We start from the raw sequence: 71,336 nt of genomic DNA on the forward strand, positions 1-71,336 counted from the left end.
AACACAGTGTAATGATCGGTATAACCCAGGTACTAGCGCCACCTGCCGGACACAGATGTAACACAGTGTAATGATCGGTATAACCCAGGTACTAGCGCCACCTGCAGGACACAGAGGTAACACAGTGTAATGATCGGTATAACCCAGGTACTAGCACCACCTGCCGGACACAGATGTAACAGTGTAATGATCGGTATAACCCAGGTACTAGCGCCACCTGCCGGACACAGAGGTAACACAGTGTAATGATCGGTATAACCCAGGTACTAGCGCCACCTGCCGGACACAGATGTAACACAGTGTAATGATCGGTATAACCCAGGTACTAGCGCCACCTGCCGGACACAGATGTAACACAGTGTAATGATCGGTATAACCCAGGTACTAGCGCCACCTGCCGGACACAGATGTAACACAGTGTAATGATCCATATAACCCAGGTACTAGCGCCACCTGCCGGACACAGAGGTAACACAGTGTAATGATCGGTATAACCCAGGTACTAGCGCCACCTGCCGGACACAGATGTAACACAGTATAATGATCGGTATAACCCAGGTACTAGCGCCACCTGCCGGACACAGATATAACACAGTGTAATGATCGGTATAACCCAGGTACTAGCGCCACCTGCCGGACACAGATGTAACACAGTGTAATGATCGGTATAACCCAGGTACTAGCGCCACCTGCCGGACACAGAGGTAACACAGTGTAATGATCGGTATAACCCAGGTACTAGCGCCACCTGCCGGACACAGAGGTAACACAGTGTAATGATCGGTATAACCCAGGTACTAGCGCCATCTGCAGGACACAGATGTAACACAGTGTAATGATCGGTATAACCCAGGTACTAGCGCCACCTGCCGGACACAGATGTAACAGTGTAATGATCGGTATAACCCAGGTACTAGCGCCACCTGCCGGACACAGATGTAACAGTGTAATGATCGGTATAACCCAGGTACTAGCGCCACCTGCCGGACACGGATGTAACACAGTGTAATGATCGGTATAACCCAGGTACTAGCGCCACCTGCCGGACACGGATGTAACACAGTGTAATGATCGGTATAACCCAGGTACTAGCGCCACCTGCCGGACACAGATGTAACACAGTGTAATGATCGGTATAACCCAGGTACTAGCGCCACCTGCCGGACACAGATGTAACACAGTGTAATGATCGGTATAACCCAGGTACTAGCGCCACCTGCCGGACACAGATGTAACACAGTGTAATGATCCATATAACCCAGGTACTAGCGCCTCCTGCCGGACACAGATGTAACACAGTGTAATGATCGGTATAACCCAGGTACTAGCGCCACCTGCCGGACACGGATGTAACACAGTGTAATGATCGGTATAACCCAGGTACTAGCGCCACCTGCCGGACACAGATGTAACACAGTGTAATGATCGGTATAACCCAGGTACTAGCGCCACCTGCCGGACACAGATGTAACACAGTGTAATGATCCATATAACCCAGGTACTAGCGCCACCTGCCGGACACAGATGTAACAGTGTAATGATCGGTATAACCCAGGTACTAGCGCCACCTGCCGGACACAGATGTAACACAGTGTAATCATCGGTATAACCCAGGTACTAGCGCCACCTGCCGGACACGGATGTAACACAGTGTAATGATCGGTATAACCCAGGTACTAGCGCCACCTGCCGGACACAGATGTAACACAGTGTAATGATCGGTATAATCTAGGTACTAGCGCCACCTGCCGGACACGGATGTAACACAGTGTAATGATCGGTATAATCTAGGTACTAGCGCCACCTGCCGGACACAGATGTAACACAGTGTAATGATCGGTATAATCTAGGTACTAGCGCCACCTGCTGGACACGGATGTAACACAGTGTAATGATCGGTATAACCCAGGTACTAGCGCCACCTGCCGGACACAGAGGTAACACAGTGTAATGATCGGTATAACCCAGGTACTAGCGCCACCTGCCGGACACAGATGTAACACAGTGTAATGATCGGTATAACCCAGGTACTAGCGCCACCTGCCGGACACAGATGTAACACAGTGTAATGATCGGTATAACCCAGGTACTAGCGCCACCTGCCGGACACAGATGTAACACAGTGTAATGATCGGTATAACCCAGGTACTAGCGCCACCTGGCGGACACAGACGTAACACAGTGTAATGATCGGTAGGCTACGTTCACATTAGCGTTTTGCACGGTTGCGTCGGGCGCACCCGCGGCGACGCATGCGTCATGTGCCCCTATATTTAACATGGGGGGCGCATGGACATGCGTTGTGCTGCGTTTTGCGATGCATGCGTTTTTTTGGCCGCAAGCGTAGGGCGCAGAGGACGCAGCAAGTTGCATTTTTTTTGCGTCCATTTTTCGGCAAAAAAGGACGCATGCGTCGCAAAACGCAGCGTTTTAGCGTGCGTTTTGTTGCGTTTTTGTTTGCGTTGTGCGGTGCTTCGCCGTCGCAGCCCAGCACAACGCAAATGTGAACGTAGCCTAACCCAGGTACTAGCGCCAATGTCTGGACAGAGGTAAAAGAAAAACAGGTACCAGCGCCACCTGCTGGACACAGGGGGTTAGGCTACTTTCACACATCATGGTTTTTTGTTTCAGGCAAAATCAGGCAAATTTTTTTTAAAAAACGGATCCGGCGCAAATAGTGAAAAACTGATGCACTGGATCCGTTTTTTTTTAGCTGGATCCGACTTTTGTTTTTTAACCCAGAGATAACTTCCTGTTCCGGGGTGGGAGGAGAGAGAGCGTGGAGAGAGATATTCGCCCCCATACCGTCTCCCTGATGCGCTGCTCCGGTCTGTGCTGTGTCCAGGACAGTCGCGATATAGTGACATCATCACACTGTTGCGCTTTCAGATGCATCGGCTAAATATTGGAAGAGCTGACAGCTGCCATTTTCATTATTGAGAGGAGGAGGGAGGAGGGAATCTGGCCCAACCATCCATCATTAACCCTTTCACCACCTTCGCCCCCCTCCCTTCCTCCCAGAGCCAGAACTATTTTATTTTTCCGTCAATATGGCCGTGTGAAGACTTGTTTTTTTGCAAGACAAGTTGTACTTTTGAATGACTCCATTTGTTTTACAGTATAGTGTACTGAAAAATGGCAAACAAATTCAAAGTGCGGTGATATTGCACAAAAACTGCAATACGAGTTCATTGACACCAAACATGTCTAGGTTCTTATTAATTTAAGTTGTGAAAAAAATTCAAAGTTTGTTAAAAAAAAAATTAAAAATAAATGGCATCATTTTCCAAGACCCGCAGTGTCTCCATTTTTCGTGATCTGGGTGAGGGCTTATATTTTGCGTGTCGAGCTGATGTTATTATTGATACAATTTTGGTGCAGATACAATCTTTTGATTGCCCTTGCTCTTATTGTAATGTTGCGGCAACAAAAAAAACCGTAATTCTGTTTTTAATTTTTTTCTTGCTATGCCGTTTACCAATCGGATCAATTCATTTTATATTTTGATAGTTCGTGCAATTCTAAACCCGGTGTCAGGAAATAGGAAGACGTTTTGATTATTGCAGTTACACATACAGAGCTCTCAGCTGCAGTTTCCTCTCCCCTGCCACCAGAAGGCTGGAATTCTAAGGCCGGCGTCACACACAGCGTAAAACAATACGGTCCATATATTACGGCCGTAATACGCTGAAAAGTCCCGAAAATAGTGGTCCATAGCTCCTCCGTAGGCAGGGTGTGTCACCGTTTTTTGCGCATGGCATCCTCCGTATGTAATCCGTATGGCATCCGTACTGCGTGGTTTTCTCGCAGGCTTGCAAAACCAACATACCGCTATAGAAGTGATCCATGTGTCCCAAAAAAAAAAAAATATATATATATATATATACTGTCTATGTATATATATATATATATATATATATATATATATATATATATGTCAGTAGACACATATATGTATATATATTAATATTTATTCCAGCGCTATACAGCTTGAAAGCCGGTAATTCAATTACCGGCTTTTTCTTTCTCCTTCCTAAACCCGACATGATTTGAGACATGATTACATACAGTAAACCATGTCTTCTCTCCATTTTTTTTTGCATATTCCACACTACTAATGTCAGTAGTGTGTATCTGCAAAATTTGGCCGTTCTATCTACTAAATTAAAGGGTTAAATGGCGGAAAAAATTGGCGTGGGCTCCTGCGCAATTTTCTCCGCCAGAGTAGTAAAGCCAGCGACTGAGGGCAGATATTAATAGCCTGGAGAGGGTCCACGGTTATTGGCCCCCCCCTGGCTAAAAACATCTGCCCCCCAGCCACCCCAGAAAAGGCACATCTGGAAGATGCGCCTATTCTGGCACTTGGCCACTCTCTTCCCATTCCCGTGTAGCGGTGGGATATGGGGTAATGAAGGGTTAATGCCACCTTGCTATTGTAAGGTGACATTAAGCCAAATTAATAATGGAGAGGCGTCAATTATGACACCTATCCATTATTAATCCAATTGTAGTAAAGGGTTAAATAAAACACAAACACATTATTTAAAATTATTTTAATGAAATAAAAACAATGGTTGTTGGAGTATTTTATTCTACTCTCAATCCACTCACTGAAGACCCTCGCTCTGTAACAAAAAAAAAATAATAAACCAACAATATCCTTACCCTCCGCAGATCTGTAACGTCCAACGATGTAAATCCATCTGAAGGGGTTAAAATAATTTGCATCCACGAGCTTTGCTAATGCAATGATGCTCATGGCTGCAAAAACCCCGGAAAATGAAGGTAAAGTAGGTCAATGACCTATATTTACCTTCATTTGCGGTGAGGCGCCCTCTGCTGGATGTTCCTAGATCGTGGGAACTTTCCTAGAAAGCTCCCAGGCTCGAGATCATAAGAGGGCGCCCTCTGCTGGTTGTCCTCATATGAACAGTGGCCTTGAAAAAGGCATCCGCCGAAACGCGCGTCGGGGTGGGCGCGATAGGGAGTGCTGAGTGACCTTTATTTCTGTTACGGGTATGTACCATCCATATATTTATGTTTTATTGTGATTTATGTCACTTGACCGCTATATATGTTTTTAAAGGGTGGTATATTGTCCCTTGTACCAGGCACTTCTTTGCACACCTATCTGTGCCCTATCAATACGTGTTGAGGCTACTATGGGGAATCCATTCCCTGCTGTTTGTTCACCTGTATTTTTCTAAATAAAGATGTTTTGTTAAATTGCATATAATTGGACTTCTGATTGCTTTTTTCTTTCTGGCTTTGATACTACTGACATTAGTAGTGTGGAATATGCAAAAAAAAATGGAGAGAAGACATGGTTTACTGTATGTAAACCAGGTCTCAAATCATGTCGGGTTTAGGAAGGAGAAAGAAAAAGCCGGTAATTGAATTACCGGCTTTCAAGCTGTATAGCGCTGGAAAAAATATTAATATATATACATATATGTGTCTACTGACATATATATATATATATATATATATATATATATATATATATATATATACCTATTCTATGTGTACACATTTATTCTACCTATTCTACTGTAAGCTGTCAGTGTGATTTTACTGTACACCGCACTGAATTGCCGGCTTTTCTCTCTAACACCGCTGCGTATTTCTCGCAAGTCACACTGCTGGTCCGTGTGTAATCCGTATTTTTCACGCTTCCATAGACTTTCATTGGCGTATTTCTTGCGCAATACGGTGACAAACGCAGCATGCTGCGATTTTGTACGGCCGTAGAAAGCCGTATAATACTGATCAGTAAAATACGGCAGATAGGAGCAGGGGCATAGAGAATAATTGTGCTGTATGTTTTGCGAGTTTTACGGACGTAGTTTCTGCGCTCTTACGTCCGTAAAACTCGCAAGTGTGACGGCGGCCTAAGCCTCCCCTCTGCTATATAGTTGTAATGTGAGACCAGCATGCCAGCTTCATTGAGGAATTTTTATTGCTTTGTGCTGCGAAAGCCAGTCTTCTCCCTAAACCCCTCATCCCTCCTCCTCATGATACCAGCTATAACTGGTACAGCAAATTTCAAACCGCATGGGACTCTTTTGTTCTTGAAAAGTTATGTACAAGGGCACCTATCAGGTATAGTGATATAAAAGTTGCATATCCCGGATGTCCACCGAGAAATCTATAACGCACTGAAATCGCTAGGATCTAAGCCAACGAAATACAAGGAACAGATTTTTCCATAAGTGGGTCATATATATCTACACCGTGTTTATTTTTAAAAGAACCCCCAAAGAACCTGAAGACCCACCTCTTCCGACAAGCCTACAACCTGCAGTAACCACCGATCGACCAAACCACTGCACGACCAGCTCTATCCTCACCTACTGTATCCTCACCCATCCCTTGTAGATTGTGAGCCCTCACGGGCAGGGTCCTCTCTCCTCCTGTACCAGTTATGACTTGTATTGTTCAAGATTATTGTACCTGTTTTTATTATGTATACCCCTCCTCACATGTAAAGCGTCATGGAATAAATGGCGCTATAATAATAAATAATAATGACGTGGAGTGCATCATGATCATTGTGTCGTTCGTCCCCAAGGTTCATATATCGAGTTATGTATAGAAATGGCTTGTCTTAACTCTAAGAAAGGGGAGTATTCAGCCTCTGAGTGAGGTCACCACAGGGGGAGTGCCTTGGTTTTGGGCACGGCTGGAGATAACTGAGACATCAGTCTTCACTAGTCTTTTGTCCTGGGTCTAGCTGAGAGACAGATCTGTGATGCATCTAGATGTGCGCCCATCCCCCACAGCACATAGTCAGCCATGAGATGAAATGACATAACGAACTGTGTTTTTCAACTTTAATCCCATTTTATTTGTAATTGTACTGTACATACGATACTTGTCTACTTTTATAATATCTTTTCATACTTCTGTAAACACTGTCTACCTTTTTGGAGTAAAATATATAAAATTACTAGTTTTGTTTCTCCTTGCTCTATAACAAACTGTCATGTCCTCTGAAGTGAATTACGCTACTAATCTGGGTTGGCTCCGCACCCGTTATAAATTAAGAAATCGGAGCTGGTGCCAGTGGACTTGTCCTGTTCGTTTGGGAGGCTTTGTAGCGACGGACGGCGTTGATGTGTCATGTGTAGTGTGGGGTCTGTCACTCTCTACCTGTCCTCCATGTGTAGTGCGGGGTCCGTCACCCTCTCCCTGTCCTCCATGTGTAGTGTGGGGTCCGTCACTCTCTACCTGTCCTCCATGTGTAGTGCGGGGTCTGTCACTCTCTACCTGTCCTCCATATTTAGTGCAGGGTCTGTCACTTGCTCCCTGTCCTCCATGTGTAGTGCAGGGTCTGTCACTTGCTCCCTGTTCTCCATGTGTAGTGCAGGGTCTGTCACTTGCACCCTGTCCTCCATGTGTAGTGCAGGGTCTGTCACTCTCTACCTGTCCTCCATGTGTTGTGCAGGGTCTGTCACTTGCTCCCTGTTCTCCATGTGTAGTGCAGGGTCTGTCACTTGCTCCCTGTCCTACATGTGTAGTGCAGGGTCTATCACTTGCACCCCGTCCTCCATGTGTAGTGCAGGGTCTGTCACTTGCTCCCTGTCCTCCATTGTAGTGCAGGGTCTGTCACTTGCTCCCTGTCCTCCATGTGTAGTGCAGGGTCTGTCACTTGCACCCTGTCCTCCATGTGTAGTGCAGGGTCTGTCACTTGCTCCCTGTCCTCCATGTGTAGTGCAGGGTCTGTCACTTGCACCCTGTCCTCCATGTGTAGTGCAGGGTCTGTCACTTGCTCCCTGTCCTCCATGTGTAGTGCAGGGTCTATCACTTGCTCCCTGTCCTCCATTGTAGTGCAGGGTCTGTCACTTGCTCCCTGTCCTCCATTGTAGTGCAGGGTCTGTCACTTGCTCCCTGTCCTCCATGTGTAGTGCAGGGTCTGTCACTTGCACCCTGTCCTCCATGTGTAGTGCAGGGTCTGTCACTTGCTCCCTGTCCTCCATGTGTAGTGCAGGGTCTGTCACTTGCACCCTGTTCTCCATGTGTAGTGCAGGGTCTGTCACTTGCTCCCTGTCCTCCATGTGTAGTGCAGGGTCTATCACTTGCTCCCTGTCCTCCATTGTAGTGCAGGGTCTGTCACTTGCACCGTCCTCCATGTGTAGTGCAGGGTCTGTCACTTGCTCCCTGTCCTCCATGTGTAGTGCAGGGTCTGTCACTTGCACCCTGTCCTCCATGTGTAGTGCAGGGTCTGTCACTTGCTCCCTGTTCTCCATGTGTAGTGCAGGGTCTGTCACTTGCTCCCTATCCTCCATGTGTAGTGAAGGGTCTGTCACTTGCACCCTGTGCTCCATGTGTAGTGCAGGGTCTGTCACTTGCTCCCTGTCCTTCATTGTATTGCAGGGTCTGTCACTTGCTCCCTGTCCTCCATGAGTAGTGAAGGGTCTGCCACTTGCTCCATGTCCTCCATTGTAGTGCAGGGTCTGTCACTTGTTCCCTGTCCTCCATGTGTAGTGCAGGGTCTGTCACTTGCTCCCTGTCCTCCATGAGTAGTGAAGGGTCTGTCACTTGCTCCCTGTCCTCCATTTTAGTGCAGGGTCTGTCACTTGCTCCCTGTCCTCCATGTGTAGTGAAGGGTGTCACTTGCACCCTGTCCTCCATGTGTGGTGCAGGGTCTGTCACTTGCTCCCTGTTCTCCATGTGTAGTGCAGGGTCTGTCACTTGCTCCCTATCCTCCATGTGTAGTGAAGGGTCTGTCACTTGCACCCTGTCCTCCATGTGTAGCGCAGGGTCTGTCACTTGCTCCCTGTCCTCCATTGTAGTGCAGGGTCTGTCACTTGCTCCCTGTCCTCCATTGTATTGCAGGGTCTGTCACTTGCTCCCTGTCCTCCATGTGTAGTGAAGGGTCTGTCACTTGCACCCTGTCCTCCATGTGTAGTGCAGGGTCTGTCACTTGCTCCCTGTCCTCCATTGTAGTGAAGGGTCTGTCACTTGCACCCTGTCCTCCATGTGTAGTGCAGGGTCTGTCACTTGCTCCCTGTCCTCCATTGTAGTGCAGGGTCTGTCACTTGCTCCCTGTCCTCCATTGTAGTGCAGGGTCTGTCACTTGCTCCCTGTCCTCCATTGTAGTGCAGGGTCTGTCACTTGCTCCCTGTCCTCCATGAGTAGTGCAGGGTCAGTCACTTGCTCCCTGTCCTCCATTGTAGTGCAGGGTCTGTCACTTGCTCCCTGTCCTCCATTGTAGTGCAGGGTCTGTCACTTGCTCCCTGTCCTCCATGAGTAGTGAAGGGTCTGTCACTTGCTCCCTGTCCTCCATTGTAGTGCAGGGTCTGTCACTCTCTACCTGTCCTCCATGTTTAGTGCAGGGTCTGTCACTTGCTCCCTGTCCTCCATGTGTAGTGCAGGGTCTGTCACTTGCACCCTGTCCTCCATTGTAGTGCAGGGTCAGTCACTTGCTCCCTGTCCTCCATGTGTAGTGCAGGGTCTGTCACTTGCTCCCTGTCCTCCATGTGTAGCGCAGGGTCTGTCACTTGCACCCTGTCCTCCATTGTAGTGCAGGGTCTGTCACTTGCACCCTGTCCTCCATGTGTAGTGCAGGGTCTGTCACTTGCTCCCTGTCCTCCATTGTAGTGCATGGTCTGTCACTTGCACCCTGTCCTCCATGTGTAGCGCAGGGTCTGTCACTTGCACCCTGTCCTCCATTGTAGTGAAGGGTCTGTCACTTGCACCCTGTCCTCCATTGTAGTGCAGGGTCTGTCACTTGCACCCTGTCCTCCATGTGTAGTGCAGGGTCTGTCACTTGCTCCCTGTCCTCCATGTGTAGTGCAGGGTCTGTCACTTGCACCCTGTCCTCCATGTGTAGCGCAGGGTCTGTCACTTGCACCCTGTCCTCCATTGTAGTGAAGGGTCTGTCACTTGCACCGTCCTCCATATGTAGTGCAGGGTCTGTCACTTGCACCCTGTCCTCCATTGTAGTGCAGGGTCTGTCACTTGCTCCCTGTCCTCCATGTGTAGTGCAGGGTCTGTCACTTGCTCCCTGTCCTCCATGAGTAGTGAAGGGTCTGTCACTTGCTCCCTGTCCTCCATGAGTAGTGCAGGGTCTGTCACTTGCTCCCTGTCCTCCATGAGTAGTGAAGGGTCTGCCACTTGCTCCATGTCCTCCATTGTAGTGCAGGGTCTGTCACTTGTTCCCTGTCCTCCATGTGTAGTGCAGGGTCTGTCACTTGCTCCCTGTCCTCCATGAGTAGTGAAGGGTCTGTCACTTGCTCCCTGTCCTCCATTTTAGTGCAGGGTCTGTCACTTGCTCCCTGTCCTCCATGTGTAGTGAAGGGTGTCACTTGCACCCTGTCCTCCATGTGTGGTGCAGGGTCTGTCACTTGCTCCCTGTTCTCCATGTGTAGTGCAGGGTCTGTCACTTGCTCCCTATCCTCCATGTGTAGTGAAGGGTCTGTCACTTGCACCCTGTCCTCCATGTGTAGCGCAGGGTCTGTCACTTGCTCCCTGTCCTCCATTGTAGTGCAGGGTCTGTCACTTGCTCCCTGTCCTCCATTGTATTGCAGGGTCTGTCACTTGCTCCCTGTCCTCCATGTGTAGTGAAGGGTCTGTCACTTGCACCCTGTCCTCCATGTGTAGTGCAGGGTCTGTCACTTGCTCCCTGTCCTCCATTGTAGTGAAGGGTCTGTCACTTGCACCCTGTCCTCCATGTGTAGTGCAGGGTCTGTCACTTGCTCCCTGTCCTCCATTGTAGTGCAGGGTCTGTCACTTGCTCCCTGTCCTCCATTGTAGTGCAGGGTCTGTCACTTGCTCCCTGTCCTCCATTGTAGTGCAGGGTCTGTCACTTGCTCCCTGTCCTCCATGAGTAGTGCAGGGTCAGTCACTTGCTCCCTGTCCTGCATTGTAGTGCAGGGTCTGTCACTTGCTCCCTGTCCTCCATTGTAGTGCAGGGTCTGTCACTTGCTCCCTGTCCTCCATGAGTAGTGAAGGGTCTGTCACTTGCTCCCTGTCCTCCATTGTAGTGCAGGGTCTGTCACTCTCTACCTGTCCTCCATGTTTAGTGCAGGGTCTGTCACTTGCTCCCTGTCCTCCATGTGTAGTGCAGGGTCTGTCACTTGCACCCTGTCCTCCATTGTAGTGCAGGGTCAGTCACTTGCTCCCTGTCCTCCATGTGTAGTGCAGGGTCTGTCACTTGCTCCCTGTCCTCCATGTGTAGCGCAGGGTCTGTCACTTGCACCCTGTCCTCCATTGTAGTGCAGGGTCTGTCACTTGCACCCTGTCCTCCATGTGTAGTGCAGGGTCTGTCACTTGCTCCCTGTCCTCCATTGTAGTGCATGGTCTGTCACTTGCACCCTGTCCTCCATGTGTAGCGCAGGGTCTGTCACTTGCACCCTGTCCTCCATTGTAGTGAAGGGTCTGTCACTTGCACCCTGTCCTCCATTGTAGTGCAGGGTCTGTCACTTGCACCCTGTCCTCCATGTGTAGTGCAGGGTCTGTCACTTGCTCCCTGTCCTCCATGTGTAGTGCAGGGTCTGTCACTTGCACCCTGTCCTCCATGTGTAGCGCAGGGTCTGTCACTTGCACCCTGTCCTCCATTGTAGTGAAGGGTCTGTCACTTGCACCGTCCTCCATATGTAGTGCAGGGTCTGTCACTTGCACCCTGTCCTCCATTGTAGTGCAGGGTCTGTCACTTGCTCCCTGTCCTCCATGTGTAGTGCAGGGTCTGTCACTTGCTCCCTGTCCTCCATGAGTAGTGAAGGGTCTGTCACTTGCTCCCTGTCCTCCATGAGTAGTGCAGGGTCTGTCACTAGCTCCCTGTCCTCCATGTGTAGTGCAGGGTCTGTCACTTGCTCCCTGTCCTCCATTGTAGTGCAGGGTCTGTCACTTGCACCCTGTCCTCCATGTGCAGTGCAGGGTCTGTCACTTGCTCCCTGTCTTCCATTGTAGTGCAGGGTCTGTCACTTGCTTCCTGTCCTCCATTGTAGTGCAGGATCTGTCACTTGCACCCTGTCCTCCACATGCAGTGCAGGGTCTGTCACTTGCTCCCTGTCCTCCATGAGTAGTGCAGGGTCTGTCACTAGCTCCCTGTCCTCCATGTGTAGTGCAGGGTCTGTCACTTGCTCCCTGTCCTCCATGTGTAGTGCAGGGTCTGTCACTTGCTCCCTGTCCTCCATGTGCAGTGCAGGGTCTGTCACTTGCTCCCTGTCCTCCATTGTAGTGCAGGGTCTGTCACTTGCTCCCTGTCCTCCATGTGTAGTGCAGTGTCTGTCACTTGCTCCCTGTCCTCCATGTGTAGTGCAGGGTCTGTCACTTGCTCCCTGTCCTCCATTGTAGTGCAGGGTCTGTCACTTGCTCCCTGTCCTACATTGTAGTGCAGGGTCTGTCACTTGCTCACTGTCCTCCATTGTAGTGCAGGGTCTGTCACTTGCTCCCTGTCCTCCATTGTAGTGCATGGTCTGTCACTTGCTCCCTGTCCTCCACATGCAGTGCAGGGTCTGAAGTGATACATGTGATCACAGGTTTCATGATTAAAAGTCAGTAAAGTCCATACAAAACTGTATAGTAAAATAATAAAAAGAATCTGACATCGTTATTGCTGCATCAGAAATTACCCTGCGATGTTCTTTATGCCATATAATAAATAGTCCTATAATATATTGCCCTCGTCCTAGAGTGTTTCCCATAAAAGCTACGAGTTGTAAATAATTTTGCGCCTCTACTGGAAAGTGGTTCTTAGTATGAAATCTCAATTAATTTCACCAAGTGGCGAAATCAGAGCCTTCATTTGGGATTTGTCGTGTTTGGACATTTCCGGTGACTACTTGGCATCACCACGTGACGCCGCCAAATCAGCCCGATCCCTGTGGAATGCTGGGAGGTGCGGCGTTCTGCAAGCGTGGGGCGCATTGGGATTTGTAGTCCGCTAGTTGCTCGCCAGTTCAGTATTGAGGCGATGGAGCAGGATCAGGACTACAAGTCCCGGCATTCCCTGCGCCGGCCCCACCTGTGGCTGCGGAGATACCTGCGTGTCCTGGAATGTGGGGGCGGGGCCTGCGCCGAGACTTCGCCAACTAACGAGAGAGGAGAAAAGTCTCCCCGAAAGTGTAAAAGAGGGGGCGGCGGCCGGAGAGCAGGTGAGAGAGACCCCCAGAGAGCGGCAATACTCTGCAGGGGGTGTCTTGGAGGGGGAGAGACAGCTCTGCAGGGGGATGTCTTGTGGGAGGGGGCGTCTTGTGGGAGGGGGGAACGCTCTGTGGGAGGGGGGTGTCTTTGGGGGGAGACAGCTCTGCATGGGGGTGTCTTGGGGGTTGACAGCTCCGCAGGGGGTGTCTTGGGGAGACAGCTCTGCAGGGGGGTGTCTTGGAGGGGGGAGACAACTCTGCAGGGGGGTGTCTTGGGGGGGAGACAACTCTGCAGGGGGTGTCTTGTGGGAGGGGGAACGCTCTGGGAGGGGGGAGTCTTGGGGGGGGAGACAGCTCTGCAGGGGGGTGTCTTGGGGGGAGACAGCTCTGCAGGGGGTGTCTTGGGGGGAGACAGCTCTGCAGGGGGATGTCTTGGGGGGGAGACAGCTCTGCACGGGGGTGTCTTGGGGGGGAGACAGCTCTGCACGGGGGTGTCTTGGGGGGGAGACAGCTCTGCACGGGGGTGTCTTGGGGGGGAGACAGCTCTGCACGGGGGTGTCTTGGGGGGGAGACAGCTCTGCACGGGGGTGTCTTGGGGGGGAGACAGCTCTGCACGGGGGTGTCTTGGGGGGGAGACAGCTCTGCACGGGGGTGTCTTGGGGGGGAGACAGCTCTGCACGGGGGTGTCTTGGGGGGGAGACAGCTCTGCACGGGGGTGTCTTGGGGGGGAGACAGCTCTGCACGGGGGTGTCTTGGGGGGGAGACAGCTCTGCACGGGGGTGTTTTGGGGGGAGACAGCTCTGCACGGGGGTGTCTTGGGGGGGAGACAGCTCTGCACGGGGGTGTCTTGGGGGGGAGACAGCTCTGCACGGGGGTGTCTTGGGGGGGAGACAGCTCTGCACGGGGGTGTCTTTGGGGGGAGACAGCTCTGCACGGGGGTGTCTTGGGGGGGAGACAGCTCTGCACGGGGGTGTCTTGGGGGGGAGACAGCTCTGCACGGGGGTGTCTTGGGGGGGAGACAGCTCTGCACGGGGGTGTCTTGTGGGAGGGGGAAGGCTCTGGGAGGGGGGACGATCTGTTGGAGGGGGAACGCTCTGGGAAGGGGGTGTCTTGTGGGAGGGGGGAGCGCTCTGGGAGGGGGGAATGCTCTGGGAGGGGGTGTCTTGTGGGAGTGGGGAACTCTCTGTGGGAGGGGGGTGTCTTGTTGGGGTAGGAACGCTCTACGGAGGTTCTCTGGAAACCTCTGTGGAGGGTTGTTGTGTGTGGGGTGGGTGGGAGGAATGCTCTGCAGGGGCCGGTTTTCGTGTGTGGGGTGAGGGGGCAGCGTTGTTTGGGGGGGTTAATGCTCTACAGTAATAGGGGTGAAGACTGACTATTTTGCCCTTCATCTCCTATTCATAGGATGGTGAATAAGTTCCCAATGTGTGGGGGTCTGACCCACAGATCCCAAATGTTTCCCGGCTCTGCAGCTCCTGTCCTGATTGCTGCGGAGGTGGCCGTTCTGCCTTCATTGTGCGCGGAGCTGTGTTCTCTTGCACTTGTAAGCGCTGCTCTGGCTGGATTGTGGATCGTGCTGTTGGTTCCTGCTCTGCTGCGCTGCAGCTGCTCCTACAATTCTTCTGCTTCCAGTTCTGGCCACAGGGGCGACGCTGATCCAGACTGTTAATCTGCAGGTTTGCACCCTGCGGGGAAGGTGCTGCGCTGCTGTTCAGATGAGACAACCCCTTTAATTGAACCATTTAGGAAAACATTAGAGAAAGTGGTGGAGGTTACTTTACAGACGGTGACGCCCCCACATCTTGGTCTTTCTGAGGCCCCTGTAGAAGCCCTGGGAGTGAGTAATGGGATCACTGTGGGGAGCGTCCTGTACATTATATATTGTGTGTTTTCAGGGGCTTCCTGTATCTTCCCTCTGAGAGATCGCTCTGTCTATTTTCTTTAGTAGGGGAGAGATTTATACAGTGGCTTGTGAAAGTATTCAACCCCTCGTCTTTGGCATTCTCCTTGTTTTGCTACCTCACAACCTGGAATTTCACTGTTTTATTTACTGTTTGCATCAGTTCATGTACAGAACGTGTCGACAACTGTGAACATTTTTCTTTTGTTTGTGAAGCAAACAGATAGGACAAAATAACTGAAAACTTCAGTGTGCATAACTATTCACCCCCCTAAAGTCAGTACTTTGTAGAGCCTCCTTTTGCAGCAATTACAGCTGCAAGTCACTTTGGATAAGTCACTATGAGCTTTCCACATCTTGCCTCTGGGATTTTTGCCCATTCCTCAAGGTAAAACTGCTCCAGTTCCTTCAGGTAAGATGGTTTCCTCTGGTGAGCAGCGATCTTCACTTCTGACCACAGATTCTCCAGTGGATTAAGGTCTGGGCTGTGACTCGGCCGCTCCAGATCATTTACAGGTTTCCCCTTACACCACTCTAGTATTGTTTTAGCAGTATGCTTTGTGTCATTGCCTTGTTGGAAGGTGAACCTCTGTCCCAGTCTGAAATCACTGACAGACTGGAATGGATTTTACTCAAGAACATCCCTGTATATCGCAACATCCATCTTCCCCTCAAATCGGACCATTTTCCCTGTTCCTGCTGCAAAAAAACATCCCCGCAGCATAATGCTGCCACCACCATGTTTCACTGTGGGGATGATGTCCTTGGGCTGATAAGCTCTGTTGATTTGGTGCCAGACATAGTGTTTACCCTAGTGGCCAAAAAGTTCAATTTTGGTCTCATCTGCCCACGGTACCTTCCTCCATACATTTGGGGAGTCTCTCACATGTCTTTTGGCAAACTCAAAACAAGCCTTACAATTTTTTGTGTGTAAGTAAAGGCTTCTTTCTGCCCACTTTTCCATAAAGGCCGCCTCTATAGAGTATACGGCTTATTGTGGTCGTATGGACAGATACTCCAGTCTCTGTTTGGGAACTCTGCAGCTCCTTCAGGGTTACCTTTTGGTCTCTGTGCTGCCTCTCTGATTAATGCCCTCCTTGCCCGGCTGAGGGTTTTGGTGGCTGCCCTCTCTTGGCAGGTTTGTTGTAGTACCATGTTCTTTCTAGTTGATGATAATGGGTTTGATGGTGCTTCGGGGATCATCAGAGATTGGGGGATTTGTTTATAACCCAACCCTGACTTGTTCTTCTCAACAACTTTGTCCCTGACTTGTTTGGAGACCTCCTTGGTCTTCGTGGTGTTGCCTGGAGACCTCCTTGGTCTTCGTGGTGTTGCCTGGAGACCTCCTTGGTCTTCGTGGTGTTGCCTGGAGACCTCCTTGGTCTTCGTGGTGTTGCCTGGAGACCTCCTTGGTCTTCGTGGTGTTGCCTGGAGACCTCCTTGGTCTTCGTGGTGTTGCCTGGAGACCTCCTTGGTCTTCGTGGTGTTGCCTGGAGACCTCCTTGGTCTTCGTGGTGTTGCCTGGAGACCTCCTTGGTCTTCGTGGTGTTGCCTGGAGACCTCCTTGGTCTTCGTGGTGTTGCCTGGAGACCTCCTTGGTCTTCGTGGTGTTGCCTGGAGACCTCCTTGGTCTTCGTGGTGTTGCCTGGAGACCTCCTTGGTCTTCGTGGTGTTGCCTGGAGACCTCCTTGGTCTTCGTGGTGTTGCCTGGAGACCTCCTTGGTCTTCGTGGTGTTGCCTGGAGACCTCCTTGGTCTTCGTGGTGTTGCCTGGAGACCTCCTTGGTCTTCGTGGTGTTGCCTGGAGACCTCCTTGGTCTTCGTGGTGTTGCCTGGAGACCTCCTTGGTCTTCGTGGTGTTGCCTGGAGACCTCCTTGGTCTTCGTGGTGTTGCCCGGAGACCTCCTTGGTCTTCGTGGTGTTGCCCGGAGACCTCCTTGGTCTTCGTGGTGTTGCCCGGAGACCTCCTTGGTCTTCGTGGTGTTGCCCGGAGACCTCCTTGGTCTTCGTGGTGTTGCCCGGAGACCTCCTTGGTCTTCGTGGTGTTGCCCGGAGACCTCCTTGGTCTTCGTGGTGTTGCCCGGAGACCTCCTTGGTCTTCGTGGTGTTGCCCGGAGACCTCCTTGGTCTTTGTGGTGTTGCCCGGAGACCTCCTTGGTCTTCGTGGTGTTGCCTGGAGACCTCCTTGGTCTTCGTGGTGTTGCCTGGAGACCTCCTTGGTCTTCGTGGTGACTCTTGTTAATGGTGTTGCAGCCTCTGTGCCTTTCAGAAAAAGTTAAGTGTATATACTGACAGACATGTGACACTTAGATTGCACACAGGGGGACGTCCTGTCACTAAGCAAGGGACATATGAAGGGAATTGCTTGCACCAGAAATGTTTAGCAGCTTCGTTTCAAAAGGGGTGAATACATATGCACATGCTAATTTTTAGTTATTAGATCCCATATATTTGTATGCCTATATTTTTCTCACTCCATTTACCAAGTGATGCATCACACACAAATCGGATTACAAAAATATTTACACACAGGTTGAAATGTAACAAAATGGGTAAAAGGCCAAGGGAGTGAATACTTTCGCAAGCCAGACATGGTTCAGGACATCGATGAGATTTTGAGGAGGGTGGATTCCTATAATCTGAGTCTCTGCTCTCGATGTTATTATATAATTCTGGGATCTGGCCTGCGTCTGGCTGTTATGCAACAGTTTCTGTGTATAAAACCAGATTGTGGCCTCGCCCCAGTGATGTCAGGAGCCTGCGTGAAGGTGTATGCTCTCCACACGCTGCAGTCCCATGTAACACCACACATAACACAGTGATAACTCTCAGTACAGATAATGTAGTAGATGTCCCCTGCAGTCCTATGTAACACCACACATTACACAGTGATAACTCTCAGTACAGATAATGTAGTAGATGTCCCCTGCAGTCCTATGTAACACCACACATTACACAGTGATAACTCAGTACAGATAATGTAGTAGATGTCACCTGCAGTCCCATGTAACACCACACATTACACAGTGATAACTCTCTCAGTACAGATAATGTAGTAGATGTCACCTGCAGTCCCATGTAACACCACAGATAACAGGCAGACTATGACCCATTGTGACAATTACGCTCTTGCCTCTGCTACATCCATCGGTCTCTGTTGCTACATGTGTGGATGTCGCAACCTGTTTGGCTCCTCCCTCCCCCAGTTTATATTTCACACCAGTTTGGCACCTTCACATCCAGACCAGTACATCATGGTGCAGACACAGCAGCGACCGAAACTTACACGGTTTGGGAGTTTGGCGTCATTATCCAGAGGGAAGAACCTGCGCAGCCGCATATGGTGGGTGTACGGAGAGCCCTGCGCCGTGTGTACGGGGGGCACCAGGGAAGGGTTGGGGGATGTGGAGGACAGGTGGTTCTATCATCAGTAGGTGAACAGCTTTGGTGGTGTGTGGAGGACAGGTGGTTCTATCATCAGTACCTGGTGAGCAGCTTTGGTGGTGTGTGGAGGACAGATGGTTCTTTCATCAGTAGGTGAGCAGCTTTGATGGTATGTGGAGGACTTTTCACAGTTATTAGGCCTTGACCTAAGTTCTGTTAGAAGCTTTTCCCAGTTTTTTAGATCTTTTAGGCCTTTTGTCAGAAGATGAAGGTGCGCAGTTCTCTGGGCCTCCGTCCGCGCGCCATCTGTATAACGGTACAGTCAGGGCTGCGTCGTCCTATACAGAGAGCCGCTGCAAAACCGTTCTATTGCGGTGGGTACCTATGGTGGACGGAGGCTGTGGCCACTGTGCAGCGTGCATCTCCTGAGGGTACACCTGCCCCAGCGGCCATACATGCAGTGCGGCGGGCCGGTCGTGTGTGGACAGGGACTTATGTGGTTTTCTCTATTTTGTGTGGTAGGTGGCAGTGTGTGGTGCGACTGTCTAGTATTGGTCGTGCAGATACGTCCTCGGACTCTACTGGTCATAGACCTGACCGCTGCCTCTGGGGTATCGTGTCCATAGGGTAATACAGGTAATTAGATCCCAGTTACCCCACGTCCCTTATGGTGTCCGGGGGCTTTAGTGAGATTTTAGGGTTGAAAAATGCCGGACTGGAGCTGGAGATCAGCAGTGACGTGTGACCGCACAAAGGCCGATTTACTGTAGGGTATTTGGGAAGTGTTCGTGCCCTTCTGACTTATGGCTGATCGGGCTGTATGCAACATTTACAGGATACAAATGACCAGTCACCAAATAACATCACTGTACAGATATAACCGCCATACGGCTACTGATAAAATCCAATAATACTGCTATACAGAGGCAAATACCACCACACCGTGAGCTCCGCAGAGTGACTGAACACCACAGTATAACCCCCGTACAGTGAGCACCGTGGTAGATATCGTGGTGACTCAGAGTTCATGGTCTCCCTGATCGTAGTCATTCATTTACCATTTTCTTCTCCATGTGGCCCAGACGACCATCAGAACTCATCATTCAAGACTTTTCTCAGAACACACAATGTTCAGACACAATGATCAGGCCTCCATAGAGTAATAGTGCCCCCCCTCCCCCCCATTTCTCCATGTGGCAATGCTGCCTGACCCTGGGTGCCCCCATACTGCGATGCTGCCCCCATATTGCGATGCTGCCTCCATACGGCAATGTTCTCCCCCCCTCCCTCCCTCCTCCTTCCCAACCTGGCTGCCTACCTATGGTGATATTGCCCCACTTCTGCCTCCATACGGAGATATTGCCCCCCTTCTGCCTCCATACGGCGATATTGCCCCCCTTCTGCCTCCATACGGCGATATTGCCCCCTTCTGCCTCCATGCGGCGATATTGACCCCCTTCTGCCTCCATACGGTGATATTGCCTCTCCATCTGCCTCCATACGGAGATATTGCCCCCCATCTGCCTCCATATGGAGATATTGCCCCCCATCTGCCTCCATACGGAGATATTGCCCCCCATCTGCCTCCATACGGAGATATTGCCCCCCATCTGCCTCCATACGGAGATATTGCCCCCCATCTGCCTCCATACGGAGATATTGCCCCCCATCTGCCTCCATACGGAGATATTGCCTCTCCATCTGCCTTTATCTGGCAATAGTGCCTCCCCCTTAAATTGTCCCCTTACGCTGACGCCGCTAAAGTGAGGGAAGCTGATATTTTTAATGGTCCTGAGGACGTGGAAACCATTAGAAGTACCGCGGACCCTAGCGGCCTTATTGCCAGACCAGTCCATATTGCTTTAGCCAGAATCTGCAGTTTGTCCCTGTGGGGTTGCCATCACTGAAGATCTTGTGTTGGGACCTTGTACAATGTCCCCTGTGCTGAGGCTGAAGACCCCATATTGGTTTGCCATCAGGAAGCGCACAGACAAGGAAGATACCAGCTGATTACCGGGGACCAGACGTCATCTGTGTAACCCTGACCCAAATATCTTCCTGATTACATATCGTGTATTATTACAGGAGGCGGCCGTTGTAGCGTCACCTCCACTGGTGGTTTTCCATCTTTGGCAATGTTGCCTCTTCTCACTGGTCCTCAGACATTGTTGGGTGCGGTCATCCTGTCGCTGGTGGTCATGTATTAGGCGTTTGTATGGCAAGTGGCCACGGTGCCAAGGAGGAAGTGGCCTCCACCTTCATGTGCTGCCAACGAGGAAATGCACCGACGAGGAAGATGATACCAGTTTCTTACATCAGATGAGACGCCCACTGTAACCCTGACCCAAATATCTGCCTTATTAAAAAATGTGCTGCTATAGGTGCACCACAGGGTGTGGTCACTGGTCCGCCATGGACGAGGACCCTCAACTCGGTCTCAAGTTCCCCAAACCCACTAGATAAAAGCCGGCTGAGCTCACTGATATCAGTGAAGTCGGCCACTCATCTAATCTGGGTTCATTGTAAAATGTGAAGATTAGATTGTGGGGTCTTGGGGGATGATGGGAGTTATTCATTACATGGGCTGTGAGCTCCTGGGTTATGGGATGATATTAGTTACATGGTCTGTGACTTCCGGGATGATGGGAGTTATTCGTTACATGGACTGTGAGCTCCTGGGTTATGGGATGATATTAGTTACATGGTCTGTGACTTCCGGGATGATGGGAGTTATTCGTTACATGGGCTGTGAGCTCCTGGGTTATGGGATGATATTAGTTACATGGTCTGTGACTTCCGGGATGATGGGAGTTATTCGTTACATGGGCTGTGAGCTCCTGGGTTATGGGATGATATTAGTTACATGGTCTGTGACTTCCGGGATGATGGGAGTTATTCGTTACATGGGCTGTGAGCTCCTGGGTTATGGGATGATATTAGTTACATGGTCTGTGACTTCCGGGATGATGGGAGTTATTCGTTACATGGGCTGTGAGCTCCTGGGTTATGGGATGATATTAGTTACATGGTCTGTGACTTCCGGGATGATGGGAGTTATTCGTTACATGGGCTGTGAACTCCTGGGTTCCAGGATGATGGGAGTTATTCATTGCGTGGGCAGTGAGCTCCTGGGTTCCGGGATGATGGGAGTTATTTGTTACATGGGCTGTGAGATCCTGGGTTATGGGATGATATTAGTTACATGGTCTGTGACTTCCGAGATGATGGGAGTTATTCGTTACATGGGCTGTGAACTCCTGGGTTCCAGGATGATGGGAGTTATTCATTGCGTGGGCAGTGAGCTCCTGGGTTCCGGGATGATGGGAGTTATTTGTTACGTGGGCTGTGAGCTCCTGGGTTATGGGATGATGGGAGTTATTTGTTACGTGGGCTGTGAGCTCCTGGGTTCCAGGATAATAATCTTTATTTTTATATAACGCTAACATATTCCGCAACGCTTTACAGGTTGCACACATTATCATCGCTGTCCCCGTTGGGGCTCACAATCTAAATTCCCTGTCAGTATGTCTTTGGAATGTGGGAGGAAACCGGAGAAAACCCACGCAAACACGGGGAGAACATACAAACTCTTTGCAGATGTTGTGGGGTTTGAACCCAGGACTCCAGCGCTGCAAGACTGCTGTGCTAACCACTGCGCCACCGTGCTGACCGCAGGATGATGGGAGTTATTCATTACATGGGCTCCTGGGTTATGGGATGATGGGAGTTATTGCGTGGGCTGTGAGCTCTTGGGGTCAGTAATGAAAGGAGTGATACATTGTCCGGGTTGAGATGTGGAGATTTGATTGTGAGCTCCTGGGGTCAGTGTATCATGTCTCCAATCTCTTCTTTGATCTGCAGTCTTTCGGAATTATGTTTTTGTGTGCTGTTTGTGTGTTTACCACCACTCCCTTTTGCCCCTGGGGTAAGAATCCACCTCCATACTGTCCCGGCCAGATTCACATGAATCTGTCACATTCCTGGCGTCGGTCTCCCCGCCCCGAGCCTGAGTCACTGGCACCTGATATGTTTCCTTACGCCTCCCTCCTCCTGCTCAGACACTATCTCCTCGGCTTTGGCCCATGCACCCGCCTCTGCTTGTATCTCCACTTTCCCCTCTTCTCTAATGGAAGTTCTTCTTCCTAGGACGAAGCTGCTCGGCTGGAGGGACAGGGTCTCTAAGATGGCGGGCGACCACGTCAAATCTGCGCACTCCCTCCTGGACCTGGACTTCAAGTGTAAGTAATGACCTCCAAGTAAATACAGAGCCGAGATGTGCAGAGTATATAGAGGGCTGCTCTGTAGAGGGCTGCTCTGTAGGACCCCGAGTGGGCTGTCTATAGAGGGCTGCTCTGTAGGACTCGGCACGGGCTGTCTATAGAGGGCTGCTCTGTAGGACCCGGCGCGGGCTGTCTATAGAGGGCTGCTCTGTAGGACTCGGCACGGGCTGTCTATAGAGGGCTGCTCTGTAGGACCTGGCGCGGGCTGTCTATAGAGGGCTGCTCTGTAGGACCCGGCACGGGCTGTCTATAGAGCGCTGCTCTGTAGGACCCGGCACGGGCTGTCTATAGAGCGCTGCTCTGTAGGATCCGGCACGGGCTGTCTATAGAGCGCTGCTCTGTAGGATCCGGCACGGGCTGTCTATAGAGCGCTGCTCTGTAGGATCCGGCGCGGGCTGTCTGTAGAGGGCTGCTCTGTAGGACCCGGCGCGGGCTGTGTATAGAGGGCTGTTCTGTAGGACCCCGAGCGGGCTGTCTATAGAGGGCTGCTCTGTAGGACCCGGCGCGGGCTGTCTATAGAGGGCTGCTCTGTAGGATCCGGCGCGGGCTGTCTATAGAGGGCTGCTCTGTAGGACCCGGCGCGGGCTGTCTATAGAGGGCTGCTCTGTAGGACCCGGCACGGGTTGTCTATAGAGGGCTGCTCTGTAGGACCCGGCACGGGCTGTCTATAGAGGGCTGCTCTGTAGGACCCCGAGCGGGCTGTCTATAGAGGGCTGCTCTGTAGGACCCCGAGCGGGCTGTCTATAGAGGGCTGCTCTGTAGGACCCCGAGCGGGCTGTCTATAGAGGGCTGCTCTGTAGGACCCCGAGCGGGCTGTCTATAGAGGGCTGCTCTGTAGGACCCGGCACGGGCTGTCTGTAGAGGGCTGCTCTGTAGGACCCCGAGCGGGCTGTCTGTAGAGGGCTGCTCTGTAGGACCCCGAGCGGGCTGTCTATAGAGGGCTGCTCTGTAGGACCCCGAGCGGGCTGTCTATAGAGGGCTGCTCTGTAGGACCCCGAGCGGGCTGTCTATAGAGGGCTGCTCTGTAGGACCCCGAGCGGGCTGTCTATAGAGGGCTGCTCTGTAGGACCCCGAGCGGGCTGTCTATAGAGGGCTGCTCTGTAGGACCCCGAGCGGGCTGTCTATAGAGGGCTGCTCTGTAGGACTCGGCACGGGCTGTCTATAGAGGGCTGCTCTGTAGGACCCCAAGCGGGCTGTCTATAGAGGGCTGCTCTGTAGGACCCGGAACGGGCTGTCTATAGAGGGCTGCTCTGTAGGACTCGGCACGGGCTGTCTATAGAGGGCTGCTCTGTAGGACCCCGAGCGGGCTGTCTATAGAGAGCTGCTCTGTAGGACTCGGCACGGGCTGTCTATAGAGGGCTGCTCTGTAGGACCCCGAGCGGGCTGTCTATAGAGAGCTGCTCTGTAGGACTCGGCGCGGGCTGTCTATAGAGGGCTGCTCTGTAGGACCCGGAACGGGCTGTCTATAGAGGGCTGCTCTGTAGGACCCCGAGCGGGCTGTCTATAGAGAGCTGCTCTGTAGGACTCGGCACGGGCTGTCTATAGAGGGCTGCTCTGTAGGACCCGGCACGGGCTGTCTATAGAGGGCTGTTCTGTAGGACCCCGAGCGGGCTGTCTATAGAGGGCTGCTCTGTAGGACCCCAAGCAGGCTGTCTATAGAGGGCTGTTCTGTAGGACCCCGAGCGGGCTGTCTATAGAGGGCTGCTCTATAGGACCCCGAGCGGGCTGTCTATAGAGGACTGCTCTGTAGGACCCGGCACGGGCTGTCTATAGAGGGCTGCCCTGTAGGACCCGGCATGGGCTGTCTATAGAGGGCTGCCCTGTAGGACCCGGCGCAGGCTTACAGAGCAATGTATACAGTTGTGTACATGATTTGTGCTTTAGTATAGTATATAAGGCCTTATGGATAGGATGCTATAAATAATATATATGCATGGTATATATATATATATATATATATATATGGTCTTACACATGTTGTGTATGAGGTGCCGTTTATGGACCAGGTGGTTGCTACGGTATATAGAGACGCACATAGTGTATATGGAGCTGTATAAGGCCTGGTATATGTTGTGTGGTGATCTATAAGCCCCTGACCCGGGGGTCCGGGCTCCTTTTATGCTGTATATAGTGTTTGTCATCGGCAGCGATATAATAAATACAGATGATTGCAGGGTGGAGTATTTGTACAGGGATGGGACTGGAACATTGGGCAACACAGATACTGAGCAGATCCCTCCCGTCCTCCCCACGTACATCTGGGCAGAGATGGCAGAGGAGTCTCCCCAAATTTAAATTCTTAATTATCTCCTTTGATTTGATAGTCGATGAGATGCTGGTAGCAGGTTGTGCTGTGGGGGAGGGGAGAGGCTTACCTCCTCTACCATCTGATGAGGACAGGAAGTGTTGTCATGTGGGCACATACAGATGCGCAGGACCCTCAGCACTGGGAGACGATGCGCAGTACAGGACCTTGAGAGGGAGCCAGTGAAGTGCATTGTGGGTAGGAGGTTCAGCGCCTTCCCCGGGCGGCAGAGGCTCCTCTTTCCACAATTACTACCAGATGAGGCTTTGGCCGCTTAGTGCCGGGACTCTGCCCATAGCCCGTAGGATGAAATGTCTTGGCTGGCTCAGGTTTCTGGCTTGTTTGGGTTGATGGAGCTGTGCTTATTGAGGAGGGACCTTAGTAGATGATTTCCCCTTCGCCATTGATGATGATTTTGTTCTTTTTTTTTTCTCTGCAGCTTTGGCGGCTCATGAGCTGAATATGAAACAGATGGAACTGGATTCAGCCACAGCTAAACTGGATGAACTGAGATGGGAACTGGAGAAGGGGAAGTCGTCCATTATCCCCAGCAAGGTGGAGGTACGACTAATAGGGTCAGTCTGTGACTTTAAGGCTGCAGTCACATTGTCCCTCGGATCTGGTCTGTCTGATGAATCGACTGGAAATGTGACAGCACTCAAGTCTAACCCTTGTCTTGTCTCCCTGTAGGTCACAGAAGTTTCCAGTTATCAGAATGCAAATCCAACCTTGTCTCCGTCCCTCACCCGCCGGTCCGTGTCATCACAGAGCCCAACATCAGTCAGTCTGACATCTCCTCTGCATTCGAACAGACTCAGACAAGAGTCTTCCCTGACATCCCCGATGCCTCCATCTTTGACCATGAACTCCACATCCACTGTGCCCTCCATGTCCTTCAGCTCCTCCCCAAACCTTACACGCAGGTCTTTGCCTTCTGATAGTGGAGACCCCTTTATGACTGTCCCATCCCGACCATCCTGGGGTCGACCTTCATCTCCTCGTCTCCAGTACTATGATCGCCCAACATCGTCCACCACCTCTCGTCTGTCTTCTGGCTCCTATGATTATGGCTACGTGCCTAAGTCAGTGTCGCCTATTCCTGATGGACCACCCATGGGCATGTACACTGAATGGGCTCCACCACAGAGACCCCCTCCAGCCTACGAGATCCCTTTAGGATTCTCCCAGCCTCGCTTCTCAGGTGACTGTAATATTTATGGTGACAACATGATTCGCCTTTTCCTCCATAACTACAGTCAGATGGGAATAGTAGTCATTTACAGGATGTCCTGCTCTGACAGAGCTCCTGCCAGCGTTTTAGCTATCGTGGTGATCAGTAGGTTTAGGACGTCTTTGTGTTGGGTGTCTAAGTTTGCACGGTTTCCTCTGCAGATGACGTCAGCTCTCTGCGCCGGCGCCCTCCTCACCAACGTAGCTGGAATGAGTCTGACCTCGACACAGTGTACGACAAGAAGACCATGCAAGATAGTGAGTGAGACTTCATGAACGTGGCTCCGACTCCAGTAGGACGTATTTTCCCTTTCACATTTTTAATTATTTGATCTCTACAGGGCCTGATCGAGTGTCTTTAGGTGGAGTTCCTGTAGTGAAGGCCTGGAGGGAAACCAGCCTAGACCCGACCCCGGTAAAGAGCAAGGTGGGTGAAGAAACGGGACAGGACAACAATGACCCGGTAGGGTGGGTGCAGGACGTTTTGCATACATTGTGCATTGGGTGTGCGATTATTCACGTTGAGTAACAGGTAATTCACACGTGAATCTCTGGTGTAAGATGATCCCTCGGCCCAAGCCGTCCTCACATGTGATGGGATCTGGTAAGCAGATCAGCCTCAGGCCGGGCTGTCACTATTCTGGTAACCAGTCAGTAGACAGTTGTGAGTCATTGTGTTCTGCGCCCCCAGGCCTGCGTGACACAGAATGTTCTACAGACAGAGGCCACTATGTTCAGGTTATACAAAAATAGCTTTGTGCAAAGTCAGGGAGTGGGGGAATCCTCTTTCAATATCTTCATGTTTCATTCACAGTGATGCAGGATAAGGGTCATACAAGAGTGATGATGCACGGGTGGGACGTGCCTAACTGAGGTGCTCAAATCAGGGTCCCATGTAGGTGATGAGTCATTTGGTGTAACAACTGATTACATTTTCTCTCCCCTCAGGGCGATGTATCTGTCTCCTCTACACTCCCTCGGGGCTACAAGTTCTCCTCTACAGACCGCATTTCTCAGGGGCCTGATCCTGGTTGGAAGTCTGGAGCAGGAACCTTGCCCAGATCTCTTCCCTCTCAGCAGCCTATTTCCCGCATTCCTGTCCCTCCACCTGGAGGTCGGGGTCAGCCGCACAGACCTCTGCCCCTCTCAATGATCTTCCGTCTACAGAATGCATTCTGGGAGCACCAGGCTCCTCCTCAGATGTATTCATCTACTCCAATGAATATGCCACCTGTAGCACCAGTGTCCATTCCTGTGGTACCAGACCTTCCCATTCCTGTGGCAACAGTTGTGACACCACCTGCAAATGAAGAGGTCCCCCGGCCTTTAAGCCCCACTCGCCTTCAGCCGCAACTGCCCCCATCACTAGCAGAGGTACAGAGGGTCCTGGAAGATATTCCGAGACCACTAAGAAGACGAGGGTCTCAGGAGCACACTGCACAGGCCCCCCCTCTTCCTTCGGACCGACGGCAGTACCGGCAAATCATGGGACGACTCTTTGGAAAGGCATCTCCTAAATCCTCTTCTGTTCCAGAACAGACAAAAACTGATGAAAAACTTCAAGGATCTGGAAACCGAGCTGCTCCCTCCTTTGAAGAACAAGTTACAGAGGCAGAGATTATTTCCAGAATGAAGACTATTCCTGAGGAGCCTAGGAATGAAGAAAAGCCTGAAGGCACCACCTACAAGCCTACAGTTATTCCTGAGGACCCTGTCTGCATCATTCTGGAATCCTCAGAGTCCCGTGTAGGCGCCACAGCTCCAGAGGTGGAATTCAGTGTTCCAGTTGTGGTCAGCGGAGGACAAACCCTGGTAAGAGAATGTCTAATTAGAACAAAGACCATGTTGGTTGCAAAGCGTGATAATAAAGATTTGACTTTTGCTTTGTTTTAGGAAATACGTTCAGCTTTGAAAGGTCGTAATCCTCCACGAATGGCTCGGCCCAGACGTGCCCGGCTAGATCCGCTAATTCTGCTACTTGATGGGGCACTAACTGGGGAGCTGGATGTGGTCACGCAGGCTTTGAGGGAGGTAGGTTGTATGAACCAGACGTGAGGGCAGCAGAAACACAAGAGGTTGGGTTATTTATAATAGGCGACATCTGTATCTTGATCATAATTCTGGGGATAGGACATAGATATGACTGCAGATAAAACTGGATGGTGTCTCCAGGGTCTCTGACACACACAAACCAGACTAAAAGTTTGGACACACCTCATTTAAAGATTTTTCTGTATTTTGATGAGCTTCAAGAGGTAGTCACCGGGAATGGTCTTCCAACAATCTTGAAGGAGTTCCCAGAGATGCTTAGCACTTGTTGGCCCTTTTGCCTTCACTCTGCGGTCCAGCTCACCCCAAACCATCTCGATTGGGTTCAGGTCTGGTGACTGTGGAGGCCAGGTCATCTGGCGTAGCACCCCATCACTCTCCTTCTTGGTCAAATAGCCCTTACACAGCCTGGAGGTGTGTTTGGGGTCATTGTCCTGTTGTAAAATAAATGATGGTCCAACTAAACGCCAATAGGATGGAATAGCATGTCGCTGCAAGATGTTGTGGTAGCCATGCTGGTTCAGTATGCCTTCAATTTTGAATAAATCCCCAACAGTGTCACCAGCAAAGCACCCCCACACATCACACCTCCTCCTCCATGCTTCATGGTGGGAACCAGGCATGTAGAGTCCATCCGTTCACCTTTTCTGTGTCGCACAAAGACACGGTGGTTGGAACCAAAGATCTCAAATTAGGACTCATCAGACCAAAGCACAGATTTTCACTGGTCTAATGTCCATTCCTTGTGTTCTTTAGCCCAAACAAGTCTCTTCTGCTTGTTGCCCGTCCTTAGCAGTGGTTTCCTAGCAGCTATTTTACCATGAAGGCCTGCTGCACAAAGTCTCCTCTTAACAGTTGTTGTAGAGATGTGTCTGCTGCTAGAACTCTGTGCGGCATTGACCTGGTCTCTAATCTGAGCTGCTGTTAACCTGCGATTTCTGAGGCTGGTGACTCGGATAAACTTATCCTCAGAAGCAGAGGTGACTCTTGATCTTCCTTTCCTGGGGCGGTCCTCATGTGAGCCAGTTTCTTTGTAGCGCTTGATGGTTTTTGCCACTGAACTTGGGGACACTTTCAAAGTTTTCCCAATTTTTCAGACTGACTGATCTTCATTTCTTAAAGTAATGATGGCCACTCGTTATTCTTTACTTAGCTGCTTTTTTCTTGCCATAATACAAATTCTAACAGTCTATTCAGTAGGACTGTCAGCTGTGTATCCACCAGACTTCTGCACAACACAACTGATGGTCCCAACCCCATTTATAAGGCAAGAAATCCCACTTATTAAACCTGACAGGGCACACCTGTGAAGTGAAGACCATTCACGGTGACTACCTCTTGAAGCTCATCAAGAGAATGCCAAGAGTGTGCAAAGCCGTAATCAAAGCAAAAGGTGGCTACTTTAAAGCACCTAGAATATAAGACATAATTTCAGTTGTTTCACACTTTTTTGTTAAGTATATAATTCCACATGTGTTAATTCATAGTTTTGATGCCTTCAGTGTGAATGTACAATTTTCATAGTCATGAAAATACAGAAAAATCTTTAAATGAGAAGGTGTGTCCAAACTTTTGGTCTGTACTGTATATAGAAGCATTTGTGATCGAGATCTCTGTAGACATTGATGAGTGTTAACTTGATTATCCTCAACATCTCTATATTTAGTCGTACACTTCCAGCAACATATCAGCTAGGTAAATTAATAGGAGACTTCAATTTCCTGAGCAGAGACGTCCATGTACATTGGAAACATCGCTGTCCTACCCATAATCTGATACCACCATATACATTGATTAATTGGAGAGTCCACCATTATCTTCTAAAGCCGTTCTGCCCATAGACATTGCGGACTTTATCATTATCTTCAGGACCAGAACCTTCCTTGTAGATTGGAGGCCTTGTTACAATGTCCTAGAGAAAATTCTAAGCATACACATTGGAGACTTCACCATCATCTTTTAGAGCCAATTAATCTATATACATTGCAGATTTGAGCATAGTCTACAGAACCAGATTAATCCATATACTATGGCAACTTTATTTTCGGAAGCTGTTCATATACATTAGAGACTTTGCCATACATATCCATTAGAGCACTGGCGGACAGACAAAATTGCCCCTTTGCAGGTCCATAGCTCATCATAATGCACAATTTCACCAGCTTTGGTGGTTGAAATGGGCCCCCAAATTTCTTGAGCCCCTGTGTGGTTACACCAATGGCATGTCAGTACCTAGAGACCTTACTATAGTCTTAGAAGTAGACCCTACCATATGCATTGACGACGTCCATCATCATCAGCTCCTGGCTTTAGATCCGTTTATATGTATTTTCCACCTTTGTTGGGTTGCAACATCCCATTTTGATTATATTTGGTGTCCGTGGCCCTTCTAGTTGGAATTCTTGTACAGATTCCGTTTTTCTTTTTACCGTTTTTTTTCCATTTACTCCTCTTTTAGGTCAAAGATCCGAGTCAGCCGAATGAGGAGGGCATCACTGCTCTTCACAACGCCATCTGTGGGGCCAATTTCCATATTGTTAACCTGCTCCTTAACCACGGTGCCAATGTCAATGCCGCTGACAGCCATGGATGGTAAGATGGGGGAATAACAAACCTGAGGTGATAGGTCATTTACAATGCACAGGTGAAATGATGCAGATGAATTTGTTCTCCTCAGGACTCCTCTTCACTGCGCCGCTTCCTGCAACGACCTTCAGATCTGTTATATTCTGGTGCGACATGGAGCCGCCATCTTTGCTACAACTCAGAGTGATGGTAGTTTAGCTGTGGATAAATGTGATCCCTACAGGGAAGGCTACAAAGAATGTCTCACCTACCTGACAGGTAAGGCTCCTGCACAGATCCTCTGCTCCTCACCCGTCCCTATGGATCTTCATCCACATGGATTTTCCTCTTCTTCCTCGCAGAGGTGGAGCAGTGTATGGGAGAGACACAGAGTGGAGTCGTCTATGCCTTGTGGGATTACACTGCAGAGTTCGCCGATGAGTTGTCCGTACGTGAGGGCGACACGGTCACCGTTCTCAGAAAAGACGGAGAAGGCGGTACCTGGTGGTGGGCAGCGCTGTGTGGCCGAGAGGGTTATGTGCCCCGCAACTATTTTGGGGTAAGCACCGAAGTAATGATGCATTGCAACTAGCGCAGAGTCATCGTGTATATAAAGCTGTGACATTCTGGAAGATCTACTACTTCCAAATAGAATATTTCATATTAAATATCCTGTTAATGAACGGAAACATTCTGGTTTGCACCCCCCCTCCTTCAAACTATAGATTGAGGATCCCTTCCTCCATGTGGTATCTTATGATCACTCATTTTATGATGTAATATAACTCTATTCCACCGGGTGGCGCTTTCGACTGTCACATTCACTGTTCTCTTCACTTTTGTGTTGCAGATGTACCCGAGGCTTCGCCCGCAGCGCAGTCCTCTGTGAGACGTCAGCAGATGTGTGTGTTTGTGTGTACAGGCGGCTGTGTGTTGTGTCTGATTTGTCACTTTTTTTTTCCCCCGTTCCTCCTTTAGAGTTTTTACAAAATGTCCTTTTTCTAATAAAATGACAAGCAGTGATTGTTTCTATGGTTCCAGTCAAGTTTTGGTTATCACTTGTAAATGTGTGATTTTTTTTTTTTTTCCACATGACTGAAATAAAGACCCAAATCACTGCATTTGAGAAGTCCGGCCTCTTGATTCACCTCGGCATCACCTCAGGATGGGCGCAGTATATATAATTAAACCTCTCCACCCATGTACATTTTTATAAATGATCTAGATAAGTGAACTGGAGATAAACTAATCAAATTTGCAGATGATGCAAAGCTAGGAGGGATCGCTAACACTAGAAAATAAAGAATTCAGATTGATCTAGAGAAGCTCGAACAATGGGCAGCAACTAATAGAATGGTATTTAATGGATAAATGCAGGATTCTACATCTGGGCAAGAAAAATGAAAATTACATCTACACAATGGGAGGAATAGAACTAAGCAACAGTACATGTGAAAAAGACTTGGGTATACTAATAGATCACAGACTGCCCATGAGCCAACAGTGTGATGCAGCAGCAAAATGGGCAAACACAGTTCTAGGATGTATTAAGAGAAGCATAGTCTAGATCATGTGAAGTTATTTTTCCCTCTACTCCTTGTTCTGGCCTCATCTGGAATAATGTGTCCAGTTCTGGGCTCCACATTTTAAAAAGTGACCCTGAAAAACTGGAGCAAATTCAGAGAAAAGAGCTACCAGAATGGTGAGCGGACTGCAAAGTATGTCCTACGAGGAACAGTTACTGGATCTGGGAATATTTAGGTTGCAAAAAAGACCGAGAGCGAGACTTAATAGCTGTCTACAAATATCTGAAGGGCTGTCACAGTGTAGAGGGATCATCATTATTCTCATTTGCACATGGAAACATGAGAAGCAATGGAATGAAACTGAAAGAAGATACAGATTAGATATTACCAAAAACGTTTTGACATTGAGTATGATCAATGAGTGGAACAGGCGGACATGAGAGGTGGTGAGTTCTCCTTCAATGGAAGTTTTCAGAGGCTGGACAGACATCTGTCTGAGATAGTTTAGTGGATCCTGCATTGAGTAGGGGTTTGGAATCGAGGACCCTGTAGTGTCACAACATTCTATGAAATGAGCAGTTGCCGTAATCTATTAAACTGTAGCCACATCATGGACTTACAGCGCAGACGTCATCAATGTGCTGATATGGGAATGTCTCGGCTGGAATGCGATCAGTTACTATAATGGGGGCATCACACTGGCTGCTGCATAGTACAAGGGACTTTGTGTGCTCAATCTGACCTGGGAGTAATGTTGTCTATGCTGAGTTGTTCTTCATACACCGGGAGCAATGATCGCATACACTTGTCATGACTGTTTTCTACAGTCAGCAGAATACTTGTCTATACCAAGCTCTCCTCATACATACACATTTAATTACATCTTCCCACCTACTTGTTTTTGTATCTACCTCCACCCTCTTCTGGATTTATCAAGCCAAAGCTGTCAGTTGACAAGGGGAGGGTGTACATCGATGGAAAGTAAGCAGGGGAAAAGGTGTAGTTGTACTGATCTTCCCTCATACAGCCATCAGAAAGGTCATCTACACCATGCTCCCGTCATACAACCGTGAGAAAGGTCATCTATATTGAGGTCTACAATACTTCGATCTCCTCATACACCGATCAGAAAAGTTGTGTCTACGGAGCTTCCTTCATACGCCTGACGGAAAGGTCCCCCTTGCCAAGCTCCCCTCATATACTTGTTCGGTTGCCAGTACAGAGAAAGGTTTTCAGTATCATACATGCATCAGAAAGGTGTTCTATACCGTGCTCCCCTCATATTTGTCAGGTCATCTATACCATGTTCCCCCTCATACATCCATCAGAAAGATTGTGTACACAGTTCTCAAAGACCAGTCATTTCTTCTATATAAAACTCCATTCAATCACCCATCAAAAAGGAAATCTACAGCAAGATCTTCTTCCACAACCATCGGAAAGATCTTCTATACCAAGCTCCAATCATATGCCATCCGAAAGGTCACCTCCGCTGAGCTCCCATAATTAGAGATTTGTGAACCCGAACTTAAAAGTTCTGGGTTCGTACTGGACATTTAGTGTCCGGCGCTAAACTACAAACACATAACTTCTCCCAGAAGTCCGTTTTAATGTTCGGAGTTTTGGGGGAAGTCTGGGGATGAGAGATTTTATCCAGATCCAAAGTTCGGGTCTTCATTGTTTTCAATGGGGGTCAGGTGCAGTTTTGGTACCCGAACCGAACTTTGGAATTAAGTTTAGGTCATGTACCAGAACCCGAACTCCACCGGTCCGCTCATAGCTACCCATAATACATACATCAGACAAGTCTATACTTGCTCCTTTCCTTCACCCAGCAGAAAAGTCATCTATATTGACTCGTACAACAGTCAGCAAGGTCACCTAAACTAAGCCCTGTAATAATCCCGTCAGAAAGGTCACCCATACCGCACTCTCTTCATACGAGAATCAGGAAGGTGGTATGAGGGGGGAGGGTCGGCGACTGGCCGGTTGTTTTTCAGAGGTATACACCATGGGTCTGGTTGTGTAGGTTCCATACTTCATATTACAAAGAATTCACTGAAAAGGACATCAAATCCCTCTCAGAAAAACGCCACTGAAAAAAGTGTCCTCCATAAGAGACAGCACAGGTGGAAAATACTGATGAACAAGCACAGCCCGACCATCTCTGGAGGCGGCTGCCGAGTATTAGGCCATGTGCACACGTAGGAAATGTGGAGCAGAATTTTCTGCACTAAATCTGCATCTGCAGATTTGATGCAGTTTTTGCGCAGTTTCTGTGCAGTACAATGTAAATCAATGTGAAAAAAAGCTGTGCACATGGTGCAGAAAAATCTGCGCAGAAACGCTGCAGAACTGCACAAAAGAAGCGACGTGCACTTCTTTGAAATCTGCAGCGTTTCTGCGCAGATTTTTCTGCACCATGTGCACAGCTTTTTTTTCACATTGATTTACATTGTACTGTAAATCACAGTGCAGTTCTGCAGCAGAAAAATCTGCTGCAGTTCTGCACTAAATCTGCATCGTGTGCACATAGCCTTAGAACTGAGGTGAGCTGAATTTTGTCGTTGCTGATGAACTTATTTTTTTCTTGCCGGCCTATGGTATGGATATCATTAATAATCTATAAGTTGACATGGTGCACTTGACGTATCTGTGTGACCTGGGCCGTGTACTAGCCTCATCTGTGCACTTGTAATACTCGGCAGTAAGTTTCTGGTGTGGAGAAGCCCATAGTCTCGTGTCTGCCAGGCGTGGGTATTGCTTGTGAAGGAAGTGAGTCCAGTTCTGTGGTGGACAGCTGTACAGGGCGGGTAAGGTTGGGTGGTGGACAGCTGTACGGGGCAGGTCCGGTTGTGTGGGATGGAGCTGTACGTGGCGGGTCCGGTTGTGTGGGATGGAGCTGTACGGGGTGGGTCTGGTTGTGTGGGATGGAGCTGTACAGGACGGGTCTGGTTGTGTGGGATGGAGCTGTGCGGGGCGGGTCCGGTTGGTGGGATGGAGCTGTACGGGGCAGGTCCGGTTGTGTGGCGGAGCTGTACGGGGCGGGTCCGGTTGTGTGGGATGGAGCTGTACGGGGCAGGTCCGGTTGTGTGGCGGAGCTGTACGGGGCGGGTCCGGTTGTGTGGGATGGAGCTGTACGGGGCGGGTCCAGTTGGTGGAATGGAGCTGTACGGGGTGGGTCTGGTTGGTGGGATGGAGTTGTATGGGGCGGGTCCGGTTGTGTGGGATGGAGCTGTACGGGGCGAGTCCAGATGTGTTGGATGGAGCTGTACGGGGCGGGTCCGGTTGTGTGGGATGGAGCTGTACGGGGCGGTTCCGGTTGGTGGAATGGAGCTGTACGGGGTGGGTCTGGTTGGTAGGATGGAGTTGTATGGGGCGGGTCCGGTTGTGTGGGATGGAGCTGTACGGGGCGAGTCCAGTTGGTGGAATGGAGCTGTACGGGGTGGGTCTGGTTGGTGGGATGGAGCTGTACGGGGCGGGTCCGGTTGTGTGGGATGGAGCTGTACGGGGCGAGTCCAGTTGTGTTGGATGGAGCTGTACGGGGCGGGTCCGGTTGTGTGGGATGGAGCTGTACGGGGCGGGTCCGGTTGTGTGGGATGGAGCTGTACGGAGCGGGTCCGGTTGAGTGGCAGAGCTGTACGGGGCGGGTCCCGTTGGTGGGATGGAGCTGTACGGGGTGGGTCCGGTTGTGTGGGATGGAGCTGTACGGAGCGGGTCCGGTTGAGTGGCAGAGCTGTACGGGGCGGGTCCGGTTTTGTGGCAGAGCTGTACGGGGCGGGTCCGGTTTTGTGGTGGGTCCGGTTGTGTGGCAGAGCTGTACGTGGCGGATCCGGTTGTGTGGCAGAGCTGTACGGGGCGGGTCCGGTTTTGTGGCGGGTCCGGTTGTGTGGCAGAGCTGTACGTGGCGGGTCCGGTTGAGTGGCAGAGCTGTACGGGGCGGGTCCGGTTTTGTGGTGGGTCCGGTTGTGTGGCAGAGCTGTACGTGGCGGGTCCGGTTGTGTGGCAGAGCTGTACGGGGCGGGTCCGGTTTTGTGGCGGGTCTGGTTGTGTGGCAGAGCTGTACGGGGCGGGTCCGGTTTTGTGGCGGGTCTGGTTGTGTGGCAGAGCTGTACGGGGCGGGTCTGGTTTTGTGGCGGGTCTGGTTGTGTGGCAGAGCTGTACGGGGCGGGTCCGGTTTTGTGGCGGGTCTAGTTGTGTGGCAGAGCTGTACGGGGCGGGTCCGGTTTTGTGGCGGGTCTGGTTGTGTGGCAGAGCTGTACGGGGCGGGTCTGGTTTTGTGGCGGGTCTGGTTGTGTGGCAGAGCTGTACGGGGCGGGTCTGGTTTTGTGGCGGGTCTGGTTGTGTGGCAGAGCTGTACGGGGCGGGTCCGGTTTTGTGGCGGGTCTGGTTGTGTGGCAGAGCTGTACGGGGCGGGTCTGGTTTTGTGGCGGGTCTGGTTGTGTGGCAGAGCTGTACGGGGCGGGTCCGGTTTTGTGGCGGGTCTAGTTGTGTGGCAGAGCTGTACGGGGCGGGTCCGGTTTTGTGGCGGGTCTGGTTGTGTGGCAGAGCTGTACGGGGCGGGTCTGGTTTTGTGGCGGGTCTAGTTGTGTGGCAGAGCTGTACGGGGCGGGTCTGGTTTTGTGGCGGGTCCGGTTGTGTGGCAGAGCTGTACGGGGCGGGTCCGGTTTTGTGGCGGGTCTGGTTGTGTGGCAGAGCTGTACGGGGCGGGTCCGGTTTTGTGGCGGGTCTGGTTGTGTGGCAGAGCTGTACGGGGCGGGTCCGGTTTTGTGGCGGGTCTGGTTGTGTGGCAGAGCTGTACGGGGCGGGTCCGGTTTTGTGGCGGGTCTGGTTGTGTGGCAGAGCTGTACGGGGCGGGTCCGGTTTTGTGGCGGGTCTGGTTGTGTGGCAGAGCTGTACGGGGCGGGTCTGGTTTTGTGGCGGGTCTGGTTGTGTGGCAGAGCTGTACGGGGCGGGTCTGGTTTTGTGGTGGGTCCGGTTGTGTGGCAGAGCTGTACGTGGCGGGTCTGGTTGTATGGCAGAGCTGTACGGGGCGGGTCCGGTTTTGTGGCGGGTCTGGTTGTGTGGCAGAGCTGTACGGGGCGGGTCCGGTTTTGTGGCGGGTCTGGTTGTGTGGCAGAGCTGTACGGGGTGGGTCCGGTTTTGTGGCAGAGCTGTACGTGGCGGGTCTGGTTGTATGGCAGAGCTGTACGGGGCGGGTCCGGTTTTGTGGCGGGTCTGGTTGTGTGGCAGAGCTGTACGGGGCGGGTCCGGTTTTGTGGCGGGTCTGGTTGTGTGGCAGAGCTGTACGGGGTGGGTCCGGTTTTGTGGCAGAGCTGTACGTGGTGGGTATGGTTGTGTGGCAGACCTGTACGTGGCAGTTATGAGTTGGGATCTGACAGGAAAATGTGCCTATAACGTGACATTTTCAAAACAATGTTAAAACAAAAAACACATAATGAAGCCGCATCACTGTGAGCAGACACTTCTTATAGAATACAATGTTATGAGCTTGCAGGTGTTTCTCGTGGATTTTGGAACATAATTTTTGCAGCTCCTGACCTAAAATACTGCCGCACTCACCTGCAGCCTGAGAGCCCCCGCCCTTATAATCGTGTTAGTTGTTCCCCCCCGCGCAGGTATTTGGTTTAGCCCTTGTTTACCCCAGCGCAGGTATTTGGTTTTCTCCCCGCCCTTATAATAGGCTTATCCGTAGTGTGAACCATCACTCTGGCATCCATCATGCTTTGCGGCACATTCGCCGCCATTTTTCTGAAGACCCTTTATTAGCTCTATGTCCGGGTCATAGGTTACAGCAGCATCACATGACTTCACCTCGTTTATTATTTTTCTATGCCAGAAACAAAAATGGCGACCGGACAATCGTGAACCTACAGCATATCTCTTGCCAGTGTGTGCCCCCTAAGTGGCCAGTCAATGTAAAGAAATATCGGTGCACGTGACCTGTGGTAGAGGCGGAGTCATCGGCAGCAATGAAGTAAGTGGTGAAATGTGTAAATTATTCAGCTCAATATACTGTATACCCCTATATACAGCTGTATTATAGTGTATGCCACATATATACAGCTGTATTATACTGTTTACCCCTATATACAGCTCTCTATATACTGTATACTCCTATTATACCCATATATACATCTGTATTATAATGAATGTATACCCCTATATAAATCTCTCTATATACTGTATGCCACATATATACAGCTGTATTATACTGTTTACCCCTATATACAGCTCTCTATATACTGTATACGCCTATACACAGCTGTATTATACTGTTTACCCCTATATACAGCTCTCTATATACTGTATACGCCTATATACAGCTGTATTATACTGTATACCCCTATATACAGCTCTCTATATACTGTATACTCCTATTATACCCATATATACATCTGTATTATAATGAATGTATACCCCTATATAAATCTCTCTATATACTGTATACCCCTATATACAGCTGTATTATACTGTATACCCCTATATACAGCTCTCTATATACTGTATACGCCTATATACAGCTGTATTATACTGTATACCCCTATATACAGCTGTATTATACTGTATACCCCTATATACAGCTGTATTATACTGTATACCCCTATATACAGCTCTCTATATACTGTATACCCCTATGTACAGCTCTCTATATACTGTATACCCCTATGTACAGCTCTCTATATACTGTATACCCATATATACAGCTTTCTATATACTGTATAACCTTATATACAGCTCTCTATACACTGTATACCCCTATATACAGGTCTCTATACTGTATACCCCTATATATAGCTGTATTATACTGTATATCCCTATATACAGGTCTCTATATACTGTATACCCCTATATACAGTTGTATTATACTATGTACCCCTATATAAATCTATATATACTGTATACCCCTATACACAGCTGTATTATACGGTATACCCCTATATACAGCTCTCTATATACTGTATACCCCTATGTACAGCTCTCTATATACTGTATACCCATTTATACAGCTTTCTATATACTGTATAACTTTATATACAGCTCTCTATACACTGTATACCCCTATATACAGGTCTCTGTACTGTATACCCCTATATATAGCTGTATTATACTGTATATCCCTACATACAGCTCTCTATATACTGTATACCCCTATATACAGTTGTATTATACTATGAACCCCTATATAAATCTATATATACTGTATACCCCTATACACAGCTGTATTATACTGTATACATACATTTACATACCCCGACAGAGTTTTTGCTTTCTTGGCCTTTTTTTCATAGAATATGAATGATAACACCAAACCTTTTTCTCCACTCCTGGTCAGTGGTTGGGTGAAGCCATTTATTGTCAGACTACTGTGTTTTCTCTTTTTAAATCATATTGACAACACAAAACATCCAAATAAACTGATGAAAAGTTCACATACCCCGGTGATGTTGGCCTGGTAACATCAGGGGCTCTTTAAAAACAAAATCACGGTCCGGTAGAACAATAAAAATGTCGTCCACAACTGCCAGGAAAATAGTTCAGGATGCAAAGAAAAACCCACAAATAACATCAGCTGAAATACTGGATCTCTGAAAACAACAGTGTGGCTATTTCAAGATGCACAATAAGGAGGCACTTGAAGAAAAATGGGCTGAATGGTCGAGTCGCCAGAAGAAAGCCATTACTGCACAAATACCACAAACAGCACAGAGACAAGCCTCAACACTTCTGGAACAAGGTATTATGGAGAGATGAGACCAAAATGGAACTTTTTGGCCAATCCCATAAACGTTACATTTGGAGAGAGGTCAACAAGGCCTATGATGAAAGGAACACCATTCCTACTGTAAAGCATAGAGGTGGATCGGTGATGTTTTGGGGATGTGTGAGCTACAAAAGCACAGGAAACTTGGTCAAAGTTGAAGAAAAGATGAATGCAGCACGTTATCAGCAAATACTGGAAGCAAATTTACAATCATCAGCCCGAAAGCTGAGCATGGGACGTACTTGGACGTTCCAACAGGACAACGATCCAAAACACAAGGCCAAGTCCATCTGACATTGGCTACAGCAGAACAAAGTGAAGGTTCTGGAGTGGCCAGCTCAGTCTCCTGACCTCAGTATCATTGAGCCACTCTGGAGAGATGTCAAGTGCGCAGTTCATGCTAGACAGCCGAGGAATTTACAGGAACTGGAGGCTTTTTGCCAAGAAGAGTGGGCAGCTTTACCATCTGAGAAAATAAAGAACCTCATCCACAACTACCACAAAAGACTTCAAGCTGTTATTGGTGTTAGAGGGGGCAATACACGTTATTAAGAAATGGGGTATGTGAACTTTTCATCGGGGTCATTTGGATGTTTTTGGTAGTCATTATGATTTAAAAAGAGAAAACACAGTAGTTTAACAATAAATGGCTTCACCCAACCACTAACCATGAGTGGAGAAAAAGTGTTGGTGTTATCATTCATATTCTCTGAAAAAAGGCCAAGAAAGCAAAAATTCTGCCGGTGTATGTAGCTTTTGAGCACAACTGTATACTGTATACCCCTATATACAGCTGCATACACTGTAGTAATGTGCTTTGTGCCCTCCTCCAGGCTGAATATTGAGGGGCTGCTGGTGCACTTCCCCTATGAGTACATCTATCCGGAGCAGTACTCCTATATGCTGGAGCTGAAGAGGACCCTGGATGCCAAGGTGATGCTGGGGAGGGGTGTTCTTGGTGGCAGAGATCGCAGGTAGTGATGATGATGATGGTGGCATTACTGACGTGTGTAGTGATGATGATGATCTGCATCTCTTTTGTTTTTCTTCCGTTATTTTCCATTTATTCTCCTTTATCGTTCATTGGGAGTTTAGATTATGAGCAGCTCTGGGGATAATGATGATTTCTGTGCGGAGCTGCGGAGTAGATATATAATAAATAACGGCTGTGATTGGCTGATCCAGGATCATGTGATGGGGCACACACCTCACTTATCCCGTGTTTTTCCTGCAGGGTCATGGGGTCCTGGAGATGCCATCGGGGACTGGGAAGACGGTGTCGCTGCTGTCACTGATTGTGGCCTATCAAAGAGTTAGTGTCTGTACTGTACTCTGCGTGTATGATAGGTACCGGGCCCTCCTCGTCCCTCTGTGTGTATGATGGGTACCGGACCCTCCTCGTCCCTCTGTGTGTATGATGGGTACCGGGCCCTCCTCGTCCCTCTGTGTGTATGATAGGTACTGGGCCCTCCTCGTCCCTCTGTGTTTATAATAGGTACCAGGCCCTCCTCGTCCCTCTGTGTGCACTATATACTGAGCACATCATAGGAACTGGGCCCTCTTTGTTCCTCTGTGTGTATGATAGGTACCAGGCCCTCCTCGTCCCTCTGTGTTTATAATAGGTACCGGGCCCTCCTCGTCCCTCTGTGTGCACTATATACTGAGCGTATCATAGTTACCGGGCCCACTTTGTCCCTCTGTGTGTATGCTAGGTACCTGGCCCTCCACATTCCTCTGTGTGCACAGTATACTGAATGTATGATAGATATTGGTCTTTTTCTCACCCTTCTGTATGCACCTTATACTGAGTGCATGATGGGTATCGGGCCCTCCTCATCCTTCTGTGACAAGGATGGGGCCCGTGTTTTTGCCTGTTTTCTTAATATCTGATGTTATTTTCCAGACGTATCCTTTGGAAGTGACCAAGCTGGTCTACTGCTCGCGGACCGTCCCAGAGATTGAGAAGGTGAGGTCCGGCGGTGGCCGTCATGCCGGGGCAATGTTGGTCGTCTCACTCATAGTAACATAGTAACATAGTTATTAAGGTTGAAGGAAGACTATAAGTCCATCTAGTTCAACCCATAGCCTAACCTAACATGCCCTAAAATGTTGATACAGAGGAAGGCAAAAAAAACTCATGTGCAAAGAGTAAGCTCCACATTGTGGAAAAAAATTCCTTCCCGACTCCACATACGGCAATCAGACTAGTTCCCTGGATCAACACCCCATCAAGGGATCTAGTGTATGTACCCTGTAACATTATACTTTTCCAGAAAGGTATCCAGTCCCCTCTTAAATTTAAGTAATGAATCACTCATTACAACATCATACGGCAGAGAGTTCCATAGTCTCACTGCTCTAACAGTAAAGAATCCACGTCTGTTATGCTTAAACCTTTTTTTCTCCAGACGTAGAGGATGCCCCCTTGTCCCTGTCTCAGGTCTATGATTAAAAAGATCATCAGAAAGGTCTTTGTACTGTCCCCTCATATATTTATACATTAACATAAGATCACCCCTTAGTCTTCGTTTTTCCAAACTAAATAGCCCCCAGTGTAATAACCTATCTTGGTATTGCAGACCCCCCAGTCCTCTAATAACCTTGGTCGCTCTTCTCTGCACCCGCTCTAGTTCAGCTATGTCTTTCTTATACACCGGAGACCAGAACTGTGCACAGTATTCTAAGTGTGGTCGAACTAGTGACTTGTATAGAGGTAAAATGTTCTCCTCATGAGCATCTATGCCTCTTTTAATGCATCCCATTATTTTATTTGCCTTTGTAGCAGCTGCCTGACACTGGCCACTGAATATGAGTTTGTCATCCACCCATACTCCCAGGTCTTTTTCATTGACGGTTTTGCCCAGAGTTTTTGAATTGAGCACATAATTATACATCTTATTTCTTCTACCCAAGTGCATGACCTTCCATTTATCCCTATTAAAGCTCATTTGCCATTTATCAGCCCAAGCTTCTAGTTTACATAAATCATCCTATAATATAAAATTGTCCTCCTCTGTATTGATTACCCTGCAGAGTTTAGTGTCATCTGCAAATATTGAAATTCTACTCTGAATGCCCCCTACAAGGTCATTAATAAATATGTTAAAAAGAAGAGGGCCCAATACTGACCCCTGTGGTACCCCACTGCTAACCTCTACCCAGTCCGAGTGTGTTCCATTAATAACCATCCTTTGTTTCCTATCCCTGAGCCAGCTCTCAACCCACTTACACATATTTTCCCCTATCCCCATTATTCTCATTTTATGTATCAACCTTTTGTGTGGCACAGTATCAAAAGCTTTTGAAAAGTCCATATACACTACGTCCACTGGGTTCTCTTGGTCCAGTCCGGAACTTACCTCTTCATAGAAACTGATCAAATTAGTCTGACATGAACGGTCCCTAGTAAACCCGTGCTGATACTGGGTCATGAGGTTATTCCTCTTCAGATACTCCAGTATAGCGTCCCTTAGAATGCCCTCCAGGATTTTACCCACAGTAGAGGTTAAGCTTACTGGCCTGTAATTTCCGAGTTCAGTTTTTGTCCCCTTTTTGAATATTGGCACCACATTTGCTATACGCCAGTCCTGTGGCACAGACCCTGTTATTATGGAGTCTCTAAAGATTAAAAATAATGGTCTATCAATGACTGTACTTAATTCCTGCAGTACTCGAGGGTGGATCCCATCCGGACCCGGAGATTTGTCAATTTTAGTGATTTTTAGACGCCGCCGCACTTCCTGCTGGGTTAAGCAGGTGACATTTAATTGGAAATTTTTATCACTAGTCATTTTGTCTGCCATGGGATTTTCTTGTGTAAATACTGATGAAAAAAAGTCATTTAGCATATTGGCTTTTTCCTCATCCTCATCCACCATTTCACCCAGACTATTTTTATTTTATGGTCACCATTTGCAGGTGGTGGAGGAGCTCCGGAAGCTGACGGACTACATACAGGCCCAGACAGGAGAGAAGCTGAATTTCTTGGCTTTGGCTCTGAGCTCTAGACGTAATTTGTGTGTGAACCCGGAGGTGGGTGTTCGCTCCTGGTGCTTCCGGCCGCTCTCTCCTCGTTATTCCCGGTTCTTCTCTTTATAGGTCAGCGCTCTCCGGTTTGGCAAAGAGATTGATGGTCGATGCCACAGCCTCACGGCTTCCTTTGTGAGGGCACAGAGGCAGCGAGACCCAAATGTCCCCTCCTGCCGCTTCTATGAGGTAAGGTACAGGTTGGGTTGGCTGGAGATGAAGTCTTGGCTTTTGCTCAGGACATTTACTCTTCTTGTCCGCAGGAGTTTGATGCGATTGGCAGAGAGTCTCCACTTCCCCCCGGGATTTACAATCTTGATGACCTCCGGACTCTGGGGAGGCAGCGGGGGTGGTGTCCATACTACCTGGCCCGCCATGCTGTGAGTATGTGGCTCTGGGGCTCCCATGCAGCCCCTCTGGGCCCCTGCTTATCCTGCCTGTCTTCCCTCAGCTGTCTCAGTGCAATGTCATCGTGTACAGTTATCATTACCTTCTGGATCCCAAAATCGCCGATCAGGTGTCCCGGGAGCTGGCCAAGAAATCTGTGGTTGTTTTTGATGAGGCTCATAACATTGGTGAGTTGGATCTTCTTGTTTATCCCCCTCATTGTGATTCTCACTAAACCTTCCTGTCTCCTCCGTAGATAATGTCTGCATCGACTCCATGAGCGTCACCATCACACGTCGGACCCTGGAGCGCTGCCAGAACAACATCGACACCCTGAACACTGCCATCCAAAAGTGAGCGAGTAGGGGCACAATGCAAGCCGTGAGGGGAGTAAATGGGAAAGTGGGTGAGGTGGGCGGTCATAGTGGGAAGAACGAGGCAATGGAGGAGGTGAGGAGGGTAATGGGGGATCACTGAGGGGTCTCTCTGAGTCTCAGGTTTACTTTTAGGATTAAAGAAACTGATGAGCAAAAACTGAAACAAGAATACGCCCGGTTGGTGGAGGGTCTGCGCGAGGCCACAGTCGCCCGTGAGACGGATGTTTATCTGTCGAATCCTGTACTGCCGGATGAGATCCTGCAAGGTGAGAGGGGTGGGGGTGACTATATACCCCTGTATACAGTGGTATGCATGGTGGTGCGGGGTCTTCACTTCCTGCAGATCTATATTTACAATGTGAGGTCACCCTCATTTCTCTGGCAGAGGCCGTCCCCGGTTGTATCCGCAATGCCCTGCACTTCCTGGGCTTCCTGCGGCGTCTAATTGGCTATGTCAAGTCTCGTCTGCGTTCAGGACATGTGACCCAGGAGGGGCCGGCTGCCTTTCTGCGCGACCTTTATGAGAAAGTCTGCATTGAACGGAAGCCGATGAGGTGAGTAGGTGTGTTGTGTCATGATGTTTGAGATCGGACATCAGGCCGTTCCTCTGTCCCTGACCCTCTGCTGCACCTTTCCTCTCACGTATTCCTGCGTCCTCCCACGTGTTGCCGTTGGCTCCCACGTGTTGATGCGGCCTCCCACGTGTTGTGTCCTCCCACGTGTTGACGCGTCCTCCCCCATGTTGCCGCGGCCTCCCCCATATTGCCGCGGCCTCCCCCATGTTGCCGCGGCCTCCCACGTGTTTTTGTGTCCTTCCACGTGTTTCCGCATCCTCCTTCCCACAATCGCCTGTCTCTGATGCTGTAGGTTCTGCGCGGAGCGGCTGCGCTCGCTCACACGGACGCTGGAGATTGCAGACATCACAGACCTGTCTCCTCTCACCCTCATCACTAACTTTGCAACGCTCGTCAGCACGTACACCAAGGGTGAGAGTCCTGGTTCCAGTCCCTCCCCCAATATTTGCCTCGTCCGTGCCCCTCTCACTTGGACCTTTGTCCCCACAGGTTTTATGATCATCATTGAGCCATTTGAAGACCGGACACCAACGATCAGTAACCCCGTGTTACACTTCAGGTGACCCCCGCCTGTTGCCTCCTATTACCGGTCAGCTGGCGGGGGGTGTACAGTTGTCAGGACTCGGGGGGCACCAGTGGGCTGTGGTGGGGTATTGCATGTCTTCTGGCTGCTCGTCTTCCCTGATCCCTAGGTCTGAGCTTCCTCTCCTGGCCCCCTGTACGGCCCGGAGCCTCCCGGGTCTCGTCACACTGTGGGTGACATCTCACACGTTCCTTCTTTTTGCCCACAGCTGCCTGGACTCATCGCTCGCTATAAAGCCAGTGTTTCAGAGGTTTCAGTCGGTCATCATCACATCTGGGGTACGAGGCGCTCAGCTACCTCGCTCTGCTCCGCACCCCAGCAATATGTGCGTGGTCTCACCCCTAACTCCTGTCTCCCTCAGACTCTCTCCCCACTGGACATCTACCCTAAAATCCTGGACTTCCGGCCTGTAACCATGGCAACGTTCACTATGACACTGGCCCGGGTCTGCCTGTGTCCGATGGTAAGAAGTGCGTCATGTGGTCAGAGGATGGGGCCCCGCCAGGAAGGGCGGTAACCTTGGCAACGATAGTGGAAACCTCTGTGCCATCTCCGCAGGTTGTCGCCCGAGGAAACGACCAAGTTGCCATGAGCTCCAAGTTTGAGACGAGGGAGGATCTGGGTAAGAGATTGTGTCCTGTATCTCCATGGTTCTCTTAGCGCCACGTGACTGACCTCTGACCCCACAGCCGTCATGCGGAATTATGGGAACCTTCTCCTGGAGATGTCCGCTGTGGTCCCTGATGGGATAGTGGGATTTTTCACCAGTTACCAGTATATGGAGAACATCGTGGCCTCATGGTATGAGCAGGTAGGTGCCTCCTAAAGTGAGGCGTCGGGAGACGCTCCTCGTGGCAGTGGCTGCACCCCCGTGGTCAGCGAAGACCCCTCACCATTATCGCCATCCACCGTGTCCCACTAGGGAATCCTGGAGAACATCCAGAGGAACAAGCTGATCTTCATAGAAACCCAGGATGGGGCTGAGACCAGTGTGGCTCTGGAGAAGTATCAGGAGGTGAGGCCGGGGCTGGGACAGGGCCCGACGCTCCAAAGGAGACCGACTTCACACCTTCGTTTATAATTCCAGGCCTGTGAGAACGGACGAGGAGCCATCTTACTGTCTGTCGCTCGGGGAAAAGTGTCTGAAGGAATTGATTTTGGTGAGTGGTAGATGGGTGTCATGTGATCAGTACCTCCGTATTACGTCACATGGCCAGGGCCCTCCATATTACGTCATGTGACCTGTGGCCTCCATATTACGTCACGTGACATTACTGGGGTGACTTGGCCTCCATATTACATCACGTGAGGTGGGGCCTCCATATTATGTGACATTACTGGGATGACTTCTATATTACGTCACGTAACCGGGGGGCTTCTGTATTACGTTACATGACTAAGGCCCTCCATATTACGTCATGTGACCTGTGGCCTCCATATTACATCACGTGAGCTGGGGCCTCCATATCACGTGACATTACCGGGGTGACTTCTATATTACGTTACGTAACCGGGGGCTTCGGTATTACGTCACATGACCAGGGCCCTCCATATTACATCATGTGACTGGGGGGGCTCCATATTACGTCACATGACCGGGGGCCTCCGTATGATGTGACGTGGTCGGGGACACCCCGTATTATGTCGCGTGGTCGGGTTCCTCCTTATTACGTCACGTGACTGACAGCCTTTGTGTTACATCATGTGACTGAAGCCTTCTTATTATGTCTCCTGATCACTCTGTATTACATCCTGGTGACTCTGTGTCTGCTCCTCCCCCACAGTCCACCATTATGGCCGAGCTGTGATCATGTTCGGGGTCCCGTATGTGTACACCCAGAGCCGGATCCTGAAGGTGCGTGCTCGGACCCTGCGGCTGATGGCGCCTTCTCGCGCAATGTAACATCTCCTCTCCTCCTCCAGGCTCGCCTCCAGTTCCTGCGAGACCAGTTCCACCTGCGGGAGAATGATTTCCTGACGTTCGATGCGATGAGACACGCGGCGCAGTGCGTCGGCCGAGCGATCCGCGGGAAGACTGACTACGGGATCATGCTGTTTGCTGATAAGGTGATGTGATCCCTCCCTGCTGGTGACCGATCCGCTACTCCTAATGTGGGGTAAAATGCGGGGAGCTGAGGTCCTGGGCGGACACACCACAAAGGACAGGATGGCTCCGCCCTGGTGTACATGTGATATAGGTGCTGACAGGACAGGCTCCGCCCTGGTGTACATGTGATATAGCTGCTGACAGGACAGGCTCCGCCCTGGTGTACATGTGATATAGCTGCTGACAGGACAGGCTCCGCCCTGGTGTACATGTGATATAGCTGCTGACAGGACAGGCTGCGCCCTGGTGTACATGTGATATAGGAGCTGGCAGGGCAGGCTCCGCCCTGGTGTACATGTGATATAGCAGCTGACAGGACAGGCTCCGCCCTGGTGTACATGTGATATAGCTGCTGACAGGACAGGCTCCACCCTGGTGTACATGTGATATAGCTGCTGACAGGACAGGCTCTACCCTGGTGTACATGTGATATAGGAGCTGGCAGGGCAGGCTCCGCCCTGGTGTACATGTGATATAGCTGCTGACAGGACAGGCTCCGCCCTGGTGTACATGTGATATAGCTGCTGACAGGACAGGCTCCGCCCTGGTGTACATGTGATATACAGTAGCTGCTGACAGGACAGGCTGCGCCCTGCTGTACATGTGATATAGGAGCTGGCAGGGCAGGCTCCGCCCTGGTGTACATGTGATATAGCTGCTGACAGGACAGGCTCCGCCCTGGTGTACATGTGATATAGCTGCTGACAGGACAGGCTCCGCCCTGTTGTACATGTGATATAGCTGCTGACAGGACAGGCTCCGCCTTGGTGTACATGTGATATAGCTAAAGACAGCGCAGGCTCCGCCTTGGTGTACATGTGATATAGGTGCTGACAGGGCAGGCTCCGCCCCGGTGTAAAATTGATATAGCTGCTGACAGGACAGGCTTCACCCTGGTGTACATGTGATATAGCTGCTGACAGGACAGGCTCCGCCCTGCTGTACATGTGATATAGCTAATGACAGGACAGGCTCCGCCCTGGTGTCATGTGATATAGCTGCTGACAGGACAGGCTCCGCCCTGGTGTCATGTGATATAGCTGCTGACAGGACAGGCTCCGCCCTGGTGTACATGTGATATAGCTGCTGACAGGACAAGCTCCGCCCTGGTGTACATGTGATATAGCTGCTGACAGGACAAGCTCCGCCCTGGTGTACATGTGATATAGCTGCTGACAGGACAAGCTCCGCCCTGGTGTACATGTGATATTGCTGCTGACAGGACAGGCTCCGCCCTGCTGTACATGTGATATAGCTAATGACAGGACAGGCTCCGCCCTGGTGTACATGTGATATAGCTGCTGACAGGACAGGCTCCGCCCTGGTGTACATGTGATATAGCTGCTGACAGGACAGGCTCCGCCCTGGTGTACATGTGATATAGCTGCTGACAGGACAGGCTCCGCCCTGGTGTACATGTGACGATCTGTGTCTCCCTCACAGAGATACGCACGCTCCGATAAGAAGGGAAAGCTTCCGCTGTGGATTCAGGAACATCTGACAGACGCCAACCTGAACCTGACGGTGGATGAGTGCATTCATCTCTCCCGGCACTTCCTGAGGGAAATGGCGCAACCGTTCCGCAGGGCGAGTTCATTTTCCCGCAGCTTCTCCTAAATCGCAGCCATCAGCTGAGAACTGATCACATGATGTTTGGCCTCGTTTGTCCTATCAATGGCCGGGCGGAGAGAAGTCCTGTCCCCAGACAACCCACAGTGACCCAGCCTTCAGGACTCAGCCAGACTCCTCTGCTCATGTTCCGTGTCCTCTGCTCATGTCCTGTATGTTCATGTCTCCTTTGTCTCTGCTCATGTCTCCTCTGTGTCCTCTGCTCATGTCCTGTATGTTATGTCTCCTTTGTCTCTGCTCATGTCTCCTCTGTGTCCTCTGCTCATGTCCCGTGTCCTCTGCTCATGTCCTCTGTTTCTGCTCATGTCTCCTTTGTCTCTGCTCCTGTCCTCTGCCATCTGCTCATGTCCCGTGTCCTCTGCTCATGTCCCGTGTCCTCTGCTCGTGTCCCTTGTCCTCTACTCGTGTCCTCTGCTCATGTCCCGTGTCCTCTGCTCATGTCCTGTATGTTATGTCTCCTTTGTCTCTGCTCATGTCTCCTCTGTGTCCTCTGCTTATGTCCCCTGTCCTCTGCTCATGTCCTCTGTTTCTGCTCATGTCTCCTTTGTCTCTGCTCCTGTCCTCTGCCATCTGCTCATGTCCCGTGTCCTCTGCTCATGTCCCGTGTCCTCTGCTCATGTCCCGTGTCCTCTGCTCGTGTCCCTTGTCCTCTGCTCATGACCCATGTCCTCTGCTTGTGACCCACGTCCTATGTCATCTTCTTCTGCTCATGTCCTCTTTCTGTTCATGTCTCCTCTGTCTCTGCTCGTGTCCTCTGCCCTCTGCTCATGTTCTCTGTCTCTTCTGTAGGAGGACCAGCTCGGCTTGTCTCTGTTGACGCTGGAGCAGCTGCAGTCTGAGGACATGCTGCAGAAGATCCAGGAGATCGCTCATCAGGTGTGACCTCCGCAGACTTGACCTGGATGTGAGGGTCCTCGGCTGCCGCTTCGGGTTGTCCTCCAGTCCTGACTTTTGTCCAGGATGTGACCTGTGGGTGGGGGTCTCTGTATAGGTTTTTACATGTAGAATAAATTACTACATTTCGCACCGTTGCTGCACGTATCATTACTGGGAAGCTTCTGATTGGTGCAATCTGTGTGTGACCGATCGTGTCCGGCCCCAGGAGTGAAGACGTCACCACTGATCCCACTCCGTCCCTCTGTCACTCTACATTTTTCGTGATATGTTCGGATGTACAGTACAGATCAGAAGTTTGGACACACCTTCTAATTTAAAGATTTTTCTGTATTTTCATGACTATGAAAATTGTAAATTCACACTGAAGGCATCAAAACTAATGAGAAGAGTCAGTAATAGTGCTGCACTAATGAGAAGTGTTGGTAACAGTTCTGCACTAATGAGAAGAGTCAGTAATAGTACCGCACTAATGAGAAGAGTCAGTAATAGTGCCGCAGTAATGAGAAGTGTTGGTAATAGTGCTGCACTAATGAGAAGTGTTGGTAATAGTGCTGCACTAATGAGAAGTGTTGGTAATAAGTGCTGCACTAATGAGAAGTGTTGGTAAGTGCTGCACTAATGAGAAGTGTCAAAAATAGTGCCGCACTAATGAGAAGAGTCAGTAATAGTGCTGCATTAATAAGAGTCAGTAAAAGTGCTGCTCTAATGAGAAGGGTCAGTAATAGTGCTGCACTAATCAGAAGTGTTGGTAATAGTGCTGCACTAATAGGAAGTGTCAGTAATAGTACCGCACTAATGAGAAGTGTTGGTAATAGTGCAATGAGTGCAGAAGGGATCACTAATAAACACAGTACAGATCAAAAGTTTGGACGCACCGTCTCATTTAAAGATTTTTCTGCATTTTCATGACTATGAAAATTGTAAATTCACACTGAAGGCATCAAAACTATGAAATAACACATGTGGAATTATATACTTAACAAAAAAGTGTGAAACAACTGAAAATATGTCTTATATTCTAGGTTCTTCAAAGTAGCCACCTTTTGCTTTGATGACTGCTTTGCACACTTTGGCATTCTCTTGATGAGCTTCAAGAGGTAGTTACCGGGAATGGTCTTCCAACAATCTTGAAGGAGTTCCCAGAGATGCTTAGCACTTGTTGGCACTTTTGCCTTCACTCTGCGGTCCAGCTCACCCCAAACCATCTCGATTGGGTTCAGGTCTGGTGACTGTGGAGGCCAGGTCATCTGGCGTAGCACCCCATCACTCTCCTTCTTGGTCAAATAGCCCTTACACAGCCTGGAGGTGTGTTTGGGGTCATTGTCCTGTTGTAAAATAAATGATGGTCCAACTAAACGCCAATAGGATGGAATAGCATGCCGCTACAAGATGCTGTGGTAGCCATGCTGTTTCAGTATGCCTTCAATTTTGAATAAATCCCCAACAGTGTCACCAGCAAAGCACCCGCACACCATCACACCTCCTCCTCCATGCTTCACGGTGGGAACCAGGCATGTAGAGTCCATCCGTTCAACTTTTCTGCGTCGCACAAAGACACGGTGGTTGGAACCAAATATCTCAAATTGGGACTCATCAGAGCAAAGCACAGATTTCCACTGGTCTAATGTCCATTCCTTGTGTTCTTTAGCCCAAACAAGTCTCTTCTGCTTGTGAAGTGTTGGTAATAGTGCCGCACTAATGAGAAGAGTGTGCAAAGCAGTCATCAAAGCAAAAGGTGGCTACTTTGAAGAACCTAGAATATAAGACATGTTTTCAGTTGTTTCACACTTTTTTGTTAAGTATATAATTCCACATGTGTTAATTCATAGTTTTGATGCCTTCAGTGTGAATTTACAATTTTCATAGTCATGAAAATGTAGAAAAATCTTTAAATGAGAAGGTGTGTCCAAACTTTTGATCTGTACTGTATTTATTAGTGATCCCTTCTGCACTCATTGCACTATTACCAACACTTCTCATTAGTGCGGTACTATTACTGACACTTCCTATTAGTGCAGCACTATTACCAACACTTCTCATTAGAGCAGCACTATTACTGACTCTTATTAATGCAGCACTATTACTGACTCTTCTCATTAGTGCGGCACTATTATTGACACTTCTCATTAGTGTGGCACTATTACCAACACTTCTCATTAGTGCAGCACTATTACCGACTCTTCTCATTAGTGCAGCACTATTACCAACACTTCTCATTAGTGCAGCACTATTACCAACACTTCTCATTAGTGCAGAACTGTTACCAACACTTCTCATTACTGCGGCACTATTACTGACTCTTCTCATTAGTGCAGAACTGTTACCAACACTTCTCATTACTGCGGCACTATTACTGACTCTTCTCATTAGTGCAGCACTATTACTGACTTATCATTAGTGAGGTACTATTACTGACTCTTCTCATTAGTGCAGCACTATTACCAACACTTCTCATTAGTGCAGCACTATTACCGACTCTTATCATTAGTGCTGTACTATTACTGACTCTTCTCATTAGTGCAGCACTATTACCAACACTTCTCATTAGTGCAGCACTATTACTGACTCTTATCATTAGTGCGGTACTATTACTGACTCTTCTCATTAGTGCAGAACTGTTACCAACACTTCTCATTAGTGCAGCACTATTACTGACTTCCATTTAGTGCTACACTTCTTAATAATGTGACGCCTGTCACTAGTGCAGCACTTTTCCCCGCTGCAGTGCCTCTTATTACTAGTCCTCCACAGGTCTCCGTGAAATCTTCTGGCATCGAAATTGCACCAACGAAGAGCAATATTCTGCCAAACACCTATCTGCAAATCGAAGTCTTCTCCTTTTGGAGAAAGCAGTGGTTCATAGGGTTGCAATGTCCAATAGGTGGCAGTAGAGAGCCGCGTCCTCCTCGTTCCTACAATCCGCACCGCCAATAGTCTAGCGATCGATTGTCACTTATCCAACGCTTCTCATTACTCCAAGGTTTCATTGTTGCTAAGATGTTTATTAGTGGCGGACTTCTCACTGCGGTGACTTCTGATCATCGACTCCTCTCACTGGTGCTAGTTTCTAATTGCACGACGCTTCTCCAGTGTGTGACACTTCTCACCAGTGCCACACTGGTCATTACTGGGATGCTTCTCATTGCTGTCCATCAGCGTGACACTTGTTACTTACAATTCCAATTAGTGCCTGCCTTTTCAGTATTGGGATGTCTTTCACCTTTGTGACTCTTACTTGTTAATGCGACTATCCACTTGTCATCAGCGTGACATTATGGCCCATCAGCTCGATAACATCAAGAGTGACACAGAAAGGAACAGCAAGCAACTGAAAGAAGCCATGGAAAACACGTAAGCAAATAGTAAATGGCATAAAGTGTGTACAAGGGTCAGGCATGACTGAATGGAAAAAATCAGAGTCAATTTAGAGGTACCGATTCTGGACGCAAGTACTGGACAGAAACAGTCTCCTTCCCCTTCTGGCAGCTGTGGGATCTAGAGTACTGAAGATATATTAGAAGGCAGCCATTTAGAAAGATATTTCTAAATGCTGTCCAGTCAACGGAGGATCAAGATGTGTGACCCTAAACACTCAGCAGGTGGAGGTGAACTGAGCATGTGTGTCCTCTAACACTCGGCACTGAGCTTGTGTGACCCCAGCACTTGGCTCAGATTAAGATGACTGAGCATGTGTGTCCTCCAGCACTCAGCTTATTAGTTGCAGGTAATGAGCATGTCTCCTCCAGTACTCTGCACATTAGGAGAACATGTCTGAGCATGTGTCCTCCAGCAGTCAGCCTATTAGGTGGATGTCACTGAGCATGTGTGTCCACCAGGACTCGACTCATTAGGAGGACTTGTCTGAGCATGTGTGTTCACCGGGACTCAGACGTGACTGAGCATGTGTGTTGTCCAGTACTCGGCTCATTAGAAGGGCTTGTATGAGCATGTGTGTCCACCAGGACTTGGGTCATTAGGAGGACTTGTCTGAGCATGTGTGTCCACCAGGACTCTGCTCATTAGGAGGACTTGTCTGAGCATGTGTGTTCACCGGGACTCGGCTCATTAGGTGAATCTGTCTGAGCATGTGTCCTCCAGCACTCGGACTATTAGGTGGATGTGACTGAACATGCGTGTTCACCAGCACTCAGCTTATTAGGTGGATGTGACTGAGCATGGGTGTCCTCCAGCACTCAGCCTATTAGGTGGATGTGACTGAGCATGTGTGTCCAACAGGACTCTGCTCATTAGGAGGACTTGTCTGAGCATGTGTATTCACCAGGACTTGGCTTATTTGGCGGACGTGACTAAGCATGTGTGTTATCCAGTACTCGGCTCATTAGGAGGGCTTGTCTGAGCATGTGTGTCCACCAGGACTCAGCTCATTAGGAGGACTTGTCTGAGCATGTGTGTTCACCTGGACTCGGCTCATTAGGTGGATATGACTGAGTATGTGTGCCCACCAGCAATTAGCTTGTTAGGTGGACGTGACTGAGCATGTGTGTCCTCAAGGACTCGGCCCATTAGGAGGACTTGTCTCGGCATATGTATCCACCCGGACTCGGCTCATTAGGAGGACTTGTCTGAGCATGTGTGTCCTCCAGCACTCAGCTTGTTAGGTGGACATACATGCTATACGCTGTGACCATCCTATGTTGGGTAATGATGGAGCTCTTCACTCAGTGTATGTAAATGATTAGTACTGATCTTTTCCATGATCTTTACAACAAATCCGATATTTAATGGCAGGAGATCCCCATTAATCGACCCTTGCACTTGGCTTGGGCGGCATGTTTTATTTAATGATGGCGTGTTTCACAGTCTTGAGTATTCATTTTTAGCATCATATCTATAATTGGTGACATGAAACTTGTGGTGCATCAGGTGGATCCACCTCAGGACACAGGACGATGGTGGTGTCACCCCTAAAACGTCACGCGATGGAGGATCTAGGAATTTCTGTGCTTTGATCTACAGTGGTTTGCAAAAGTGCCCCCTCCCCCCATTGGCGGTTTACCTATTTTGTTGCATTACAGCCTATACCTATAGACATACTGGGATTTAAAACATGTAATGGGGTCTACCAAGCTGGGGTACCTCTTCAGTACCACCCCGTGTTTCAGGAGGTCCACTCTGCTTTGGCTGGAGTCTGAATGAAGGACGCTGGCTGGAATTGCTTGGCTACATGGACGCATATAAAAGATCACTGCTTCTCCACGTATTTCCAGTCTGACGGCACTTTACTCACAGGACACAGAATAAATCACACAGATACAGAGGGCAGGCCAATAGAAAAGCGGCAGGCCAGACATGCATTACAATAGCCGCAGGTGGCCGGAGCCTGCCGATATTTACTGTGGGAATTGCAAAGGTGGGGGGCGGACAAAAGGGGTATATCGTGTCCCCTCTGCCCAGGAGCGCAGCCTGTGGGCTGATGCATTAGGGACATGCATCTCACATGGAACCTATTATACATACATATAACTGCACAACATATTCTGGGTGCTGAGTGGTTCCGTAACACGGCTCCTCTTTTCAGCGACGCGATCGGCATACACAGTCTGATCCTTAACGGATCGGTTTGGGGATGACCGAAGTTTATGGGGTTGGTACAAGTTCCGTTTGTCGACTTAGTCCATGGGCGTTACCGTTTTCTTTGCCGGGTCTGTAGTGGATGGTGAAGTCCAGAAGTTGTAGGGCTAAACTCCACCGCAGTAATCTGGCGTTGTCTCCAGAGACCCGATTAAGCCAGACTAGGGGATTATGGTCCGTTAGGAGGGAAAACTGTCGTCCATACAAATATGGTTGCAACTTTTTGAGTGCCCATACTACCGCCAAGCACTCCTTCTCGATGGCCGCATAGCTTACTTCACGGGGCAGTAGTTTCCGACTCAGGTAAGCTACCGGGTGTTCTTGGCCGTCCGGCCCGACTTGGCTCAGTATTGCCCCCAATCCAAATATAGAAGCGTCTGTTTGAACAAGAAAACGTTTAGTTGGATCGGGTGTGGCCAATACAGGGTTATTGGTGAGGGCGTCCTTTAGTTGGCGGAAGGCTTCCTCACACTCTGGGGTCCAGGATACCTGGCGGGGTTGGTTCCTACAGGTCAGATCAGTGAGGGTTTTGGCTACGCTGCTGTAATTGGGAACGAATTTCCTGTAATAACCCGCTGTCCCTAGAAATGCCATGACCTGGGTTTTAGTGCGTGGGGTGGGCCATTTGGCTATGGCCTCAATCTTAGCTGGTTCTGGTCGCTGTTTCCCACTTACCACCCAATGCCCTAAATACTGAACCTCTGCTTTGCCCAGGTGACACTTGTTTGGGTTCAGGGTGATTCCGGCCTTGTGGATCCTGTTCAATACTGTCTCTAGGTGAGTTAGGTGCTCTTTCCATGTCGCACTGTAGATGGCGATGTCGTCCAGGTAGGCACAAGCATAGTCCTGGAGACCATCCAGAAGCCGGTCAGCCAGCCTCTGGAAGGTCGCCAGGGCATTCTTCATCCCGAATGGCATAACTCGAAACTGGAATAAGCCGAACGGGGTGACAAATGGCAACTTGGGAATAGCGTCAGGACTATGGGGAATCTGCCAGTAGCCTTTGCATAGATCAATGGTGGTCAAATACTTTGCCCCCGCCAGCCGGTCTAACAACTCATCCACACGCGGCATGGGATATGCATCTGTCACTGTTTTCTCATTGAGCTTACGATAGTCTACACAAAACCGTGTAGTCCCATCCTTCTTGGGCACTAACACTACGGGGGATGCCCAGGGACTATCTGACTCTTCAATGACCCCTAAACGCAACATCTCTTGTATCTCTTGTCGCATCCCCTCTCGTACAGACTCAGGGACGCGGAAGGGGTTTTGTCGCAGGGGGGTCTGATCCTGGGTCTCAACCTTGTGTTGTGCCAGGCGAGTGTACCCTGGTCTTCCCAAAAGCATCCTCTGTCGCTGCCTCAACAACTCCACCTGCTATCTCTCCCGGGGGCCTAGGTCTTCACCCAAGTGTACCTGGTCCCATGTTTTAGACTGAGTCCTTTCCCCTAAGACATCCGGCAAGGGAAGTCCGGCTAAATCCTCTGCTTCAGGTGCACAGATGGCCACTACCTCTTCAGGGCACTCCCGGTAGGGCTTCAGCATATTCACGTGGAACATGCGGATAACACTGGGGTTGTCACAATCGGCGACATTATAGGTTGTGTCGGCTATTTTCCCCACTACCTGGTAGGGCCCCTGCCATGCAGCTTGGAACTTGTTCTGCCTAGTGGGCTCTAACACCAGGACCTTCTGTCCTATTTCCACGGTGCGCTCTCTGGCCCTCCGATCGTACCATACGCGCTGGCGCCGCTGGGTCACCTGCATGTTCTCACGTACAGCCTGGGTCAGCTCCTGTAGGCGGTTCCGGAATTCCAGCACATAGGGTACAATAGGTACCCCTTCTATGAGGCCCTCCCCTTCCCAGTGTTCTAGCACTAAGTCTAGGGGTCCCCTTACCCGTCTCCCGTATACCAGCTCAAACGAGGAGAACCGTGTGGATTCTTGGGACACCTCCCGATAGGCAAACAGGAGGTGTGGCAAGAATTTCTCCCAGTCCCTGTAGGTCCTGGTAAAAGTCCCAATGAGTTGTTTTAACGTCCCGTTAAAGCGTTCACACAACCCATTGGTTTGTGAGTGGTACGGGGCGCTTCTAATGGACTTTATGCCGCACAGCTTCCACAGTTGGTTGGTCACCTCTGCTGTAAACTGGGTACCCTGTTCCGAGATAATCTCCCGAGGAAATCCAACCCGTGAGAAAACCTGGAGCAGGGCGGCTGCCACCGTCTCTGCCAGTATGTTAGGTAACGCAACCGCCTCTGGATACCGTGTGGCATAATCTACCACTGTCAATATATACCTTTTTCCTGACGGACTGGGTTTGGCTAACGGCCCTATCAGATCGACCGCTACTTGGCTACATGGTTCCTCCACAATGGGGAAGGGGCGTAATTTGGCCTTGCATCGATCTCCCCTCTTGCCAATGCACTGGCAACTGTCACAGGTCTGGCAGTACTGACGAACATCATAGGTTACCCCTGGCCAAAAGAAGTTTTGTGTCAGACGATGCCTGGTGCGACTGACGCTCAAGTGCCCGGCCAAGGGTATGTCATGAGAGATTCGCAGTAACTCCTGCCTATACTTCTTGGGAACTACCAGCTGTCGTTTTATAGTGGGGCTCGTCCCTGTGTGGTGCTGCTCTGTGATCCGGTAGAGGAGTCCCTGCTTCCATACAAACTGTTCCCCTTCCAGTACCCCTCTCCCCTCCTGTGCCTTCCCCCGATATCCCTCCAATGAAGGATCCTCAAGTAACTCCCTTTTAAATTCATCTGGGGTGGCCCAAGAAATGTGTCTGGCTATGGGAATACGTGTAGGGCTGGGATGTCTTACCTGGGCCTCCTCTGAGTGTGATTCCACCTCCGCAGCTCAAGCTTGTCTCCGGGTGGTCAAAGGATATGTCTCACCCAGAGGGGCAACCGAGAAGGCAGACAACATGGGCCCCAAGTCATTTCCCAGCAAGACGTCTACAGGCAAATCCTCCACCAAGCCGACCTCAACAAGGCCATCCCCGACTCCCCAGTTCAGGTGAATCCTGGCAGTGGGCAGTCGATGTATAGCTCCCCCTGCTACACGGACTGCCACTGTCCGGTCTGTCTTCTCTTGGTCCCGGACGAGATGAGGCTTCACAAGGGTCAAAGTTGCCCCGGAATCTCTTAGTCCCTGCATACGTTTCCCATTAACCCACAAGATCTGTCGATGGCATCGTGCCCCAGGGGGACTGTGGTAGGCTGGGTTTCTAGCTGGTCCCCCTACAATCTTCGGTGGTTTGGGGCCCTCCAGGTCCATGGGTGGACCCCTAGTGACCATCTTTGATCCGGACAACTGTGGCCTCCTGGCATCATGTTTATCGGCCAGACGAGCGGCTTCCTCAAGAGTCGTTGGCCGCCTGTCCAGGAGCCATTCCTGTGTCTCGGGGGTTAGTCCATTAAAGAATCGTTCTAACAAGAAGAGCTGGAGGATTTCCTCCTTAGTGGTTGCTTGGCTCCCTTGTACCCACTGTAGCAGTGACCGCCGTAATTTACAGGCCCATTCAGCGTGGGTATCGGTTACGCGTTTTATAAGTCCGCAGAACTTTTGGCGGTATGCCTCTGGTGTCAGCGCATACCGGGCCAAGATCACTTCTTTGATCCGCTCATAGTCCATACAGTCCTCATCAGGTACCGTGCGATAGGCGTCCGCTGCCCGGCCTGTCGGCTTGCTGGCCAGAATCTGAACCCGTTCCTCCGGCTTCACTTGATGAAGGGCACACTGCCGCTCAAAGTCCTGCAAAAAGCCATCAATGTCTTCCTCTGCCTCCCCCAACTGTCGGAAGGCATTATACTGGATCTTTTTGTGGCTTAATGTTGAAGGTACCTGGTCGAAGGCCAGAGCTCCCCCTGCTCGCTGACTCTCCTCTCTCCGCTCTGCCATCTCCATTTTGGCCAGCTCCACTTTGGTCCGCTCTGCCATCTCCATCTTGGTTAGCTCCACCCTGGTCCGCTTGGCCATCTTTTCCTTCAGATCAGTACGCACATCAGCCATCACCTCTCATATGATCTCTACTGCAGGGTGTGGGCCATAGAACGCCAGTCTGTTCTTTACATCCCTCTGGAATTCAGTTTCCTCCACGTTCACATTGGGGGGCGCTGCACTGTCATGTTCCATGATGGCTGCTTTTCTTTTGTTGCTGGCGATCAACCCTTGGGCTTCCATCAGATCTTTTAATGTAGTCCTCTTTAACTTCTGGTAGTTGTTTTCCATTCTTTCCTTTCCTCCTGTAGAAGGGGTATCATATCCCGCTGTCTGCCACCAGTGTAACGGGGTCTACCAAGCTAGGGTACCCCTGCACCCAGAATATGTTGTGCAGTTATATGTATGTATAATAGGTTCCATGTGAGACGCATGTCCCAAATGCATCAGCACACAGGCTGCGCTCCTGGGCAGAGGGGACACGATATTCCCCTTTTGTCCGCCCCCACCTTTGTAATTCCCACAGTAAATATCGGCAGGCTCCGGCCACCTGCGGCTATTGGAATGTGTGTCTGGCCTGCCGCTTTTCTATTGGCCTGCCCTCTGTATCTGTGTGATATTTTCTGTGTCCTGTGAGTAAAGTGTTGTCAGACTGGAAATACGTGGAGAAGCAGTGATCTTTTTGTACTTATGTACTCGTGTGCCTTGTTATCTGCTCATGTTTAATGTATTTGTCTATATTTGCCCCGTATTCACATGTAAAGCGCCATGGAATAAATGGCGCTATAAAAATGTATAATAATAATAATAATAATCTTTTATATGCGCCCATGTAACCAAGCAATTCCAGCCAGCGTCCTTCATTCAGACTGCAGCCAAAGCAGAGCGGACCCCTTGAAACATGGGGTGGTACTGAAAGAGGAACCCCAGCTTGGTAGACCCCATTACAATAACTAAAACTTGGGATGTACATATGTATTCACCCCTTTTGTGATGAAGCCCCTAAAATATTATCGTGCAAGCAATTTCCTTCTTAATTCCATGCTTGGTGACAGGACGTTCCCATGTGTGTAATCTAAGTGCCACATGTCTGTCAGTATATACACTTTATCTTATCTGAAAGGCCACAGATGCTGCAACACCATTACCAAGAGGCACCACTAACCAAACACCACCATGAAGACCAAGCAGATCTCCAAACAACACCATGAAGACCAAGGAGATCTCCAAACAACACCATGGAGACAAAGATCCCCAAACAACACCATGGAAACCAAGGAGATCTCCAAACAACACCAGGAAGACCAAGAAGATCTCCAAACAACACCATGGATACCAAGGAGATCTCCAAACAACACCATGGAGACCAAGGAGATCTCCAAACAACACCATGGAGACAAGGAGATCTCCAAACATCATGGAGACCAAAGAGATCTCCAAACAACACCATGGAGACAAGGAGATCTCCAAGGAACACCAGGAAGACCAAGGAGATCTCCAAACAACACCATGGGGACCAAAGAGATCTCCAAACAACACCATGGAGACCAAGTAGATCTCCAAACACCATGGAGACCAAGTAGATCTCCAAACAACACCATGGAGACCAAGGAGATCTCCAAACACCATGGAGACCAAAGAGATCTCCAAACAACACCATGGAGACAAGGAGATCTCGAAGGAACCCCAGGAAGAACAAGGAGATCTCCAAACAACACCATGGAGACTAAGGAGATCTCCAAACAACACCATGGAGACTAAGGAGATCTCCAAACAACTCCATGGAGACAAGGAGATCTCCAAACAACACCATGAAGACCAAGGAGATCTCCAAACAACACCATGGAGACCAAGGAGATCTCCAAACAACACCATGGAGACCAAGGAGATCTCCAAACAACACCATGGAGACCAGGGAGATCTCCAAACAACACCATGAAGACAAAGAGATTTCCAAGGAACACCAGGAAGACCAAGGAGATCTCCAAACAACTCCATGGAGACAAGGAGATCTCCAAACAACACCATGAAGACCAAGGAGATCTCCAAACAACACCATGGAGACCAAGGAGATCTCCAAACAACACCATGAGGACCAAGGAGATCTCCAAACAAGTCAGGGACAAAGTTGTTGAGAAGAACAAGTCAGGGTAATCTCCCAATCTCTGATGAACCCCCCATCCTTCATGCAGCATTAAATCCATCATCATCAAATGGAAAGAACATGGTACCACAACAAATCCAAGAGAGAGCAGCCACCAAAACTCTCAGCTCGGGCAAGGAGGGCATTAATCAGAGGGGCAGCATAGAGACCAAAAGTGACCTCGAAGGAGCTGCAGAGTTTCCAAGCAGAGACTGGAGTATCTGTCCATACGACCACAATAAGCTGTACACTCCACAGAGGTGACCTTTATAGAAAAATGGCCAGAAAAAAAAAGTATTTAGTTACACACAAAAATTGTAAGGCTTGTTTTGAGTTTGCTAAAAGAGATGTGATAGACTGCCTGAATATATGAAGGAAGGTGCTGTGGTCAGATGAAGCCAATATTGAACTTTTTGGCCACCAAGGTAAAGGCTATGTCTGGCTGGCTCCATAGAAAACCACTCTTTACTGGCATGTGAGTGGTTTTCTACGGTTTCTAGAGCCTTTTCTATTTTTGATGACTGGACTGTTCAAGGTTCTGGAACAGGTATGGTGGTTAGAGGGGTAAGGTAAATATTGGGCATCAATGGCTCTAACGTTTAGCACCTCAGTGTAATGAATAATCATCCCGTCAATCAATGTTACGCAATAAAAGGGGGGTGAAATCTTTTCTGCAGTATGTGGTGTATATTGTGTGGGCCGTCACTGGTTGGCACCCACCGGACACTCAATACTTGGCAGAGTCAGGAGTCTAAATTAAGCCCCAAGCAGACAGATACAGATTGCAGGACTTAGAAGGAGGATCACAGCTGGAGGCTGAAGTGCAAGCTCAGTGCCCCCCACATGCCCGACCCGTGCCCCCCAGCCATCCGATCCTCAGACACATTCACAGGATAAATCTGCATTGGTGAAACAGCAAAAATGTCAGAGGTCTGTGTGCGGCCTCCGCCGGTGTGTAGGGTGGTGAGCCATGTAATGTAATATGGTCTATGGGACACCATTATAATTTACAAGCTGGCGAGACTCCAGAAGATTCCACAGAGAAGAAGGATCAGGGTAAGCTGGAAGATCACAGACGAATTATCAGCACGATGCCAGGCGGGGTCAAGCCTGCAGGATCGTGTCATGGATGAGCAGGAGAGCGACAACATTTTCCAACATCATAAAGCTGTAAAGGCATCACCTCAGGAAAGGATGAGAAGATTCACTATGAAGAATACATGGTTGTCTCCGGAAACTACAAGTCCTCTACTGTAGGAGCAGTAAATCTGAGGAGTAGTCACTTTAAGAACAACAGTGTAAACGTAGCTTGTAAATGCTTTTCGTAGCCAGACAAGAGTCTTTCAATTCTTGTTTGAGGGATTTTCATCCGTTCTTCCTTGGAAAATTCTTCTAGTTCTGTGAGAATCTTGGGTCGTCTTCCATCCTCTGCTATTTTGAGGTCTAACCACAGATTTTCAATGATGTTCAGATCAGGGGACTGTGAGGGTAATTGTAAAACCTTCAGCTTGCACCTTTTGAGGTCGTCTATTGTGGATTTTGATGTGTGTTTAGCATCATTATCCATTTGTAGAAGCCATCCTCTTTCTCTTTTCACCTTCAGCTTTTTACAGATGGTGTTATGTTTGCATCAAGAATGTTTTGACATTTTATTGAATCCATTCTTCCTTCTATCCGTGAAATGTTCCCCGTGCCATTGGCTACAACACAACCCCAAGGCATGATTGATCCACCCCCAGGCTTAATGGTTGACGAGATTATCTTTTTCTGAAATTCTGTGCGATTTTTCTCCACACATACCTTTGATAATTGTGGCCAAAGAGTTATATTTTAACCTCATCAGTCCACAGGACTTGATTTCAAAATGCATCAGGCTTATTTAAATGTTCTTTTGCATACTTCTGACCCTGAATTTTATGGACGCAGGAGAGGTTTTCTTCTGATGACTCTTCCATAAAGGTCGTATTTGTGCAGGTGTCTCTGAGTAGTTGAACAATGTACCATAACTCCAGAGTCTGCCAAATCTTTCTGAAGTTCTTTTGCAGTCAAGTAGGGGTGCTTATTTGCCTCTCTAGCAATCCTACAAGCAGCCTTAACTGAAATTTTGCTTGCTCTTCCAGACCTTATCTTGACCTCCGCTGTTCCCGGTAACGGTCATTTATTAATTACATTTCGAAATGAGGAAAGGGCAACTTGAAAACACTTTGCTATCTTCTTATAGCCTTCTGCTTTGAGGGCCTCCACCATTTTCAGAGTGCTAAGCAGCTGCTTAGATCCCATGGCTACTGTTTTTTGGCACAAGGTTAGAGGAGGCTGGGTTTTTATAAAGCTGGGAAATTTGCATCACCTGGCCTTTCCTAGCGATGACAAGCCATAACCTTAACAGTCTAATTAATGTCTGAAATCTTGGTCAAAGTTATCTGAGCACACAAGTCTCCAAAGGTGCACAAACTTTTGCATTGACCCATTTTCCTTCTTGTAATTTTTTACATGGAAAAAATATATATATTTTTTTTTTGTCTAAAATACAAAGGAAATGTGACATTTTTAACTTCAGCCCTTTTAGAGATTTCATCTTCAAGTTGCTTAGCTCTTCACAATAACAGTAATTTTGACCCGGGGTTTCCAAACTTTTACATGCCACTGTATCTATATAGTGGAGGATGAGGGGATTAATTAATAAACTGTGGTGTGAATGTAAAATAAAACAAGAGTGACCTTTCCTACTTAGGAAAGGTTTTTGACTATAGAAAAGTACAAGTCTTCTTTACTGTTAGAGCAAGGATGTTTCAGGGCCCTTCCTTCAGAGGATCCTTAACCCAATTTGGAAAAAGAGGATTATATGGCCTAAGAACCAAGCATCTCTGATGTTGAATCAGATTATATTTTATTGGCTAAGTAAAATGCTAAATTTTATAAAAGACAAAAAATTGTAAAAAATAAAAACACAACGCGTTTTGCCCATGTAGGCCTTCATCAGGTGTATAATAAAATTATTTTGGTGTAAGCTACCGTATTTATACTCCATTTTCATTGCTAATGGGTGCGTTTGTACTAACTGAGGAACCGATCGCTATCTATCAAACTCTTTAGTAGTTGAATACCTATATTATAATTCATCCCCAAGAAAATAATGTTGTACACAGATATTATATACCATCACTCCTCATTCACCCCTATCCCAGGGTTAAAACAATATGTCTGTAAAATCTAGGTAATCGCACATGTCAATATACATGTTCACAAAAAAAAACGCACCTGTACATATGTCTGATTAAACACCTCTCTCCTCTTAGTGTAAGTGGTAAACTGGTAGAACTGCAGGCACTAATGATAATAAAGAAAAAAAAATCAAATAATTTTTTTTAGCACCCGGACCATTTTCCTTTTTTGCGTTTTAGTTTTTTGCTCCCCGTCTTCCCAGAGCCATAACTTTTTTATATTTTTTTTTTGCTCGATATGGCCATGTGAGGGCATTTCTTTTGCAGGACGAGTTGTACTGTTGAACGACCCTATTGGTTTTAACATATCGTGTACTGGAAAACAGGAAAAAAATTCCAAGTGCGGTGAAATTGCAAAAAAAAGTGCAATTTCACAGTTGTTTTTTGTTTTGCTTGTTTGTTTTTTTTACCATGTTCACTAAGTGCTAAAACTGACCTGCCATTATGATTCTCCAGGTCATTACAAGTCCATAGACACCAAACATGTCTAGGTTCTTTTTTATTTCAGTGATGAAAAAAAAAAAATCCAAACTTTAGTAAAAAAAACAAAAAAAAAAAGCCATCATTTTCTGAGACCTGTAGTGTCTCCATTTTTCATGATTTGGGGCTGATTGATGGCGTATTTTTTGCATGCCAAGCTGACGTTTTTAATGATACCATTTTGGTGCAGATACGATCTTTTGATCGACCGTTATTGCATTTTATTGCAATGTAGCGACGACCAAAGAAACGTAATTCTGGCGTTTTGATTTTTTTTTTTGTTACGCTGTATAGTGATCAGGTTAATTATTTTTTTTATATATTGATAGATCGGGCAATAGAAAATATGTGTAGGTTTGATTTTTTTTAAATTATATTGTTTTATTTTGAATGGGGCAAAAGGGGGGTGATTTGAACTTTTATTTATTTATTTATTTTAACTTTTTTTTTTACTTTTGGCATGCTTCAGTAGTCTCCATGGGAAACTAGAAACTGCAGTTGTCCGATCGGCTCTGCTACATACAGGCGATGATCAGATCGCCTGTGTGTAGCAGAAATGCTCACTTACTATGAACGCCGTCCCCCGGGCGGTGCTCATAGCAATCTGGCTATGACAAGCATAGAGGTCTGCAGGAGACCTCTGGTTGTCATGCCAACCCATCGGTGACCTGCGATCACGTGTCGGGGTCACCAATGGGCGGGATTTTCAGCGCGCCTCCTGGAAGCGCGTGTTAAATGCCGCTGTCAGAGATTGACAGCGGAATTTAACTAGTTAACAGCCGCAGGTGAATCGCGATTCCACCTGCGGCTGTTAGAGGCACATGTCAGCTGTTCAAAACAGCTGACATGTGCCGGGAAAGATGTGGGCTCAGCGCTGAAGCCCACATCAAAGAGAGGCCCAACGGGATTAAAATTAAAATATACATAATTAAAAAAAAAAACGCAAAGCAAAAACGAAACAAACAGGCACTCTTTTGATTGATCTATAGTAGATCAGAGATCTCATTCAGTTCATCGGGGTACAGACTGCCAAGTCTCTGGCATTAAGAGCTGTTTTCTGTTTCTCGGGCTGCAGGGATTTGTTCCATTGCCGTGACTTTTATACATTCAAAGTTTTTATTACGTATAAGGCTGGCGTAGGGAAATATGGTCCGTATTTTACATGCGTAATGCGCAGAAAGGATCCCAAAACAGTGATCCGTATGTCAGCCGTAGGCAGGGTGTGTCTGCGTATTTTACGCTTGTTAACTTCCGTATGTAATCCGTATGGCATCCGTAATGCGTTTTTTTTCTCGCAACCAGACAAAATGGACATTTAACAGTTATGAGGGCTGAAAATAATTTAAATCATCACCATAATCTTATTTAAGGCCTCTACAACAGGTGGAACCCTCCCATATGGCCATTTTGTTGCTGTGCTTGTGAAGTTGTTTTGGTGGTACTTGGGCAATATGTGTGACCTCCTGCAATTCACACCAACTCAGCGGGTGTTATTTAATTGGGTGTTGTCACGCCGCTTTGGCCACCCATACCCCGTGATAGTTGATCCGCGAAGGAGGAGAAGAATGTGGGTGCATCCACTTTTGCGGCAACGCCTCACTAAAGGCCATTTTCACAGGCTGTATTCAGCTCTGCGGACACATCCGGACAAATTCTTCCAGTACTGTCACATGACAATACCCACATTTGATATCTTGTTGGAGTTAGTACGTCCTGGAATCACATATCAGGATACAAGGATGCGGAAATGCATATCTGCAGAGGAGCGTCTTCTACTTACCTTACGGTATGTATTCACCATACTCACACACTGTATGTAGATGATGTTTTACTCACTAGTTTTCATTTCAAACCATCTGATTTAAATTATATCATTAAATTTTTTGGAAAGCATATCTAAATATGAAGCAAATGTTAAATGTTAGTATCCATTGTAAATTTATGAAGGTACACTCTTCTCCTGCCTTTTGTTTTCCTCATAATACTTTTGTCTACTAGGGTTTTAGAAAAGCATTGTTACTTAGCTAATGTTTTTTTTTTTTTGTGCATTCAGATTCCTGTCAACTGGATTATCTTATGCGGGACTACATCTTGAATTCCTCATCGGACGGTCCACTATTTCAGGCATAGTGCGGAATACATGTGTGTAAATATGGGACAAACTACATGAACTTGTGATGCCTGAGCCCAAAATGGAGGATTGGCTGAAAATCGCCCGTGGTTTTTCTGACTGTTGTCAATTTCCGCACTGTATTGGAGCCCTGGATGGGAAACATATCCGGGTGTGTAAGCCGCCAAACTCAGGCACCCAATTCTATAATTATAAACAGTTTTTCTCTGTAGTTCTGTTAGCTGTAGTTGACAGTAACTACAGGTTTATAATTGCAGATATTGGGGCCTATGGGCGAACTGGAGACTCTACAGTCTTCAATGCGTCCATTATGGGTCGGCGGCTATGTGAAAACCTGTTGGACCTCCCACCACCATGACAGCTCCCAGGCTCCAATGCGGAAGCAGTCCCGTATGTTCTTGTGGCAGATGAGGCCTTCCAATTGAGCAGGAATGTCATGAGGCCTTATCCCCGGCGCAACCTGGATCACCGGCGCCACGGCGACTGGTGGAGTGCGCCTTTGGCATTCTGGCATCCAAATGGCATGTTCTCCAGTCTGCCATTCAGCTGAGTGAGCAAAATGTAAAGTAATTAAAGCTTGTGTTGTTCTGCACAACTTCACAAGAATTCATGAGTGTTCCTCAGCTGACTGTGTTGAAGGCATTTTGGATAATGTGGGTAGGCCTACAACACAAGTCCTTCGTCCGTGGCATCCTCTTTCTGGCTTAAAAGTTAGGGATATTTATACAAATTATTTTGTTTCTCCTCATGGAGCTACTCCCTAGCAAGATAATGCTGTTTCTTTGTTGTAATGTTTATATATATATATATACAGTGGGGCAAAAAAGTATTTAGTCAGTCAGCAATAGTGCAAGTTCCAGCACTTAAAAAGATGAGAGGCGTCTGTAATTTACATCATAGGTAGACCTCAACTATGGGAGACAAACTGAGAAAAAAATATCCAGAAAATCACATTGTCTGTTTTTTTAACAATTTATTTGCATATTATGGTGGAAAATAAGTATTTGGTCAGAAACAAACAATCAAGATTTCTGGCTCTCACAGACCTGTAACTTCTTCTTTACGAGTCTCCTCTTTCCTCCACTCATTACCTGTAGTAATGGCACCTGTTTAAACTTGTTATCAGTATAAAAAGACACCTGTGCACACCCTCAAACAGTCTGACTCCAAACTCCACTATGGTGAAGACCAAAGAGCTGTCAAAGGACACCAGAAACAAAATTGTAGCCCTGCACCAGGCTGGGAAGACTGAATCTGCAATAGCCAACCAGCTTGGAGTGAAGATATAAACAGTGGGAGCAATAATTAGAAAATGGAAGACATACAAGACCACTGATAATCTCCCTCGATCTGGGGCTCCACGCAAAATCCCACCCCGTGGGGTCAGAATGATCACAAGAACAGTGAGCAAAAATCCCAGAACCACGTGGGGGGACCTAGTGAATGAACTGCAGAGAGCTGGGACCAATGTAACAAGGCCTACCATAAGTAACACACTACGCCACCATGGACTCAGATCCTGCAGTGCCAGATGTGTCCCACTGCTTAAGCCAGTACATGTCCGGGCCCGTCTGAAGTTTGCTAGAGAGCATTTGGATGATCCAGAGGAGTTTTGGGAGAATGTCCTATGGTCTGATGAAACCAAACTGGAACTGTTTGGTAGAAACACAACTTGTCGTGTTTGGAGGAAAAAGAATACTGAGTTGCATCCATCAAACACCATACCTACTGTAAAGCATGGTGGTGGAAACATCATGCTTTGGGGCTGTTTCTCTGCAAAGGGGCCAGGACGACTGATCCGGGTACATGAAAGAATGAATGGGGCCATGTATCGTGAGATTTTGAGTGCAAACCTCCTTCCATCAGCAAGGGCATTGAAGACGAAACGTGGCTGGGTCTTTCAACATGACAATGATCCAAAGCACACCGCCAGGGCAACGAAGGAGTGGCTTCGTAAGAAGCTTTTCAAGGTCCTGGAGTGACCTAGCCAGTCTCCAGATCTCAACCCTATAGAAAACCTTTGGAGGGAGTTGAAAGTCCGTGTTGCCAAGCGAAAAGCCAAAAACATCACTGCTCTAGAGGAGATCTGCATGGAGGAATGGGCCAACATACCAACAACAGTGTGTGGCAACCTTGTGAAGACTTACAGAAAACGTTTGACCTCTGTCATTGCCAACAAAGGATATATTACAAAGTATTGAGATGAAATTTTGTTTCTGACCAAATACTTATTTTCCACCATAATATGCAAATAAAATGTTAAAAAAACAGACAATGTGATTTTCTGGATTTTTTTTTCTCAGTTTGTCTCCCATAGTTGAGGTCTACCTATGATGTAAATTACAGACGCCTCTCATCTTTTTAAGTGGTGGAACTTGCACTATTGCTGACTGACTAAATACTTTTTTGCCCCACTGTATATACTAGATGGTGGTCCGATTCTAACGCATCGGGTATTCTAGAATATGCATGTCCTCGTAGTATATTGCCCAGCGACGTAGTATATTGTCCAGTGACGTAGTATATTGCCCAGCGACGTAGTATATTGCCCAGTCACGTAGTACATTGCCCAGCCACGTAGTATATTGCCCAGCCACGTAGTATATTGCCCAGCCACGTAGTATATTGCCCAGCCACGTAGTATATTGCCCAGTCACGTATTGACCAGCCACATAGTATATAGCACAGCCCACGTAGTACGGTATATTGCCCAGCCACATAGTATATTGCCCAGTCACGTATTGCCCAGCCACATATTATATAGCACAGCCCACGTAGTACGGTATATTGCCCAGTCACGTAGTATATTACCCAGCCACATAGTATATAGCAGAGACACGTAGTATATTGCCCAGCCACGTAGTATATTGCCCAGCCACGTAGTATATTGCCCAGCCACGTAATATATTAGCCAGCACAGAGCCACGTAGTATAGAGACTTAAAAAAAAACAAACATATACTCACCTATAGCCTGTTGAAGTCCTGCTATTCTTACCATCTGCCGCCTTTTCCGCTCCTCTGGACGCTCCCGGGATCGCTCCATTGCAAACGGCAGCTTCCGGTGCCAGGGCTGGTGTGAGCAGGACCTATGATGATGTTGCGGTCACATGACCGTGACGTCACGGCAGGTCCTTGTCGCACACCAGCC

At 48.8% G+C, this 71,336-nt stretch overlaps 2 protein-coding genes across 4 annotated transcripts; both read left to right on the top strand.

Moving 5' to 3' along the window:
• Positions 1-12,964: 12,964 nt before the first annotated feature.
• Positions 12,965-31,918, top strand: PPP1R13L (protein phosphatase 1 regulatory subunit 13 like). 3 transcript variants are annotated; one of them, XM_069746175.1, is made up of 12 exons: positions 12,965-13,100; positions 22,515-22,606; positions 25,393-25,514; positions 25,644-26,154; positions 26,346-26,441; positions 26,525-26,610; positions 27,132-27,995; positions 28,077-28,214; positions 30,691-30,824; positions 30,910-31,076; positions 31,160-31,356; positions 31,648-31,918. In XM_069746175.1, the coding sequence occupies exons 2-12, from the start codon at positions 22,552-22,554 to the stop codon at positions 31,684-31,686; spliced, it is 2,409 nt and encodes an 802-aa protein (XP_069602276.1). In that variant the 5' UTR covers positions 12,965-13,100; positions 22,515-22,551; the 3' UTR covers positions 31,687-31,918. The 3 variants fall into 3 exon arrangements, with proteins under 3 accessions (XP_069602276.1, XP_069602275.1, XP_069602277.1); XM_069746174.1 differs by lacking the exon at positions 12,965-13,100 and adding an exon at positions 18,074-18,327; XM_069746176.1 differs by lacking the exon at positions 12,965-13,100 and having other exon boundaries at positions 25,393-25,528.
• A 6,211-nt stretch (positions 31,919-38,129) lies between these two features.
• Positions 38,130-50,803, top strand: ERCC2 (ERCC excision repair 2, TFIIH core complex helicase subunit). Its single transcript, XM_069746178.1, has 23 exons — positions 38,130-38,300; positions 40,922-41,021; positions 41,323-41,400; positions 41,992-42,054; positions 44,007-44,120; positions 44,187-44,303; positions 44,378-44,494; positions 44,566-44,689; positions 44,758-44,854; positions 45,011-45,144; positions 45,264-45,432; positions 45,746-45,864; positions 45,943-46,012; positions 46,245-46,314; positions 46,398-46,499; positions 46,595-46,658; positions 46,726-46,847; positions 46,959-47,051; positions 47,124-47,196; positions 47,821-47,891; positions 47,960-48,103; positions 49,587-49,730; positions 50,562-50,803. Exons 1-23 carry the CDS (start codon positions 38,296-38,298, stop codon positions 50,652-50,654), a joined length of 2,283 nt encoding a protein of 760 aa, XP_069602279.1. The 5' UTR covers positions 38,130-38,295; the 3' UTR covers positions 50,655-50,803.
• The last annotated feature ends 20,533 nt before the right edge of the window (positions 50,804-71,336 follow it).

Source organism: Ranitomeya imitator, chromosome 2, assembly GCF_032444005.1.
Source record: "Ranitomeya imitator isolate aRanImi1 chromosome 2, aRanImi1.pri, whole genome shotgun sequence".
NCBI lineage: Eukaryota > Metazoa > Chordata > Amphibia > Anura > Dendrobatidae > Ranitomeya > Ranitomeya imitator.

Bases quoted from the DNA above. Each gene is read 5' to 3' on its own strand.
- ERCC2 (XM_069746178.1), top strand. The intron at 46,013-46,244 runs GTGACCCCCGCC...TTTTGCCCACAG, and splicing joins AACCCCGTGTTACACTTCAG to CTGCCTGGACTCATCGCTCG. The intron at 49,731-50,561 runs GCGAGTTCATTT...TCTCTTCTGTAG, and splicing joins TGGCGCAACCGTTCCGCAGG to GAGGACCAGCTCGGCTTGTC.
- PPP1R13L (XM_069746174.1), top strand. From the start codon at position 18,089: ATGACCCATTGTGACAATTACGCTCTTGCCTCTGCTACATCCATCGGT. The intron at 18,328-22,514 runs GTGGGTGTACGG...TCTTCTTCCTAG, and splicing joins AACCTGCGCAGCCGCATATG to GACGAAGCTGCTCGGCTGGA. The intron at 31,357-31,647 runs GTAAGCACCGAA...TTTGTGTTGCAG, and splicing joins TGCCCCGCAACTATTTTGGG to ATGTACCCGAGGCTTCGCCC.